Here is a 72089-nt window from a genome sequence, read left to right on the forward strand (position 1 = left end):
GGGTTTATTTCCCAACCAGACCACTTTTGAAGTGTCAACCAGCAGAGAAACTATTAACAAAATAAAGTGCGTATTGCTCATTTGTAAATGTTGATGATGACTAGGAAGACCCTGCAGAGCTCTTAATGAATTCAGTGAAAGCACGGAGAATTGGATTGAGATTTCCAGACATGGAGTTCAAAAATAAGGCTCCTCAGTGGTCTGACATTCGGAAATACTGAGTAGATTTCCTAGCTGCACATGTGTTGCTATGGACATGCATTGTTTTTACTAACTGTAGCACTAATATTGGATCTCAGAAGAAAACAGAGTTTGGAAATACTTAATATTAATGATGGAATAATCATCTACTATTGTGTAAAAATAGTCTATAAAAAGTGCAGTTCAGTTAGTTAAATGATGCTGATAGAATCTAAACTGAAACCTTCCCTTACTTTACTTCCTGCAGCCTTCCAGACCTAATGTTGGCTTAATATATATTTCTGAATCTAATTGTTCCTAAACATGCAGCACTCAGACTTAAAGACTATAATAAAAGACTTAAAGATTGATAATAAAATACAGTGATCCCTTCACTGTGTGCCAACTTATAACTGGGGCAAAAAAAAAAAATGCTTCTTTGATTATATTGCAGTCAAGCAACAAACTGTCTAAAAAAATGAAATCCCAAGTAAAGCAATGACAAATGTGAAAAAATGGTAGAAAAAATATTACACAGATCACAAAAAAATAAAGGTAACACAAAACCAGTTGACTTGTATGCGGTCAGGGTATATGGGGAAGCTTTAGCTGCAATGCCAGATACAAGTAGGTATCCCAAGATTTTCTGAACCATATTCTCACATCAAAATGTACCCTGCCCATAGTTTGTCACAAATAGCATGCCTGACCATGCCCAGCCCAGCAGCTTTTCAGATAAGTTAATTGACATGAGGAAAAAGTTCAAGTCAGGACTTTTAGCTCTTCTGGAAGTAGTTTTAGGCTGTTATTCTGTGCTGAGAACCTGTTCAAACTTGGAGTGTTTCTGGAGTTAAAGCAAACATGAAAAAAATACAATCCAAAAATGTTAGGGTGGACATATTCAGGGAATAAGTCAGCTTACACTCTGAGAGTACCACAGCACCATGTGAACATTACTTGCAAAATACTACAAATGGGGACCAATATAATGCCAATTCATAATGCAAAACAAAACAGCTGCAAGCCCTCAACAGAACTACTTTATTGCAGAAATATACTGAACCTGGTAACAGAGGGTTAACCTTCAGATATTATTTTATCATAAGCCTTGCAAATTTTAGTGAGATTTCTGTCTTCATTTCTGAGCTTACATGAGTCTCAGTGTTCACTGCTTTTAATGACCATGGATTCCTAAACTTGTAGGAAGGTTATAGAAAAGCGTGAAAGTGTAACCTGAGTATATTCTAATGATTTAGAATGTTTTAAAATATGAACCAAAAGAAAATATTTTTTAACATCTCATGGTTTTGAGAGCCCTGTGGAATTTTAGATCCACGAGGATAGAAACATTAGCATAATAATTTTTTGCAATGTACTACATGTCAAAATAGTTTCAGTCAAGGAGAGTTATTTTAAAACACTTAAAAATTATTATTTTTATCATGCCAATATAATTTAGGAATCATATGAAGTAGGAACTCAAACAGTACTATGTGGAAAAATAATATTTCTTGAGCACATACGCAGTTCTTCCGTTTTACCCATTAAAAACCATGAAGCAAAACAGAAAATGTAATACAAATAATTAAATGAACACCCACAATGGGAAGCCAAGGTGCTATTCTTAAAGGGTTGGTGATTTGAAGTGGGGTAAATTGTTTTCCCACCTCAGAAAACTAGTTATTCCTTAAAACTAGTTATATTTTTATATAGACATAAGCTTGAGACTTGAGGATGAGGAATACAGAAATATGTCTGGGAACAAAACTGAAGAGAGGTTATCCCACAGCTCCCAAGAGCAGTGAAGTGAAAGCAGACCTGAATGGAGCAAAAGGTCTTCAACCTGAATTTCCCTCATTTCTGCTAAATGCTCTGATCACCATCTATGTTTACCTGTGGTAGAAAAGGTCATGGATTCTTTAAATAATTAAACAGAGACATTGGGCCAGAAAATTGGTGATTCATTGGTCCAGTGATTATGACGGTCAGCTTGGCTATAGACGACCTAGTTTGTATTATGACTCAGACAGTCAATGAAGCCACTGAATCTGTAGCTCCAAACGAAGCACATGAGATAACAGCAGCTTTCTAGATGCCTCAGGAGGTAAGCAACACTCACCACAGCAACCTGAGGAAGCCCAGGCTGAAAAGACAGCAGTGGAGTGACTCAGGCTTATTGCTCGGACATGGGAGACCAAGGTTTAAATACCACTTTGAATCCGAATTTGTAAGGGAGAGTTATCCATTTTTTTTAAGGTGTCTTTTTCCCCCAGGTTATTATGTGGTGTTGTTAGTTGTATTAATTCTGTCATAGAGAACATTTGAAACTGTTCACAAAAAGCTTAATGACGTCATTTTCATGCTTTAAGAGAATGCTCTTTTCAGGCTTTAATGCAAGAAGTTCCATTGGAATTAGAAGCTTCTAGGAGTTATAGAGAAGACATCAAACTTTAATGCAGCATTTAGTTGTGTTTTTTCTCATTACTGAACTAATAATGACTAAAAATCATAAATACATGTAAAAGAGGTAAAACCCCCCTATTAATTGCATGAATTGAGAGAGTCCTAGTATAGAAGTTTAAGGGTAAACACAAGCATCCTAGAAAGGAAGGAAAAATAATCATACCACTTGATTGGAAAAAGTGCCTATGCAAGCACATCCAGACTATAATGATAGTGCATTTTGAGGCCAGTCATGGAAATGTCCAGATAACATTACTGTCAAAGTCAATAGTACAGCCGTGGATAGATCTAAACATAATACAACACAACAATCCAACAGACTTTTAAAAATTAATAAAGGCATAGCTACAAGATGCTCATATCTTGTTACTCCAGATCTCTTAAAACTACATTATGGCATAAAAATTGGATAAAATATGAAACATTCATACAGTTAGTCAATTTTCCCAGTTACAAGCCTCTTCTTAATCGCTAATGCAAAAATTCAGAAGAGTGAATGACATCTTACAGTGGATAAAAGAAGGAAAAGAGCAACAAGGAGATCTTTCTTCTGAAAGCAGCACTTTTTTTGTTGGTTTCAACAGAAGAAAAAGGAAATAAAATATATAGGTACACACAAATATAAATTGTAATATGTGTATATCTGTATGTGTGCGTACATACATATCTATGTTGAACTTTTTAGTGACAGAGACCAGAGCCAGAGACACTGAGAGGCTCCGAAGAGCAGTGGAGAGTTTGAAGCTCAGAGCAGCTGGATTCATCTGGTGATGCCAGAGCAACTCAGCAGTAGTAAGGGCAAGTGATTACAGAAATCAAAACCCAGCCCTTAGCAATATGCATCATAAGCAAACATCAGTGACCATGGGGAAGACTGCTTCTTTCCTTGCCTGGACAGGGTCTTTATTAATATTAACTGGGAAGAGAACATTAATCTGTTTATTTAGGCTTGGGAACCAGCAACTAGAACAATGAATTGGGTCAGAGAGCATGAATCTGTTTATTTAAGCTTGCAAACATTGTACTACTGCTGGAGCTTAAGTCTGGTATTATTATTAATGAAACAAAGTAAAGGTTTATGCATTCAAATAATATGACACTAAGCACAGTGGCAATTCCTGTGCTGCTACCTCCTGCTGCTCAAAAAAAGATTTAACATGGACTTGTCATGGGATCTTTATCCAACTGTACAGTTCTGTCACCTCACAGTGTGTTTTCTGCATCTAATACTAACGTTGCTCTCAGTTTTTTCCATACAAATGGAAAAGACACATAATTACAGCATTAATTGCAGCTTGTAGATTAATAGCAAAATAACAAAGCATGGAGCAATAGAGATAAAATCTGGGTAAGAGAGTTGAAAGCAAGCCAGAATTATTTAGAAAAGCATACTTGATTTCTCCTAGTCTAGAGATTCTCCTCGGAAAATGGAAGCCAAAACTGATTCTAAAGACTACTTTTATATTTCTTTTGATGGCTATTTAATGGAAAATACATAAGTGTCTGCTGGAGTATAGGCTAAGGCCAAGTTTTCCTTAGCCATTACAGTGAAATCATGTTCACATACAAGTTTTCACAGTTCAGTTAAACGTTTTGCTCACATATTTTTTTTTCTATTTCTAAAATTAGAGAAGAACATTTTCAACAGAAGAGGCTGAGAATTCCTTTATTCTTTATCATTATAACCTACAGTTAAAGTGGTGATTTTTTCTGGAGATGGACGATGTAAGCTTGAATTTCCTGAGGCAGAGTAAACAACTGAACACATCTCCTCAGTCAATGCTTTATCCACTGAATTATTGTAAAAATGAGTAGGAATGATTTCCACTTGCAGTGCAACTTAGAGAGAATGTGATAGACAGCCTTACATTTTGTACAGACCCAGGTGGCAGAGAAGGTTGTAGTATAGTCTGAGCCACTCAAGCCCCCAAGGTTCTCAAGGAAAGTACAAAAACATAGCACAAATAAAAAGTAAGCTTCTCAGTGCTATTACTTTGACTGGTGTGCGTAACACAGTATGATATAGAAACCATCAAAAGCTCTATACAAAGTTAGATGTAACTGTTGGCAGACTCAGTACAGCCATTTTATACTTAAGTTCTGAGTTGCAAACTTAAATATGCCAGAAAACTACTGTAAATAATATTTAATCATGATAAATGTTATCATGATGCTACAAAGCAATATTTGAAGAGATGGATGCCAAAAGGCAGAAGTTCCAAACTCGATAGTATTGTGTACCGCTATAAGACCTTTCTGAGCATCTCCTTGATGGATGCTAGGCTGTTTTGATAACAAGTTCAAAACTTGCTCTTTGTTGGAAACCCAAAAGCAACTACTATTGTGTCCCCTCTAGCTGGAAATGAAACTCAATATGGGTCTTCCAATCAGTGGTAAACAGCTTTTAGTAATACTGCTTCTTTGCTGAAGAGCAAAGTTGCTAAACTTAAGAAGTTATAAAGAAACTATTTTAACTGCATATTGTTAATTTAAACTGAAAAAGGGATTGGTGACAAAGGACTTACAGATTCACAATGTGAATCCAGAGATAGGACTAAGATTTTTTTTTTTGAGATCAAGATGCCCAGGAATCTTGTTGCAGGTTGTCTGCAGATGTAAATAGGTAACAGGTCATTCTGGTTGGAAAATTAAAGATGTACCAAAATGAATATCAGTCACACAGTTTGTTTGTGTGTCAGTGGTTACGTAAGTTGTCATGCTGCAGCCAAGCTGGTTAAATAAGCCTTCCATTTTAAGCCTCAGTGGACTTGAATTTTCTACTTCAGTAATGCCTAGGTACCCAAGTGTTGCACTTAGGGTCAGTTATACAAGATTATAACAAAAAGATGGTTCATGAACCAGAGAATTAATAACTCAGTACAAAATAGGAGATATCAGTTAGACACAAGGATATGAAAATAAAAATATAAAAGAGGAAAAACTTGTGAGAATCATAAAGTCCTTTACATACACTTTTTACCCCTCTCTTGCTAAGATTTAGAAATTCCATCCCAGTTACACTACAGAAGCAAAATCTACCTCACATTTCTCTGGGCAAATAAACTACTAAGCAGCAAATTTGTAAAAGAATGATCTTTGTTTCAGAGTTCGTATAGGAGAATAAAATTATCCTCATACTGTTTCTCAGCAAACTGCCAGAAATTATCTTTTTAAAAAGAGTTCTGTTGCTCAAGGATGCACACTTAGATTTGTCTAAGCACTTCTCAGAAGATATTAGTATCAGTTTGCTTGTTCTTGCAGAAATTAAAGTAAGAGAAATGTAATGAAGACTCAAATTGTTTCTTGGTGATTACTTTTTCATTTGCTTTATATTATTGTCAGTCTTTGCAAGAATTGTTTATTACTACGTATCAGTGAAGCCTTGAGAGTCTGAATAGCTCTAAAGAAGACTAAATGGATACATGGTCTCTTGTTTAAAAAGCAAACTATAGAGTAATTTCTTTTAATAAGGTTAAAAGATAACATACTCAAAATTACACATGTAGTATGGATACATTAATATTGTTGATGATGTTGATGAATGTTTCATATGCTTATAAAAGACCAAGGTTTCAGACTAAAAAATGTATTCAGTGAGTATATTTTTATGGAGACTATAAAAGAATATAATTTCTCAGAATAAACACTGAACAGTCAAATATATAATTTCAAGCAAAAAGAAAGTTATGTATCATTAGGTGAGAGATGCACTCCATAGGCATTCCTACAGCCTAGAAGATCAGGATTGTCTCTGAACAGATAGACTGATCATGACTGTATGTGTGTACATAGGTAGGCATTAAAAAGCTCTCTAAGAACTCTCTTAGGTGCAAAAAGGCAGGTTCAGGGTTCATTCAGTTTCTCTAACACCTCTCTTTCGAAATCATCAGATCTCATGAATTCATTAAGGATTTAAAAAGTCCTCAAAAGACTTGAAATGAAATATTTTCTAGTTATATTCCATTTTCCTGTGAACTCAGTGATTCAGCTCTCACTGAGGTCAAAGACCTGCTTTAAAAAAAGCTTGTTCACAAGTATTCATGTTTCTTCTTTCTTGTTCACAAGTATTCAGATTCTTCTTATGAAGATCTGACTTCTCAGATCTTCATAAACATCTCTAAAGGAAAAGGACTGTAATGCTCACATGGTTTCTAATAAAGTCCCAATTTCCTGTTGGAAAGAAAATTTATCAGTAGCGGTAGAAACTTTTAAACTCCTACATTTCACAAATATACTCCCGTTGTTGCTTTGCCTCACATTTTTTTAAATTAAACTGTGAAGCAACAAAATAGGTCAAGGTAAACTCAATATTAATTAAAATAATATTGCATTGACATATGTTTGCACGTAGATGTTTAAATGTGTTTTATGAAGGTTACAGAGTTTCTAACAAATGGCATGCTGAGTGGTCCCCTGTTGCTTATGGAGTTACAAAGGCATTCCCTATGACTGCATAATTTCTTTCAAGCCTCTTAAAGAATAGTACACATCTCCAGTTTAATATAAACAAGGGCCCTTCAACAGCAACATATAAAATACCTAGCTCTCTATTTGTTGAAATAATGGATAAGGTGAATCCAAATGTTTTGGCAAGATTTCTAGTTTCACAGAGAGAAATGTATTTCCCCATAAAATAAGTCATCTGCAACTATTAAACTAAATAAAATATAAAAGAAATAGAATAGCTCTTCAAAATGCAGACTTTATTGCTCAGTTTGCAACAGGTTTAAGATATAATAAAAGTAGTCAAAGAGTTTTGAATTTCCATTTTCTATCTGACTTCGCTTTTGGAAGCTTCCTAGCGACTATAGGGACTTCAGCCCTACCACCCTGACTACTCACGTAGGTGTCTTTATAACTGATATATTTATTTATGTATGTTTATAAGAGAGGAGCAATTGAAACCCTTAGTCATTGTTACAGGTAAGTTTCTGTCACAATCCTAGATTTGGCCCTCACAGTCTTTGAAGTTCCTTCTCTGTGTGTCCCACTCCCCCACCAAAAAAAATCAACCAAAAACAAACCCAAGAACAATCCTGAGATCCTGAGATATTCATATCTTTGTGTGTAGTCACTAAAATGAAATATTGTTAACATGCTTCAAAATAGAAGATGATAAGCAAATAATAATTCTTGGTACACCTGTACTGAATTGTATCATGGGATATAATTGACTCACAGATTTAAAATATGTATTATACATTTGACTTGTTGTTAAGGCTTATTATAGTTGAAAATTGCAAATGACCAAACCAAGTCATACAACAAGGTAATATACATATCCTGACAATTTCTATCTAAATTGTTTGCCTGTCTATATAGGTAAAAAAACCTGAGGTTTAAGCCTGGATATTCAGCATGGAAACAAAGACTTATGCAAACTTTGATGGGAAGAAATCTTGGCTTTAACTATTTTGACAATATTTTGTTCATTATCAATTGTTTCTCAAACTTCATTTCAAAAATCTCATTAAGCTATAAATAATTATATTTATGTTTCTGACAAGTGTTTATGACAGTTTTGAAGTGACCTTTTTAAGGAGTTTCTCAATGAAGTTTATATTTTTTCATAAAAATAGCATAGATGTGGCTGTTAGTCTTAATCAGGAAAAGAGAGAACTCCTACAAGGGATTAACTATATCCCAAACATTGTATAAAGGTAGCTAAAGAAAAATATTCAGAGAAAAACCTCTAAAACAAATATTCACAGAGTGAAGAGAGTACAGATAATGAAGAACTGACCCAAGAAGTGCCCTTGTCAATGCTAAATTGAAGGAGAACAGGAGGGAAGCAAGTTATTTAGGATTTACTTAAGTAATGCTATGCTAGAGGAAATGTTCCACACCATCAGGATTTCTTTATTTTCATGGGAGGATGTGTCCTCTGAAAATGCTCTTTGTTTCATGCAGGAGCATTCATCAGAGGTAAGTGTTGGGGCCAATACTGTTCAACATCTCAGTGACATGGACTGTGGGATTGAGTGCACCCTCAGCAAATTTGCTGGTGACACCAAGCTGTGTGGTGTGGTTGACATGCTGGAGGGAAGGGATGCCATCCAGAGGGACCTTTACAGGTTTGAGAGGTGGGACAATGCAAACCTCATGAAGTTTAACAAAGCAAGGTCCTACATTGTAAAGTCCTGTGATTGTCCCTGGGCCATGACAATCACAGACACACCTACAGGTTGGTCAGAGAAGTGATTGAGAGCAGACCATGGAAAGGACTTGGGAATGATGATTGATGAAAAACTCAACATGAACCAGCAATATGTGGTCACAGCAGAGAAAGCTGGGTGGCATCAAAACCAGTGTGGCCAGCAGGTCAAGGGAGGGGATCTTCCCTTTCTGCTCCTCTTTTGTGAGACCCCACCTGGAGTACAACATATGGTTTATGTGCCCCCAACATAAGGACATGGAACTGATAGAACAAGTCCCGAGGAGGGCCAGTGTCATTGATAGAGGGACTGGAGCTCTTCTCCTAAGAAGACAGGATGAGAAAGTTGGGGCTGTTCAGCTTGGAGAAGTGAAAGTTGCATGGAGACCTCATAGCAACCATTCAGTATCTGAAGGAGGCCCAGAGGGAAGCCAGAGAGGGACTCTTTGTCAGGAACTGTAATGTTAGGGCAAGCAATAATGGGTTCAGAGTGAAAGAAGGGAAATTTAGGTTAGATATACAGAAGAAATTCTTACTGAGAGTGTGGTGAGGCACTGGAACAGGTTGCTCAGAGACATTTTGGGGGTCCCATCCCTCGCACTGTTCAAGGACAGGATGGATGGGGCACTGAGCAACATGGTCCAGTAGGAGGTGTCCCTGCTCCTGACAGGGTGGTTGGGAATAGATGATCTTTCTGATTTTTTCCAACCCAAACCATCCAAGGATTTTGTGATTCTATGAAGTAACCACAATCCTCAGTCTCTGAGGTCTTTGAGACTGTGGTTGGCAACAAGTATCTCTCTCTACTTTTCTGCATTCAAAAATCTCTGCACTTTTTACAGTTCAAGAATGCTATATCCAGGGCTGCGTACTGCAAAATCTAACTGTAAAATTATATTAAATAAACCTGAAAATGGGGTGAAAACCAACATCCAACTGATGACGCATTGATTCATTGAAATTTTATTTTCATCTAGCAATAATTATCCTTTTGTCCTTTTGTTCATTCTATAAAAAACATACTTTCACAGAAAGATAAGTGTACATGGCATGCTAACATCTGAAACTGGTTGTAGATTTGATGTATCTTCATTAGATGTGTTGATATCTTACCATAAAATTGAGATTAAATATTTCATTTCACTTCTTGTGTCAACACAGTGATAGCTCAATGACATGATTTCTGGACCCAAATACATTTTTTTCATAGAGGTTGTGAGCTTCCTCACCTCTCACAGATCAAGTGGGGTTACCCTGTTTTTAGATCCACCTCAGTGGGGTGCAGAGTTCATCCCCTACAGTCTGAAAAAGAACATTGCTATCTGACTGTAGAAATGACAACAAGAAACAATGGGCCAGCTGTGGAAGCCATAAAAATAAAAATACAATAGTTAAACCAGTGTCCTATTTCCAGGCCATTTGGTGAAGACCGTAGGAAAACCACATTCATATATTGATATTTCTTCAAGGTTCCTTTTCCACCTTTAGCAGTTATTGGTTTAGAGAACTTCTACCAAAAAGATGCTGTGTCCTGACTCTTGGAAGGTAATCTGGCTTTTTATGACAGGTATTATTGAACTAAATACCAACTTTATTGGACTTACATGTCTCTTCTTCAGATCGTAAGATGACAGGAGTGTTCAGATCAAAACCACGCAGACTATCTGCCTGGGTTCAATGATATCAATCAGAGAATATGGAAATGTCTCATGCCTCAAGCATCCTACCAGTTTCTGGGCTATTTTAGGAGATGAGAATCACTTTCTTCTGTGGGTTCCCACTGAATGAAATGTAAATCTGCACTCACTCTAGAGGAATTAATTTCCCTAAAGATTTTCATGTACCTTAGAAGGCTATGAGTAATTGTGCAACACTTCATTTTTGTCATCAGCTGCTTTGGTGAAGACTTTCTTTTTATACAGATGGTATAGAGAAAAAAAGATTAGGGAAAAAAAAAAAGAAAGGAAAAAATCAGAAAACCCAAACCATAGAAAGAACAAGGACAGCAAATGGTTATACAGTGCACAAGCTGTTGTACCTTTGTATATTGGAGAGAAATGGATGTGGAATATCCCTGCAGACTTTCTATACTCTGCAGGGATATGTCACAGGTTACTGCTATTCTTATGAGCATTTTAGATTAGTAGACACGGAGATCTTGTTTGTGATGTCTTCTTTGGAGATGCTAGTGTGCATATATATGCTAAGCAATCATTGAATGGCTTTATATGCACTCTTTCCCTGACAGCCACATCCCAGGAGCAATTCCCATTCATCTATAAGGTATATCTCAATGCCATCTTGAGTACAGTTATGTGAATTCTGGGCCAAAGGAATACAGATGTCTATGCACTTGCCTTTAAACCCATTAGGTGATACATGTGCATTGCGATTACAGATGACTAAGAGATTAAGAGATAACCTGACCTTGGTAGCCAGCAAAAGAGTGGACTACTAGTGTGACAGCTGTTTGAGGATTCAGCATCCACAGTGATTGCATTAGAATGAACACAGATCATATCTCAGGGTACTTTCAAAGAAGGATAAACAATCTATAATAAAATGACATGTTATTTACACCAGAGGGAAAGCAAAAACCAGATTCAAGGCAGCTTGACATGATGTAATTCCAGTTAATCCACAGCAAATGTTGCATATAAAGAAATTCTGAGTTCCCTTCAATGTGAGATTTCATATTCTTTGGCCTATTGCAATAAACTATTCAAATCCAGCATGAATAATCCATCGTTGATTAAATCAGTCTACATTTTGAACTCTTAAATTTAATTCTATACTAGACTTAATTGGGTTTTGGAATTTAGTACTGGATTTGTCTTTGATTTGCAGAGGAAGGAGGAAAGAGTACTTCATAGCACTCAGTGAAGGAGAGATGAGTACTACTTGAGAGAGGCTAATGAAATTTCTCCTTAAACCAGACTGTGGCTTTTCAGAAGTGTCCCTTTTCTCAGGTGTTCCTTCTTCCACTCTCTTTCTGTTTGCTGTGTTCTTCTGCAGAAAGAAAAGACACACAGGTTACTTAAGACAACTCAAAGTGACAGATTGCACCTGAGTCCCTGCCGGCACTTGTGGCACAGCAGTACAGCCTCACATCTTTCTCTGAACACTGGCAGGCAATCACAGGTTTACTACAGCAAAGTAGCCACCTTGTGTCACAAAAAAGAAAAATTTCTGCATTTTAGTAGGTCCAAGCCTTGGTTTCCAGAGGAGCTCATTATAAGCTTAGGATTCAGGTGTTACTTTAGGGTTCTGCTAAATTTTCTTTGCTACTGAGTTACTAAAAACTATGTTTTCTGCAGAAACAGTTGCTTTCTATGCAAATAAATCCTAGACTTTATTCCCAGTGCTTATTTTCTCCACTTCCACCTGAGTGCTGCTGAAATCTTATAATAATCAAGAACAATGTTAATTCTGCTCCTAGTCGTCTTTTGTCTTTTCTTTTGACTGAAAGGTTTTCCAAGACCTCAACAGCCTGAAAAGGGGGAAAAAAAAAAAAGATTGGACAAAAAGGTTACAGAAACTGTCAATCAGAAAGAGTTTCATTTTCTGAACTTCAAAGTACCTGATTTATACTTTTCTTTCAGAAGGTACCTCCATTAGTCTCCATTGTTTCAGTAGAATAAAATAGGAGTAAGAGCCTTTAGAATACATCATACCAAGCTGAACCCCAGCTGAAGCTTCTGGCTTTACCTGTCAAATTTAGTCCAGTTCTTTTATAGAACCTGTTCAGAAAATTCTCAAAGTTTATCCAGGAATGAGCTAACAACTTTGTAATCCATCTGAAGGTCCTAGCACTAATTCCAGAGGAAAAGGCTACTCATTTAAAATATAACGAAATGGAACTATACTTTTATTTTGCAAATATTAAATGCACAGCCACACTTTGCTTCAAACTATAGTTGAGGTCCATTGTTTGTAAATGAATATTGAACTTCCGAACCAGACCTTTTGCTGTCTACTCATTACTTCTACTATACAGTACTTTGCAGTTCCTGTCTGTGAAATTTCCTTTTATTAATGTACAAACAAAACATGATGAATTAAACATGCTATTGCATGTATTTTTTGGCAAGCATGAAAGATGAGGTAATTGAAGATGGTTATTATTTCCAGCTGTACAGTGCTAGCACATAGTGACATTTAAATAATAAAAGAGAGAGTAAAATAGGTGTCATGGTTTTAACAATACTGCCCTCTGAGCGTCCCAACTCACTAATTTATACTCATTATTTTGGATTATACCATTGTCACACAAAGCTGTGTCTCAGACTATTTAAATAATTTCTGATATATTTTAAAAAAAACCAACAAAAAAACCCCAAAACAAACAAAAAACCCAAAACAAACAAACAAACAAAAACACCTCCCCACACAAAAAAAAACCAAAACAAACAGACAAAAAACCAGCCCTGAAACCACTGGAAAATGCTGCAATAACTAGATTTTTTATTGTAGATATTGGAACCTAGACAAGTCATGTCATTAAAAATTGCTTCTAGGAAAAATTGAATATCTTACTCTTTGTTAAAGAATAGATTAATTGTAGGAAAGTAACTCATCTTTATTATTCTGAAATCTGCAATAAACATAGAATTTTTTGTAGAATGCTATCTAGTAAAAGCAGTTGTCAAGGTTTGCCACACATTCTTCTGATTAACCTTAAGTTCAAGATCATTTTCAATAAGAAATTATTGTTTCTATCTTGATCTGTTGTTTGGCACTCTGTTGCAAGCTGTCTTTTACCTGGTACATTTCTTCTCAAAAATTATAGTTTTTATTACTCAATCCATGTAGACAGTAGCCAAACATAAAGTAGGGAATGGTGCTGTTTCAGCTAACCAGTCCAGTGCTTGAATCATGAACTGGTTGGCTGTGTGAGGAGCAAAAGGCTGGTTTAATTTCCGTGTTCTTACTGTAATTCTATAGAATTAGCCACCAAATAGAACTGTAAAGATCTATGGTTGATTGCCATGTGTACATTAATTTTCCATCTGAAAAATAAAACCAGCAAATACTTGGCTTCTTTGAAGTCGATAACCGCTATACACAAAAATGGAGAGTACTGGATTGGGACTGTCAGGCCCTTGTTTCAGTAAATTTGGAAAAAACTGTAGGGTATACATGTATTTTTTATCTTTGCTTTGTAGAGGTTCTCTTCCTAACATGCAGCCCATGGAAGTCATAGCATTTGTGTTAAGCACAGTTGGTTCTCCCAAGTTTGCACACCCTTCAATTAACTTATCCTGGGAGGACAGGACAAAATTGTCTTCTTCAGTGCCTTCACAGGTATAATGTTGTCCTAACCAGCACTCTGGTTTATCCCTCCAGTTCCACACTTACCATAGAATTGCTGAAACAAAGAACCAAAGTTCATCAATTAACTGTAAAATCTTGTTTAAGGCCTCATTTCATAAACAGTGAACTGTGATTCTTAAAGAATGTGAACAATTCACAGCTGACAGAAATGAATACCAAGGTAAAGTGATACCACTATGAATTAAATTCTCCATAAGATATTAAATGGCATCTATTTTGTTTATGATGTAGAAAAATCTGACATTAAAACAGTCTTGTGGAGTAGCACTGCATTTCCCTTGAACCGTGTTGCAGATAAAAAAAACAAGGAGATGCAGAAAAAAAATCAAACTATTGAAGTTCATTAATGGTAGAATCTATTCTACTACTTCATTAACACAATTCCTAAAATGGTTATTAATATCAAGAAAAAACAAACTGCTCATCTTGCATCCCCAAAAATGAAATATAAGCAAAAAGAAAATACTGAAGACTGGACTACATCTTCAGTGATTCTCTTATAAGCAATTTGGTCATATATACATAGTCTGAGAGTTCAGGACCAGCAACTTATGTGGTCACCTACTCCCTCTTCAATGACATCACTAGATCATACATTTCATTCTCTTACCACTCTGCTGAGTCTCAGTAACCTGCTCTTGATCAAAACACATCTCCTAAATATGTATCTGACCTCATCCCAAAATCTGGGAATTAACTACATCCATCTGATTATAGTTTTAAGGCACTGATTTCAATTCACTATTAAAAATATATCTTATTTCCTATTTAAATTTGTCCGGTCTCAGGTTCTTTGTGTTGAACCTTGTCATTCCTTTCTTAAAAGTCTAGTTCTATGACTGTAATTTCTCCATATAAAAACACTTAGAGACTGTAAGCAACTCAATGAGAGGGGTTTTTTTTGGTGTCCTTAACACACTGAGCTGAGTGTGTTAAGTCTCCTGATAAGCTTTCCACTCATTCAGTCACACAAAGGCTAATTCCAGTCTCCTACTAATTTTGTTTCAACACCCTTTTTTGAATGTATACGCTAAAGTATAAACAGCATTTCAGCATCAGTAATTTCTGTAGGAGTACCATATGCATGACTTGGAATACATACCCAGTTCTTTCTGAATTAAATGGAATTTTCAAATATTCTTTAGAACCAGAAGAGTAAGATTAGTTCTTTGAAAAACAAAGGCCACCACTTTGGATTAGTATAACTTCAGAACCTCATGTTTCAGTTTTACAAAATATATTGCATGAAAATTATATATGGTGATGCCAAATTAATTCATTAAAATCTTCAGAACTCAGGTATGAAATTATGATAACCTTGGTGAATTACGAGACATTACATATACATTTAACTTTTGATGAGAGGCACTAGTGGAAAAGGTAGCACATCCTGTAGTAAACATGCCTCACTTTTAAATTCTGTGTGAAATCTGCAGCAGGTACATTTGACATATCTGTGTGTTTCGCAATTCTTGTAAGTACTTGTGTAGATGACAGTAGAGATGAGTCAGTCTACAAAAGCTGACTTATTTTCAAAGTGTACCATATGATATTTTTGTCCTTTTTTACAAATTTATTTTCAAACATCATTGATCTAAAGTTGCTAACAAGGACTGTAAGCTCCATGCTGCCATTGAAACAAAAAGAAAAATGAAAACAAAAAGTGCTTTGGTTATCATCTACTTGTATATGATACAAATGTGTGAACAGATCTAACAAGACTCTTTTCATTGTGATTTGGCTCGTCAGGTTTACCAAAGTAAGCAAGTGCTTACGCACTGAGCTGAAAAGTAGAGTTTTACTGATATACTTACCACTCCAAATGTCCAATTATTGATTTAGAAGCTGAAATATAACTATTTTCAGGATCTTCTCTTTCATTTTGTCCAATTTGGCTCTCTTTAGTTAGTGCTATAGATTTGAACCACCACTGTGGTATCAATCACCAATATGATGGACTGGTAGATTCATTCCTTTTATTAGATTTTTAGGCAAAAAAATGCTGCTCATGAGCGAATATTAAAGTTTATGCCCTGAATTTCATGTGACTAATTTAAAGGTCATACTTGTTAACTGTTGCAAATTTTTGCCTATGGAACCTTTGACATTATAAAATGAAATTTAATATTATAACTCTCTAAAATTCCTTCAGCCAATGGATTTTGTTTCATATGATGTGGCATTTAACATCTTGAAAGCATGGCATTCCACCCCTATTCTTAAGGAAAAAAACAGAAGTATATTTTGATTATGCAGACACCTGTAATGTCTAATTGTAAATGAGCAAGTTGTAACCAGAACCGAAAAGGACATGATACTTCTTTTTTGTCATTATCACTTGGAAGAATAGGAAGAAATTAACTGACATTCCAGCAGAAATAGACAGTATTTTTTATCTGGTAACACATGTACAGCTTGCTTGAGAAGAGGTGAACACCCTGCTCTGGTATTCCCAGTTCACAATTATTAAGTAGTGTTGATATTTTGATTTCTTTCTTTAAAATCTCTTAGCTTGATACTGTTCTGCAGCATTACAGGAATCAAACATCATACAACCCTAAGGTTTGGGTAGACAAGTTGCCATTTCCCTTTGGTGTGCTATCAGTCCTGTGTGTTTGCAAAAACTTTTACTGTGTAAAAAAAACAAAGGCTGTTACAGTAGGCTTAAATTTGCTACGGTTCCTTATTTCCAGTCAAAAGATTTTAAGGATGAGAAAACTGCAGGCTTTTGAAATTACTGTAATGGGTGTTTTATCACCACAAAATGTCTCCTACTCTGAAACCACATTTGTAAAACTTTGGCTTTTAATCCTTGAAAATTATGGTAGTGGAGATTATATAGTGAAACATACAGGATAGCGTTTGACTGGAAGGTTCCACTGTCACTGTTGTGTCATGAGATTGTAGCCAATCATGGCTAAAATCTGGGACATATTCCTTCTACTCACACTCTTGTATTTTGTGTTCTAGCTAGTGTGCTAGTAATAATACAGTAATAATATCTTTTAGATGACATGTTAAATCAAAGTTTTCCAGAGATTAGCGATTACATGGTACATTTTGAAAAAGAGAAGTACAATAAATCTAGTGTTCTGACATATTTCTTCAGTAGTCTTCATAACCTTCCCTCATGGAAGGGTATGGTCTCTTTGGAAAGAAGTGTTCATGCTCAAAGAGATGTCCTGCTCAAAAAGCTGCTAAAAGATTAACGGATATCTAATGCTCTAGGACACACTGAAATATGCCATTTTTGGAATGCCACAGTTTCACGGTTGCATTAAGCATAATTTTATTTCTGTGCTCAGCCTACAAATTGCACATGGCTCTGTTTTTCAGCGGTTTACTGAAACACTGGCAATTTGAAATATAGTGCTATGGCCACAGATTACACATGAAATACATAAACTGCATATTTACAAAAAAATTAAATGAAGGTTTGCATAGACTGAAGGCTGCAAGATTGATTTGGGAATTCTAGCCAAAGAAAATTATTTCCTTTGTGACACAGTTGCTGCTTCCTGTAAAAATGCTACTGAAAAAAAAAAAGATAAAAAAATCAACGAATCAACCAAAAAAACCACCAATACAAAACCACAAACAAACAACAATAACAAAGCAGCACTGGAACGTTTGAGCTTGTATTGATAATGTTATTTTTGGTTTTTGTACAGTATACTGTTGTAGCAATTGAATAATATGTTTTCCAGCTGAACACACATCTTAAAGAATAAAAAAAAATAATTCTGTGAAAATATTACCAGTTCTCAAATATAAAGATGAGGGGTTTGTCTTTGAAAAATTAGCTGTCTTTGTCACATTGTCTTTATCATCAAAAGATAACTTACTCTGAAACAGAGGAAGAAATGTAGATCTTGATTTTCCTGAGTGTTACCAACCAGCATATTAAATTTTTTTTTTTTAATTACAGGTGAAAATTCACAGACATATTTATATCACTCAAGAAGATATTCTAACAAGGTGTTCTAGCAATTTTTAGGTGCACGGGGTGCATTTTGGAATAGGATACGTTACGTAATTATCTTTCAGGTATGCATTTCCCAGAGGTTACAGTGGAGTGTCTTTCAAACTGTTGCAAATCGAAGTATTGTTGTCATTCTGACTTATGATTTACCTTTTTTTTTTGTCAGCCTCTGTGGAGGTCTATGAAGGTACTAGACAGAGTAACTTGCAGAACCAGAGTCCCTAAGTCCTTTTTGTTGTTATGCAGTGGCGATAGAGTCATTCCCCCTTGAGAGTTTCTGAAGAAGGTAGTCTTCTGGGAACTGACTTTAGAACAAGACTGTTAAAATATCATCAGCAGTTCTGAACTGTTCCTAGATACAAAGCATGTTAAACAGATAATAGTTCTATTATTCCGTTCAGTTTTCTGTCTTCCATTCTCTATGCATGCAGATAATCTCACATTATTTTAATGACATATAGGGCCCACACTATGTTTGATGTCAAAGGGCGTGCTACAGCATTTTCTAAGAGCTTAGCTCCCTTGATAATGGGCACAAGGAAGCTACATGTACATAACAGAACGACCACAGTGAGCAAATTCCAGTCTTTGCTCTACTAGCATAAATCTCAAGTAAATTTCCTAAATTAAATAGTTATAGAAAGTTCAGAATTAATCAAGGTCAAGTAGTGGTAGTTTAAAACACTAGAAGTAGTTTAAAACCTGTCGCTGTGAGAAATTTGGCTCCATCACAAATTTTGGCTAAGATGCAAACAGATGGCAGGATTCGGAGATCCAAATCAGTGAACAACTGGCAGCTAGGAATAAAGATTGTAGTGTGAATGTGACCAGCAGGTTCTTGGATTCTGCTTACCCAAACTATTTCCCCCTTCTTTCTGCACCGTGAAATCTAATGCAGTGGTCATTGCAGGGGCTCCAAAGCAATCCAGATTAAGAAAGCAGCAAGTATCCACTGGAGGTAAAAAGGTGAGGATGCCTTTAAGGGTCACTCTGTCATCAAGACCCACCTATCCCCATGCTCTGTGCAAACTGAAGCCATAAACTGATTTTTGTGGAAGAATTTGAAAAATGCAAACCCTCTTTTTCATTCCAGCTCTAGGACTTCCTGATACAGATGTGTTTTCTACAGATACCTTTTTTTCCCCGCAGTCTGTGATTAAGTCCATGTTTGGGAGATTTGTTTCAAGGTAAATGGACTATATGAGGTCACATTATGCCATATTATCTCATAAAATGAAAGGACCTATGCTTACAAGACAGCTTTTATAAAAACAAACAAACAATCAAACAAGCAAACAAACGAACTACAAATAACATATAAGAGCCTCTGGAAAGCAAATTACTCCATTCCCAGGAGTTTCCCGTACACCCTGCTTTCAACCCCTGGTAACGTGGTTAGCATAAATAATGCCATTTCATGAGGCAAGCAGCCATTCTCTATGACTGAGTGAGTTATGTATTGGTTCCCTTTCCTTCATTACCAATCCCTGAAGATCCTGTGAACCAAGTAGACAAACCAAACAGATTTCTTCTTCCCCTCCCTACCAGCCTGGGTGCCAGGCTGTTTACGCCCTTCCTCAGCAGCCTTGGAGTTCCCAGGTGATCAGTCAGACTGGTGGTGGTGGTGGCCTGACACAGCACAGCGAAGTGCAACAGTAGCCAGAACACTCTGAGTAAAATCAAACAGTTACAAGTCGTAAGTGGGGAACCTGGACTAAAGCTGCTGCTGAACAGTGAGATTCAAAACCTCACAATGGCCAGAGACAGTGCCGCTGTTCTCTCTTTCCTCCTAAGACTAAGTGTAGTATATGGTTTTCAAGTCTACATTTTGATTGTTATATAGATACAGTAAACCATCTGACACATCCTGCAGAGGGTCCAGGTGATTAATAATCATAATGTGTCAAAAATGCTATATTGCACTATTCATTATTGTATTATATCGATTCTGCTCATAGGCATCCTGTGTTATTCTAATCATAAATTCTGTCCTATACTAATCATGGCATCCTGTTAAGAAATTAAAGCTTTAATTGTAACTACGAATTAATGTCTTCATCCTTCTTCTAAGGATCCCTAAAGGAACACATCTGCCCCCTCAGTGTCTGATGACACTAAAGCTGTGGAATTTCCAGCTGGTAATACAAGAGCAAAATCAAAGAGCTGTTTCCTCATCAAAAAAAATTCTACAGGAGTCATGTTTCACAAGAAGAATCCAGAAAAACATCACAAAATAATCAATGCCCTGCAGCAAAAAGACTCTGTTCCCTGGAGATTCCCATTATACTTAGTTTTGTATGTGGGGTGGGATACAGTAGCTCATCCCAGGCTCTTTCTGACTACATACTTGGTGAAAAAGCTCAGATTGTCTTTATAACAAACTGTGTTTCCACACAAAGCAGAACTGTTACACAAGGCAGCAAGACACTGTGGCATATTTTAACAGCCTCATTGATCTGGACTATTAGTAGCCAGGCCTGCTAGAGATGTCCTTTTCCTACAGCAAACACAGCTTGTGAAACTGACCATCCCTTTCCTGGTCAGGTGATACATTTCCCCCAAAACGCATATCCAGAGAAAGCAGCAGTATGATGTATAGGGATTAATGCCAGTTTTGAAACAATTTTAAAGAAAGAGAAAACATGATTTGGCTCATTCTAAACTTTAAAGGGAGAAACAGGAGATTTGTCAGCTGTAGTAGAATTGATAAAGCAAAATGCTTGCTCAAATAATTTCCCATTGGGAAGGACAGAGGGGGGAAAATGATAAACAGATGACCAGAAACTTTGATGCAGACTATAAAACTCTCTTCAACCTTTAAAGTCCTACAGAATGTGTATGTATTCCACTGAAATAATATACAGTACTACAGGTCTACTTTTGGTCTTGCACATATTAAAGTCATGCATGCTGTTAATAGTGCCATTTTTTTTAAGATGCTGTCCTTAAGATACCAAACCAGTAATCATTTGGGCTGGTAGTACTTTGTCATCTAATTAGGAATAACTAGTTATCTGGTCTATGATATCAAGTTAAAAGAAACAAGAGTACAGTGAGATCAGAATTGCCTGCTGAAGCCATGAGTAACTTGGAATAAGCCTAAGAAGGTGGAAAGGTGCTTTTCTGTGGAGCACTCTCTGCCAGTCCTGTGTACCTCCAAATGGTGGGTTAATGGTACTACTCCACAGTTCTATTGGAAACATGCCACCTTTTCTATATGTTGTGGAATCTTTGTTTTATACATGAACTATAGTATAATAACTTAAATCTGCATACAAATTTTCCTGTCTAGCCCTGTTTTTTGGAAATTGTTTTCAGCACCATGAAAGTGTGAACTTTCATACAACAAGGTCATCGCATTTATTTATTTATTCTTTAGAAAGTTTGTGACCCTAAACCTTGGAGGAGATTGTTTTAAGAAGAGGAAGGTGGAATTAAGGTGAAGTTCTAAGGTCTCAAAGCCAAAACCCACAAAAAAATAAAAATATAGAACACATAAACAAGGCTGCCTTGACCAGACAAGTTGGCAAATGCAACACTGAAGTGAAAGAGGTAATAAAGTATTTCATCTTGCTTTAAAAATCTAAGGAATTTTAATTTAAACTTAATTAGAATTTCAACTAAAATATTTTGCATTAGGCAGTCACCAGGGAATGTGAAAAATAGAGCTGTTCTGGAGGAAGTTAGTTTGGCTCAGTTTTGAAAAGCTACCAACTGTCAAACTTAAGTAAACATTTTCTTGAGGAACTTGAATGCACGTAAATGAAAATATCCAGCAGTAGAAACAAATATGAGGATGAAACTAGAATGGCATAGGAAAAGTCCTCTGAAATCTAGGTATTAGGTCTGAGTGACCGATAGGTTTTGCCCCTGTTGCAGTAAAAAAAAAAAAATTATGAATTTGCTTTTTGAATATATCTCCATCTCTGCTGGAATTGTGACACGTTTTGCCAAACCGATTTGAATAAAGTCACTTAAGGCACTTGTGTCTAACTGTTTTCACCTTGAGCTCAGACGCAGGACGAGGGCTCCTACACTCTGGTGAACTGATTCACATAAGTGGAGTCTGAAGCCTCCTCTGTCTCTGTGTGAGGAAGGAGAGAAAAACCTGTGTTCACAAGGGGTTTAGCCTATATAAATCACTGAGCATGGCTCAGAATTCTGCCTTTTGGTGTGTACTCTGCTGTTTGTCTGACTCCTCAGGTATTTCTAACACACAGTATTTAGGCATTCAGTGGTGAAAAGCCACTAATGCAAACTATTGCTAATGTTATTCAATGAGAATGAATTCAATTAAGCTATGGTATTTTGTCTGCAGGACAGAATTTCTGTGTGAAACTCATTGATATGTCTCAGAATTTTACTGACACACAATATTTCACTTAGGCACTAATTCCTAGAATCAATATTAGAGAAGGATCTTGGCTTTCACATACAGAGATATTTTTGGTTGTAAACAGAAGTCTAAAGTCACAAGCTATTAAAATCTGAAATACCAAACATGAACAAAGGGAACAAAAGTGTATCTATTAAAATTTATTTGTTGGTGTTCAATTTAATAATTTTTGGTTCCTTTGTAATGGACAGAAAATAACATAAAAACTAAATATAAGCTTAAGCAACTCCTTTTTATGCCATGCTGCTGATCCTGGCTGGATCCCAGCCACCCACCAAAGTCATTCTATCAGTCCCCTTCACAAGTGGTCAGAGGAGAGAAAATATAACAAAGGTTCAAGAGTTAAGGTAAGGACTGGAAGAGATCACTCACCAACTAACATCATGGATAAAACAGACTCAACTTGGAGATATTAACTGAATTAATTAGTAACAAAATCAGATGAGGATAATGAGAATTAAAATAAATCTTAAAAATATCTATCCCTCCACCCTTCCTTCCTTCCCAGGCTCTGCCTCCCCCCCCCAGCAACTCAGTGAGACTGGGAGTGGGGGTTACAGTTAGTTCATCACACGATTTTCCTGTTACTGCTCAGAGAGAACAGTCCTTCCCCTGCTCCAGCATGGGGTAGCTCCCATGGGAGACAGTCCCCTACGATCATCTCCAAATGAGTTCATCCCATGAGCAACAGTTCTCCATGAACTGCTGCAACATGGGCCACTTCTTCATGGGTGCAGTCCTTCAGGCACAGGTTGTTCCCGCATGGGTTCCCCACAGAGTCACAAGTCTTACTAGAAAAACCTGCTCCAGCACAGCCTCTTCTCTCCCTACATCTGCAGGTCCCTGCCAGGAGCTGCTCCAGCAGTGTTTTCCCATGGGTTCACATCCCTCTTTTGTGCATCCACCTGCTCCAGAGTGGGTCTCCTCCACAGGCTTCAGGTGGATCTCTGCATTCCCCTGGTCCTCCAGGTGTATCTCTGTACCCCCAATGTGTTGCAAGGGGCCATCCTACTTCACCATGGTCTTCACCACAGGCTGCAGGGGAATCTTAGTTCTGCCACCTGGAGTAGCTCCTCCCCCTCCTTCTCCACGAACCTTGGTGTCTGCAGAGTTGTTCACATGTTCTCACTCTGCTCTTCTCTGGCCACAATTACATCTGTACAATAACTTTTCTTCTTAAAGATGTCATAAAGGTGTTACTATCATTCTTGATTGGCTTGGCATTAGCCAGTGGTGAGTCCATCCTGGAGCCAGCTGGCATTGGATTGGCCCTTCCAGACACAGGGAAAGCTGCTTCTGGTAGCTTCTCAGAGAAGCCACTGCTGTAGCCCCCCAGCTACCAAAGCCTGGTCACACAAACCCAATACACAAAAAAAAAGGCTGAATTTTTTGCAGAAGGATAGTGTGACAGATGCCCCCTCTCTGAGTAAGCAGTACTTTTATTCCAGCATCACTGGCAAGTGTAAACTGTAAGAACTGTGCTAGACCATATATTCTCAGGCACCCTAGACTGTGGGCCATGTCTTATCAGGAGCTAACAGCACCAGCCTGAGCTGGGACTAGACAACATTAAAACTGCTGCAGCTGTGCACTAGCTGCATACACACCAAAGGAGGGATTGATTGCAAGTCAATTACTTTACCTATAGATATCTGTAGCTCTCAAGCCCATTGAGTTCTCCTGCACAGCAGCAGGCTGCACACTGGTGATTTCCCTTTGTGCAGGATTAATCCTCAAGGTCTATAATGAGGTAAGTGACATTTTACACTAGGCCTAAAATTATATCATATGCTAGCAACATTTACGTAGCCTGCTGTAACTTATTAGAAGTGTAGTAAGTAGTAGAGTGTTTGATTACTATCTAATCATCATCTAAATTATTGTTTAAACCATTGTCAAATAATTGTTAAATCACTGTTTAATTATGGTTCAATTATTGCTTAATCACTATTTGATTATCATACAGTCATAAATTAGTTATGATTGGATCACCATTTAATCATCAATAAACCCCTTTTTGTTAACACTATTGTGACTTCTTTTAATAATTCACCTGCAATAAATATCAAAAGAAACTTAGCCTCCTCCTGTCCTTCCTGAATTACTGAGCTGTCAAGGAACTTCATGAGAAAATGGTAGAATACTATGTAAAAAACATAAATCCAAGTTCTAGGTGCTACAAAAAGTTAAACCTTACTAAAGCTGCACACCACAAATATCAGAGACATATCACTTGGCCAAAGAAAATATCAGACTAAACATTCAAGATAAATAAAAATAGGAGGCAAATTTGAACATACCCCTGATGTTTCGGAGCTCATTCTGGCTGCAACTGAAGTATTCTCCTAATAATTGATTGCTTCATGGATTACCTTCTTCTTGCTTCCTTGCTACTCCACCAATCCCATTTTCCTTCTTTACATTACAGGCTGGAAAAATCTGTTTAAGATACTACAGTGTTACTGATTAAGTAACAAGTTATGAAGAAACTAACAAATACTCTGAATATACCAATGTTATTTATTGCTATGTCACTTTTTACACTACTATACACAGTAATACACAGTACTATACACAACAATATTTTTTGTCACTCTTTAATTTCACTGTTGTTTCACTTTTTTGAAGTAATTTGTCTCTGAGGTGCAAGGCAGTATTTCCATCTACTTCATTTTGCTGTCTGGATCACCTGCTGTTACTGCTGACTTGGACTATTTGGCCTCTCTTCACATACTGTTCAGAACTGTACCACTTTTTAGTTCAGGTATGGATTTCAGTTTCATCGCCATTTTTCTGGAATATTCAGAGTAAATAGAGAAATCTATGCTGCTTAGGTTTATTCTGGGAAGTATTTGTGCACTGAGTAGCACATGATCTGCCCTGTTACCCATACTAATTTTGAAACAAATGTACGATCTACTAAAACTTCCCTGGTTTGAATTAATTTTTAGTTGCATGTATTCCAGATAGTTTCTACTTTATATCACAAAAATCTAAGAATTAGTGTTTAGAACATATGTCTCATTTAGTAACACTCGCAGTGGAAGTCACTGCAGCATGCAGCATCCCATTTGGATTTCGTGATAAATTAGAGCAGCATGATGTGCCAAATGTGGCACAGACACAGCTTCAACAAGAAGCATCCCCAGGATTGTAACCCAAACACTCACATTGCAGAGCAGATGTGCAGAAAGTCTTAAGTTGCTGTTAAGGTTCACCAGCTCCAGAAAACCTGGAGAATAAGGTCAGTGACAAGCAATCTGACAGGTTATAGCAGTAAACATACAGAAGAGAGCTAGTTAATGTGCCAATGCTGATTTAGCCAGGGCTTCAAAGAAGCATTTCGGATTAGAGAATAAGCCTGGCACAATAAGTTTAAGATTATTGTACAGATCTGGACTTAATCCTCAATGCTTATAACTTCAGACTAAGGCATCAAATAATACGAGCAGAGCAATCCTCATAACATGCATTGATTGTTGTCCCCTTGAGGATCAGAGTGAAATGTTTGAGTTTTCTTGAATGGAATTGTGGAAGAAGTTTTTTAATTTACACACACATGCAAACAAACACAAACATTACCCTTTAGGAAGGGAGTTAAACATGTAATCCATGGAAAGAGAAGGGACTCAGAACATGGGACAGACTCCTATTTCACAAGTTCTGAAAGAGCAGGAAAGAGATTTCAAAGCCATAATTCCCTATTGTGTAGACCTGCTTTGAGGAGAACCTGTACCATGGATCAGGGAAATGGGTAGTCCCAGCACCTACCAGAAAAAGAGACCTAAGCCATACACTGTGCCAACAGAGATAACAAAATCAGAGCTGTTGAATGTGCAGCAGAGGAACAACTGAGGTACAATTGACTCTAAACATGTAGGGATTCATAGATTAAAGTTGGCCTCACAAATTGACCTGCAAGCAAACTAGAGGTCCTGGGAAAAGAGATAACACACTCCTCAGAGACAGCAATGCTAATTGCTAAGAAATTGTTCTCTGTACTACCAGCACACGGTTAGTGGCCTTCAAAGAATCTCAAAAAGCACGCTTTGAAATCACATAATATTCCGAGTAGGAAGGGACCCACAAGGATCATTGAGTCCAACTCTTAAGTGCATGGCCCATACAGGGATCAAACCTACAACCTTGGCATTGTTAGCACCAGGCTCTAACCAGCTGAGCTAATCTCAATTTATAATGGTAAGAGTAACTGCAAAAGGTCCATATCAGAGCAATGAGAGTAAAGGCTATAGATTCTTAAACAAACGGATGGCTACCTTGCAATCCAGGAATATCTGTGCTTTGCTAATTCTGACATTCAGGGTGATTATATGCCTTCAAAAGAAAGAAAAAAATTACAAGTTCTAAATGTGTTCCGTTGATATTTACCTGATATTAGGCGTGAATCTACTTCCATTCACCGCTCATAACATGTTCAGTTCCATAAACCGTTAACTACTGATGAAAGCAATTACAGAATCAGGTCCCAGATGGCTCTAATGACCTGCACAGTCAGTACTGGTTGTGAAAAATTCTAAATATCGAAGTTAATTTTAGCACCTATGTCAAGTAGGAGGTCCCTTTTCTTTACAGAGACATTCTTAAAAATATGAGCCAACACAAATGCATGTAGACTGATAGTCCAATTAAAATTTGTCACTTTTTTTCCCCCTGAAATTTGTGGGTTATAAGACTGGTCTCTTCAAGGCTGTGAAACTCCTAATAGTACCTACATTATCTGAGGGGAAAAGGGAATGCTGGGAGAGACAAAAAGAATTGCTGAGAACACCATGCTAATTGGTGTTTGCAATGGAACTGAGATATCTGGGAAGCCATTAATGATATTAAGGCCAATGTGCCCCATCTCATTTAGCAGCCTGCAGCTGAGCAACACCTTTCCCTTCTTCTGACAGAAAGAGGAAAGTTTCATTCTGAGAGAAGTGCAAACTGGGAGCAAATGTGGCTACTCCGTAGTCCTTCTCCTGCTCCTTTCGAGCAATTCACTATCTCTCCTCCATTGCCAGAAGGATAAAAAGCAGAATGAAATTTATGCTCTGAACGATTGCTTTAAAGAGACATTGAGAGATTGCATTGGGCAGGGAAAAAGATCGGAAACAAAACGGAATTGATAGTGCACACAAGATGATGGAAGATGTGAGCAGATCAGGAGTGTGTAAATGGCAGAGAAAGAACAGAAAGGAGGAAAAGGACACATTTCAAAAATAAGAATAAGGACAGGAAACAATGTCCATTCCCTGGAACCCTCCACCAGCACAAGAGAGCTCTGACGTAGTACTAACACCATCCCCTGTTGACAATTCTGCTGCATTGAATGGTTTGGTGGAGAATAGAAAAAGATACAATCATGGAATTTCTCCACTGTCTATTTATTGCTTGCCACATTGTCCACCCATTCATTAATGCAAAGCAGGTACTCCTGAAAAAGTTTTCATACACTCGTAGCGCAGACATTCATTTGTTCTAAAAGTGACATGGAAAGTATTTTGTTGTTTTTTCTTCACTATGCGTTCTCTTGGCTCACAAACAATGTTACATGTCAGAGACAAACAATTATTTCTTGGAAATATCTGACAATAAATGAGTAAACAAGTGATAGGGGCCTTCCAATTTTAAAGCATTGTTTTAATTTTCTGTTGTGTTCTTCCTGATACATTACTAGAAGTCAGTCTATGGCACTCTTGCAAATATTTAACTAAGCACACAGAAGTTGAGACTTTGGAGTATATCCACACCAGCTCCACGTGGTGTCACCTGAGCTCCCTGTGACTGGGCATGGAGCTGTGCTAACGTGTGCACAGTGTTTACAATACTTTAACTGACTTCTTCAGAAATCAGAAAAGAATTTAAAATTTACAGAACCAACAGATGAGAACCAGAGGAATATGATCATTTAACCTGCTGGTTAAAGAGCAGAGAAGATCATATTTGTAGCTCCTTGTCTAATAATGACATGAAGCATCCAGGAACAAAATGTGACAAGCCCTGAGATAGAGATCACACACCTGGGTTTTTCTTCTTCCAGGTTAATGACCCATCACTGAGCTTAAGAATTATGCTTTTTCCTGTTCTCTCTTTCTGGTTCTGCACAGTTGTACACCTTCAGCAGAGGGGCTGGATGATGTCTATCATTTTCTCTGGTCCCACTAGGGTAATAATAGTGAGATGATAGGAGCTCTCTGACAATATGTGAAAGGTGTCATCCTGAGTCTTCTCAGGTACCTCTGTAATCTCTAGGTTATTGTATAACAGCTACCTGACAGCAACATGTTGTGCTTAGTTTTGTTTTGTCTTGGGTTTGCTTATTTGTTTTTAATATGGATTTCTTTTCATAAAAGATCCGCAAGATCACTTAGCTATTGCTTCCAGACAGACTAAAGTCCTTTTTCGCAGCCATGGTTAGGTAGTCAACAGTGAGAAGACTGAAAACGTAACAGTTTTCAGGTGCTTCCCACTCAGGATCTCTGTGCATCTCCATGATCAGCATGATGACTGCAGACAAACTTTATTATGGTGAACTCATATTTGGAGCCAGGTACTTTTCCCCACACCTGCAAACCGAAATACTTAACACAAGGTTACAGATTTACCTCATGAGGGAAAAAAAAAATTAGATAATTTGGGAGGACAAGATGTAAATCTGCTGTAATTACGCCACTTTTCTTGAATCTAACCCTTGCAGTACTTACAATCATGCATATTAAGCATACAGTATATAGAGATATTCAATAGCATGGACCTCAGCAAACCTGTGTTTTATTCATGTTCTTTTTGTACTTGCTGTTTAATCTTCTAAAACTCACTTTATGTGTCATATCTAGTTCTTCTCCTTCCCTTTGCCAGCATTACAGATTTTAAAAGATTTGAGGCAGACTTATTTTTTATTATTATGGTTTTATGGTTGCAAACATGCTAAGCCTTGATTCCCACTGCAGACTGGAATGCTAATAGTATCTCTGGTGATGTTCAAGGCAACCAGAACCACAGCTTTGAAAGAAAGGACAATGAATATTGCCTTAGTACCTTCCTGTATCCATCATGAATGTACTGAGGCATACCCTGAGGGCCACTCTGGCCCTGTCCATGTCAGTGATGCACAGAATCTGTTAAGCTTTTTATCCAGCCACATGCACAGAAAACGGAGTAGCAGCTGGCACTAAGACATGTTGAAGAGATGCTCTGTGGCCAGAGCATTGCGGTACTCCAGTGGAGCACACATCATGAGACAGTCCTCTAAAAAGGGCAGTGCATACTCACATCAGCTTTAGGACTCCAAGATATAGGAGCTTCAAGGATGGTCTAAAACTCATGAGCTACTCCCAGCAGGTGCACTGAACAGAGATTCTTCACAGGCATCTGCATACAGCAATATCTGACATTTCCCTAGCTTTTCACATATTTTTATATCTACTTTTAGATTGATACAGAAATCTGTATTTTAATAAGTTATAGGTCATATATAGTTAACTTATAGGCATTACTTTACTAGAAAAATAACCTCCAGCACATTCACATCGGGGTTCAGTACACCCTGCTCACTTTTGCAACATATTGTAATCAATAGTTATCAGTTAATAGTAATTTTAAGCTGCTGTAGGACTGACTCTTGTATTCAATGTTTATAAAAGTTGGCCCCAAAACCACAACCATATGAAACATACACTATGAATTTTTTTGCCATGGCTCAGTTGCGGGAATCAGGAACCGAGGATTTTTTTTTTCCATAATTATTTGAATTAAAACAAGAAAAATAGTAGTCCTAGCTGTTAGTTTGACTATTTCTGTTTCAGAGTTTTTCTGCATATCCCTGCATTACCTAAGCAGAACAAAGTGCATATTGTCTCATATTCAGCATTTCATAGCCAAAAAAGAATTACCATGGCTTTAAATTAGTTTCATAAGCTTAATGTTGTATGAGCAAACACTTTTTTCTGTTAATGTAATCGGTCTATTACAGATATACTGGGGGGGAAGTAAGTTGCTTTTGGAAAGCCTGTAATTAATCAGTTAAAGATCTAGCTGCAAAATCATAACTTATTGATGGTTGCACAGAGGCTAATGAAATGTAGTATGAGTGAGTTGAGAGATTTAAACAGATTTTACGTGTTCTATTCATTTTGTGCCTGTAAGTTTCTGAATATAATCGCATCAAGATGTTTACTTAGACACCCAAAATTTTCATAACAATTATATGGGTATGGGGATTATAATAAAAGGTAAATATTTACAGTACATGGAAAAACATGGTTATTCTCTGTTGGAAGTTTTCTAAAGATCTTGTTGATGTTGGCAGATTAATTGTGTATTTGGTTTAATTTTTTTAAAAAGAACAGAAAAAAACTAAAAAAGGAAGTAAAACACAACTCAACTACATTCATTATATAAGATTCTGATAGTAAAGTAAATCTGGTATGCTACTGCTTTGAATCCTAGTTACTCACGATTCTACTACCACTAAGACATTCCCTCGACTACAGTTTGTGTATAACTTCCCTTTATTCCTCTTCACTCCTCTCACCATCCTTGTTTCTTTTTCATTTTGTTTCTATATCATCAGAACATTATTTGGAATAAAGGATTCATAAAATTATTATTCATTTTTTATATATACTTAAACCCAAGAATTCAATTTTCAACAGTATTTGGACCATCTACAAGTAATTTCCAGTATTTTGACTGTCTATAAGTAATATCCAGTGCTCATTTTCTTTCCGATAAAAGCACTTTTGTTAATTGATTTGAAAAAAATTTTTTTGTCTTTGGTATAATTTCATGAAGCTTATGTAAATTTTGCTTCTTGACATAGATGAGCAAGACATTTCTAGATTCTGATAAAAAGTATTTCAATGACTGTGATATACTCGATCTTGTTACTTTCTGGAGAAAAAAAAAATCTTCATAAATATTGTATACATTAGAGAGAAAAAATATTTAAGTGTTTAACCATGTGGGTTTTTTCCTTGCATGAAAATTGCACTGACCTGAGGAAAATAACACTTTTGACCAAGTTTCTGCCACAGAACTATGTACTGAAACATTTATAATTGAGGTGATTTAAATGAAAATACATATGCCTGTAGCCTGACTACCACCAATGTCATCGATCTTCTGAGCAAGAATTTGTATGTTTAGACCTCAAAATGTATGTTTCTACAGTTCCAGACTGTCATACTTGACTATTCCAGATAATCCTGTTAATGTAAGCTGTACTCATCTACATTCAATCATTCATTTTTCTGCCACTGAACATATATTGGATACAAGTAATACACAGGAAGAAAAGACAGCAGGGAATGATGTTGAAACATATTCATAGAACAGAAGCAAGTTGCAAGAATCTCTGCTTAACATCCTCTTAACTTTCCAAAAACACTTTCCATAAAACCCTTGCTCTGTTATTTCCCTCAGTCAAAGAGTAGCCTTCTGAAGTACATCGTGTGTTTCTATTTTACTTCTTCCATTTATAGAAGACTCCAGATGTAAAATGTGTTTAGATGCAGCCAACTCAAATAAATGAAAACACTTCTTCCAAAAGAATGAAAGACATGAAGTCAAATAACAGTTTAAGATGGCGATTTTCAGAAAGTCTTTCTTTCCCCATCCATAAGATTAGAGCAAGATTTCACCCTAAGCAACTATAATTGTTTTTTTATGATGATGACAGTAAGTGAGAAACATTGTCAATGAATGAAAGATGACAGAGGCTCAGGAAGCCACATACAACCTACCTTAAAACCTCTGTGTCAGGCCTCTTATGCCAGTGGGCTGACTTGAGTCCTTAAAAGTAGGGAAATGCTTAACTTCTTTATAAACAAACCTCTTAAGTCCATAAGGAGTCCACTTGCATAATAAATAACCTTAAAGCCAAAGGAAGAAAGCACTATCCAAAATTTTGTGGGGTGTTTTTACTTTATAACTGTAGTAGGCAGGACCATCTGTAATATCTGCAGATCTAGTTGTATCACAGACAAAAATGTACATAAAAATATTTGAGTTTATATCCACTTAAGTATTAAAGCTTATGCTCCAGTATAATACTGCATGCAGAGGTATCTTGTAACTCAGATTTATTTGATGAAACATAAAGATGAGGAGATTGTGTTACTTTGATCCTTAAAGCTGAGGAATATCTCAGGTTGTTGCACTGTAAGGCAACAACAAGCTTCCTACTGATGACATTGACAGCAGATTTTCACCTTTTAAACTTGAGGGACAGTTCAGTGTATCTGTAAAATGGGTATAATGATTATTGCCTGCCTCAGTGTGGTGTTTGGCTAAAACCTTTTTGACTGAGTCCTAGAGGTGACCACCTGTGCACAGATATCCACAACTCCCATGTTATCTAGGACTGATTCCCTGAGGAAATGATTGTGTGGAGTCTTACAAACTCTGAGAAGTCTACAAATGAGCATAGTATTATCTTTTTTACTAAAGTCAACAATTGTATCTTGTCACAAAGCAAATTCTAAATTAATTTTCAGTGGTGCTTCTAAGTAGGTTCTTCATGCATCTGGAAGCTGTTATCCATTTTCTCGATTTTTGAATCATGGGTTCTATAAAACATTCAGGTCGGTGAAATTACACCAAGAAATGCTGCCAACTATCTAATAGAGATTTGAAGGAGAGTAAGAACTATTTTGCTCACCTGTTCTGACCTCCTGACATAATTCCTGCAATAAAGCTGTTTTTTCATTTCTGCCACATAAGCAAATGTTGTCAAACTCAATAGTTTCAACACAACATTTGTAGTACAGACTAGACAAAGAAGAAAGAGATCTAAAACAAATAAATAAGGTTGACACCAACTATTTTTGAAAATTCAAGTATGGCAAAATATACACACATTGTAAAAACATTCTTGTCTTGTCACACAGAGGGGGAAGATGGCTCTTTGCAACATGTGGTACCAGTGTAAGGGTTTCTAATGTCACACAGCAAATCAATTTCTAAATTAAAAAAAAAAAAAAGTAATTTCATGTTTTAAAAATCTGATAAGACTTCTCCATCTGCCATTTGCCACAGTTGACAGCTGCTTCCTTTTGCACGGCTAAGATCAACATGACCTTAGCCAGTCAGAGTGTGTAGGGTATAAGGCCATTGTTGAACATATTAGTGGAAAAGTATTAAAGCTTGGCAGAATTTTCTGGGTTTTGCCTTCTCTCTTTTGCTCTGATCAATATCTATCCCTTTCTATACTGTTCCTGTCTGTGTCACATTTCTTCTCTGTGGTAGATGTCTTTTAAGAGTAGCTTGATTCAGCTGTAGTTGACCTTTAATGGAGTAGTGCTTATTCACATCAAGTTTTTATAGGCCCACTAGTTTCTGCACATGTGCAGAGCAGAAGTCCTCTTTGACCTACAAGAGTTACAGAAAGAGAGACACATTTTTGGGGAGGGAGGTTTGGTGGATACTTTGTTTTAGAAGAGCAATGTTTTCTTAAAACCAAAAAAAACAAGCAAAAAAGAACAACAAAAAACCAGTTCTTTTTTAGAAGAAAGAAATCCTATGCAAATTCAAGAGTGGCAAAAAAGTAAACAATTACAATGTTGCAATTAATATAAACATAGTCATGTTTTGTCACATATATTAAGATTGATTGTAGCTCTAACAGAAAAATATTTTTATGAAGGAGACTGGGAAACATTTGCAGTTGAGTGTCAAATCATCATCATTGGTATCAAGATCTGATTTGCCACAGCCTCAGCATCAAATACACACACTGGAAAGCTCTCTCGTCTTTCTATTTTCTTGCCCTGCCTCCATCTTCGCTCTCTTCATTCCTCATTCTGACATGCTCTTCCTTTTATATTCTCTTCACCATCAGTTTCTTTCCTTCTTATTTTCTCAGTTTCCAATGACACTGCATTCAATTTCTTGAACATTTCTCTCACCTCTGCCCCTCTATTTGTTCCTCCATACATTTTTGCTTATGTTTCTCCCCCCCCAAAGCCACATTCATCCTTTTTTGATCTTTTCCCTAGCCCTCATTCTCTTTAGTCATTCCTCACACACACATTTTGTCCTACGAGATGGCTCAAATGCATATGGTCATCATATCAGATCATATCTAGCCTCTCTCCAAGGCCTTCCATTCATTTTGGTACCCTTGACAACAGTGGGAATGATATGGCCTCTTTACTGATTACACTTGCAGCATTGTCCAGAGTGAGTGTTAAGTATGGTCCCAGGGCTAGAACACATTTACTGGCTTGCCTCCTCCGAAGATATTTTCTTTCCAACCTTTCTGAGACCAAGTGGACTAGGGCATAGCAGGCAATCTACAGGCAAACTAGATAACTGTCCTAAAACCATAAAATTTCCCCTAATCTGCCTTTCAAATACATTATATGTGAAGATAGGAAGTTGCAACCATTTAAAAATTCCTTATCTGCCAAATGTGTATTTGGCAGTGAAACTGTTAAAGTATCCACTGCATTGCAGGGTCTTCAGATGCTGAGTTCACCCTGTACATATTTGTTTACACAGGGAAACAGAAGCTGTGTGCAATACATTTGGAAAAGTCACAATATATGGATACAACCAACCATATAGGCAGAAATACACATCTTATAAAGAGAATAAACGATGACAGGCAACTCAAACTCTTGCTGCACTAACCCATGATACATTTCTTTTCATGAGCTGGGACTAAATGCAAGATTCGGAGCAATACAAAGGAAACCACAACTAACTTTAATAATGATTACCACAAGTAACTTTAATAATGATTATATGCTCCACGTGAATGTTACAAGTGTGTAACACATGTATTGGTGGTATCTATTGCATACTACTCTGATTTGCTTTCTATCTACATACGTATATAACCCAATATCACCTATCATGTGAGATACCTTTCATCTTTATATGCAATGGATGGCACATGTCCCACTAGCTAATGCTAAGCCATATGTATGTTGTGCATGCTTGTTCTTAATGTAAGATTTATTATTTATTCATGGCTTTTATTTGCCCTTATTCAAAAGCGAGACCACTAAACACTGAACAGTGGACAACACATAAAAATTTCCCCTCCCCTCCTTCTTTTGCTTTCTCATGCATGAGAAATGATTGTACAAAGGGTCACAGTTCATCTTTAATTCATCCCTCTAACATGCTAGTTGCACTACTTTCACTCAGGATTCTCCTATTTTGTGTGTAGCCACTTTAACAAGTTTGTGTTTGCATGCAGTTTTGAAACTTACAGGGTTGGCATTATGCAAATTCTGTTCAGCGTTTTTTGGTTTGGTTTTTATTTTTTCCTGTTGAAGTGAGGCAGCTTCTCCTCAGAACACTTACAATAAACTGTGCATGGCAGGGATATTCATGTGAACACACTAAAATTGTGGTATCTATGTACGCTGAGTTCTAACTTTTCCGTGTTTGGACTTTGTCTCCTTTTTGGGTCTCCCTACTACTTCTCTAGTCATCAATTTTGGAAGATTTATTTGTAGGTTCTAAGCAATAATAACTAATTTAACTAGGCATAATTTTTTGTTTACACATATCGTCTCCCTTCGGCTGACTAGCCCGACCTAACATGCAGATAACTATGTGCGTTTGATTTTAAAACATACATAATATTTTTGGGGTTTGGTTGCAGCTGTCAATTTTATTTCACTCATTTAAGAAGCAGTAAATATACCTCCTAATGACCAAAGACTGGTGATATATCCTTTGCTGTCTAAAGTAGCTCGCTGCCCATCAGGCAAGTGGATTACCGATCGTCAAACTTAGTTCCTTCTAGTTGCTATATTTCTTCATTTATTTGGTGTTCACTGCCGTTGTTTGCTCTAGTTTTTTGTTTTAGTTTGGTTGGGGGGGGGGTGTTGGTGGTTTTTTTGGGTGTTTTTTTGCATCTCCTGAAACCCGGTTGCGAAGGTCAGCGAGGCACTGGGGAGGAAAGAGAGCCTCTCAGAAAGACAGCAGGGCAGTGCCTTCCGTACAGCAGAATTCAGAGCTGGTGAGACACTGCAGCCGCTGCCACCAACTGGGTAGGGGCGAGGGTGGCACCGGCAAACGCTTCACTGCATTCGAGGGAAGGCGCCTTCGCTCCGCCAGGAACAGTCTTTCGGACACTGGCCGGTGCTGCTCGCACCGAGGGAGATCGCGGCTCTGCCGCCGCCGCCGCCTCCTCCTCGCCCCGGCCCCTCGGGCCCGCTCAGCCGGGCGCCCTGTTGAGGGGCTCGGCCGGGGAGCGGAGCTGAGCAGAGGGGAGCGGATCCACCCGCTCTTGCCTCCCAGCCAGGCGCGCTCTGCCGGTGTACCCGGGTGCGCTCTGGCCGGGACCGGGCGTGCCGGGGGCGGGCATCCTCCTCCTGCCCCGCAGTCTTCGCCGTGGTCGCGGGCCCCGACAGCACCGGCCCCCGGCGCCTGCCTCGGCTGCTACTCGCCCTGCCGTGTTATGGTCACTGTTGTTGATGAGGAGGGCGTTATTCATTATTTAGGGGGACAGGGGGGTGTTGGGGTTTTGGGGTTTTTTTCCCTTTCTAAAGCCGCATTCCAGAGCCGGGGGTTCTGGGCTGATTTCTTGGGACGTGTAGAAGCGATTATTGTAGCAGCCCTAAGATAGGATGAGGGTATTTTGGAGAGGAAAATTTCCCATGGGAATCAGCCTGTTTACGAGAGGGTAGGATTGAGGTGTCCCCTCAATGGGAGGACAGACTCGTGGGGGGACAGGGTTATCCGGCTGCTTCCCATCCCTCCTTTCCCGCCAGTCTGATTCCCGACGTGGGACGTGAGCCCTTTAGGACCCGCGCGGGGCCGGGCTCGGCTCATTGCCTCCCCTCACGGCCCACACAGCCCCCATGACCAGCGGGGGAAACGAAAGGGTCTGATCACTCCGGCGGGACCCCCAACAGAGCCGAGACTTTAAAGCGGGCCTGAAACTCCCTCGCTAACCAGAAATTTCTGTTCACCACGGAGACAAAATCGCCGCTGTATTTCCTGTCCTCGAACACTTCCTGACACGGGGAAGATAACAAAGGGGAAAGTTTAAAGTAATAAATATACCCGATCTGCTTCGCTCCCCTTGTGCGTTCGGGGCTGCCGGCGCTAAGGCCAGGCAGCACGCGACGGAAGAGAAACTGGGCTTTTCCAGTCCTCGGCCCGACCCACGCTCTGACATCTTCTTAACATCTTTTAGGGATTTTCCTCACCCCAGAATTTTGGGGTGTGTGTATGGGGGGGAGGGTGTTTGTTTATTTACATCAACTTCCAGAGCCCTCACTCCCCTGCTTACACTACCCATGACAGTGTGTCCATTTCCGACTGGATGAAAAAATGGGGCCAGTGATGCCGGCCAGTCCTGTGGTGACACTCCGAGTGTTACTAAACTCCGAGAAGGCTCTAGGAGAGAAAGGATGGCTGCTTTCTGCCTTTTTTTCTTTTTTCTTTTATATTTTTTTTTTTAACTAAGCGGTAGCGGGATTTAATAAGCCAAATTGCATTATTAAAACTCGGGAAGGTTTCCTGGGCGCGCAGAAGCCCACTGACAGGTTTTCTTCTGTTTTGATAGATTTAGTGCTGTTATGGTACACTTCTCCCTCACATGCAGTAGCTAAGACTCGAAGATTAAAGATCGCACACCTCTAGATGAGTCAAAGCCTGCATCCCGGAACAGCTAATACATTTCGTGATTGATTTCTCCGCTTGTTTCCAGTTTCAGCCTTGTGCGAGACCTCTTCGTCTCTCGGCACATCGCACGGGCTCCTCGCCGCATTCCGCAAGACAGCGAGGGGAAATCCGAACCTCTGGGAACCTCAAATCCAGACTCTTCTTGCACAGCATCTTTTTGGTCCAAAGCTCCTCAAGAGAAGTTTTATGCCAGAGCTGATGGAAAGAACCTTTCTGCGTGCCCGAAAGGCGAAGCTGCGCTGAGCCACCGCCATGTCGTGGGACAAAAATAGCCCTCTCGACCGGAGCCGGAGGCGCGCTGCTTCTGTGGCCAGGTCACCTGCTCAAAGCCCCGGGAGGGTAGACGCGACAAGCCCCGGTGGGGCGGACAAGGAGCCCCTGATGCCCCGTTCCCACACGACGCTCGGCCGCCGCACCCTGGTACTGCCTCAGCCCCTAGGAAGGGCATCTCAGCCATGCCCTAGTGAGCCCACTGCCTCTCCTCCGAAACCAGCAATACCTCTAATAATTTCACGAAGCTGATTTTTTTTCCTTCTTTTTTTTTTTTTTTTTTTTTTTTCCCCTTCCCTAGGAATCCATCCTGGTTTTCGCCACTAAGCAAATGCAGGACAGAATTTATAGCGGTGCTTTAAGGGACGGAAAGGGTTAATCGCCGCTGTCGGTTTTTTTTTTTTTTTTGGTCTTTTTTTGCCCCCGTTCCCTTCCCTCGAATGCATATAATCTCATTTGAGCCCCTCAACGTGATGAAAGCTGTTGATTGCTGTGTAGAGTCACCGACTTTTAGCAGGCTCTCCCAGCCCCCATCCCAAAAATAAATAAATACGAAAAGGGAGAAAAAAATACGTATATTTTCGGAAGTGTCTCAAATATGTACAAATCCCATTTTATGTCTTCCCATTCATGTGCATATTGATATCATAAAAGATAAATCCTTCAGCAGGATTTTTCTCTCAATACCTTATTCATTGAAACTGGCAGTTCCACTCATTATTCCACTCCCTTAAACCCGATTCTGATGTCGGCTAAATATAGAGCTTCGCCTTACTGGGAACGCGAATCGAATACACAGTAAGCAAATCAGTAGCACAGGAGGGGGAAAAAACCCTTGATCAAAGCCCTCCTTTTCTTCCCAGTCCTGGTTTGTTGGGGCGGAGACAGGTTTCTCGCTTATTGCACATCATTTCCAAAGATCAAGCTTAGCATGCAGTCGTCTCTTCCAGAAGTAGTAGTTAAACCAAAAGTTACGGGGTGAGGGTTAATAGAATTACAGATTGAATTATTTTCAAACAAGGGCGTAACGGTGAAAAATAAGGTGTGTTATTTCAAAGCTGGGAGGAGCTGTACTTTAATCAGGTCAAATTTTCAAAAGATATACAAACATCCAAGGGGGAAAAAAAATGCATAAGATGCAGTGTGGAAAAATACCTTCCATCTTTCGGTCTTGGAAAACCCTGGGATTTTTTTTTTTTTTTCCCTCAGTCATTGGGGTGAATTTTTTTTTTTTTAATTACTCGGACCTTTTTCCAGCTCGCAGCGCGTGAGGTCACCCTGGGTGGGGAGGGGAGGTATGGGAGGAAGGGGGGCCTGGGCATGCCCCGTGGGGAGGGTTTGGGGGGGGGGGGTTGACATTTGCAGAGGGGAAGAAGCACAAAAGGTCTGACACGGGCCCACCGCGCGGGGCCGCGGTCGGTCGCCCCTCGGCCAGCAGAGGTCGCCGCGGTCTCTGCGCGCCCGGGAGCGGGGAGAGGCCGGTCGGGCACCGCGCTGTGCCCGCGGAGCGAAGCCCCCGCCCCGAACACTGCAGCGCCAAGCACAGCACCGCGGACACGCGCCGGAGCAGCGGGGGCTGCGGGGGCACCGGCAGGCACGGGGCGCGGCGCTGACCTCCGGCCCAGCCCGACCCGACCCGGCCCGGACGACACCGCAGCCCGCCAATTCGAGTGAAATTGGCCATTTACTAGCGATTTGCCCCAAACACGTGCCAGGCTGACCGAAGCCGCCACGCTTGGCATTCATTCGTCATAACTGTTTTTTTTTGTTTACTCGGTTAACACAGAGAATTATAGCTGTTATTCTTATAGCTAATTACCTAGGTATACATAATTATACGCATGCCTAGTTTTATATATATATATATATATATATATATATATATATGTATGCATGTATATACGCACACACATGTACACTCCCCCCGAACACATATATGTATATCGCCAGTTTCTTGGGTGTGGAAGTGATCACCTATCAGGGTTGCATTTCCCACTGTTTATTTAAACGTTGAATATGTAAATTTACTGTGTGCGCGTGTTTACAACCCTGTCTTTACCTCCTGAAACTATCCTGAGATCATTTAAAGGCAGTTTAGTTATCTCCACAAGTGGCAACGTTGAATCCCACTTCTTGTTTGAAATAAACCCGGAGGATGTGTTTGTCCCCTCAGCTTGAGAAAGGAAAATATCTTGTAAAGTTAGGAATCCGAGAAAGTCCGTTGTTTAGTAGCTGTCTCATCAGCAAATGCGAGTTTCAGAACTATTTCTTGGCTGTTTCATTTCAATCAGATTTCTCCTAGGTAAATTATTCTGCATGAATATGGCTTTGCCTCTCTTACACCCAAACTCAGATGCCTTTTAAAAACATAGGACATTGAAAACAAATATATTTTCCTGACGCATAGTGATTGGAGGGCACTTCTACACTACGTTGTTGAGGGCGGTGTAACAGTCCATATGGAACAGAAGGCAAAAATGGGATCTAAACAAACTCAAAGGGAACGTTTAAATCGCGGGGTGGAGAAGGTGGGTGTCAGAAGGGCATGGGGCGGACACGCTCGGGAACGGGTACAGTTCCACACATAGACTAAGGGACAGGCACCGACTAGCCGAACCGGAGCCTGCCCTTTGAGAAACACACACAAAGAAATCAGTGCCCACGGGAAAGCAGCATTTTGCCTGGTTTGGGAAACTTTCAGATAACTCCCCGCTGGAGTCCGAGGTGCGCCGTGCGCCCCTGAGCAGCCGCGGACGCGGACACCGCACCGCGCTTGGCCGCGGCTCTCGGCTGAAGGAATCCCCACATCGCCTCCAGGGAGCAGCGCTGCAGATCCTTTCTAACAGCAGGTCTGCGTCTTCTCCCCACACCTTTTTTAATAAGAATTTTAAGGGATTCTCCTTGGGGAAAGGCAGAAGTTCTTGAGAGACAATTTCAGGTAAATACTTGTCCCTCCTTCGATCTTGTATTCAACAGAAATACATGAATATTTTATCCGCGGTTTTAAGAGAAAAGGAGGCTGGAGGGCAACCTCAAATCGTCCCACCTCGCGGCTGGGGCCATGCCCAGCCAGCCCACCCTGCCCTCCCTCGGGGAGCTCGGGGCAGTTCCGCCTGACCAAACCGGAGCGTGGAAAGATAAACGTTCCGAAAGGAAACAATTGGGCTAATACCACAACTAAAAATAATATATGTACATATATGTGTGTGTGTATATATGTATATGTATGTATATGTATTTATGGAAATGGTACACACGGTATGGCAAACCCGGCGGGGGGGGGGGGGGGAAGGGGTGAAGGACCCTGAGAGGGGGCTCGGGGAAAGAGCAGAACGAAAGGTGTAACAGGAGATAAGCAGTGGAGATGGAGGAGAAGCGAACATGAAGTAAAGTATAAAAGGAGGGAAACACAAAATAAGGAGCAGGGGGAAAAGTTGCCCGGGCGAACCCGAGCCGGGCCCGCGGCGCCGCCAGACGCCGAAACACGATAATGGGGGGGGGCCGCTGCGCCCCGCCGCCCGCCGCCAATGGGCGCGCGCGGGCGTGACGTCCCCGCGCGTGACGTCGGGCCAATGGCGAGAGGGCTGAGTTGGAGCAGAGAAGTTTGAGTAAGAGATAAGGGTGAGGCGAGTGCCCGTAGCCGCCAGCGCCCAGCTCGGCACCGCCGCGCCTCCGCAGCGCCACTGCACCGCACCGCCACCGCACCGCGCCCGCACAGCGCCGCTACCGCACCGCCACCGCACCGCTACCGCTCCGCTCCGCGTGGCCGGATCCCGCCGCGCCCCCGGCGCCGCGCCCCGCACCGCGCGCCCCCTGCGCTCTCCGCAGCCCTGACAGTGTCTCCCCACGTCGGTGGCGTTTTGTGCCGGTTTTTTTTTTTTCTTTTTTCCCCGATTTCGATTTTTTTTTTCTTTTTATTATTACTACTACTTTTTATTTTTTTTATTATTATTTTTGTTTTTTAGCGACAGCTCTCAAACCTACTTTGGGGTCTTAAAACGAAACCGTACACCATTTCACTGTGGACATTACACCCTCTTTCAGATATGGGAGACATGGGAGACCCACCAAAAAGTAAGGCGGAATCTTTACCGTTGTTGGAATAAATGTGCTGTCTATTGTAACCGTGTCAGGCAGGCGAACTGCTAAAGTGCTGAACTTCATTTGAATGGTAGAGAAGGTGCCTTTGTTGCCATGCCTGCATGCTTGCTCTGTTTTAACGTCGTAGCGTTATATGTTAACAGCCTGGGGTCCTGCTCTCTTTTAAAGTTTGTGGAGCAGACAGGATTTTAATGGGATCTCCAACCACGGAGCCTTAAGTTCTTCTTGTGGTAAAGACTGCGGTGAGGCTGACTATCCAGCACCTACTCGATCTAGGGTAGTTAGCATTAGACTTATGAAAAAGAGCAAGTGACAACCGTAATGATGCTTGTTCTTGCTAGAAGCCTCGACTCCCCTCTTCTGAGGGAGAAGGCTGAATGGGAAGTGCACGCAACCATGCTTCATCGTTTTCAGTCACAGCCTCTTAAAATACGAAATAATACACATAGCTGCTCTCCTCGTAAGGCAGGGCATTCAACCAAGCAAATAATAAAATAAAAATAAAACAACATGGGAGTTTGGAGTTTTGATTCCATGCAAGGCTTGTGAAATGAGGACCTTCACCCCAAAGACTCTTCACATTTGTGTTTTAACATACGTTCCGCCTCCTTTCTAAACGAGGCAAGGTTTTGATGGCACACTTCAGTTATCATCCAAATGTGCAATACAAAAAAACCCCAAACCCAAGACCAACAAACCCATTAAAAAAAACAACCAAAAACCCACAGAAAATCCCCCAAAACAAACAAAAAAAGGCAAAAACCAAACAAGAACACTCCCAGAGTACGCTTTATAAGGGAATGGTATTAAAAGTGTGTTTATCTCTGTAGGAGAGTAAACGGTTAGTCAATCATGTATTTATTTTCATTTCAGAAAAACGTCTGATTTCCCTATGTGTTGGTTGCGGCAATCAAATTCACGATCAGTATATTCTGAGGGTTTCTCCGGATTTGGAATGGCATGCGGCGTGTTTGAAGTGTGCAGAGTGTAATCAGTATTTGGACGAGACCTGTACGTGCTTTGTTAGGGATGGCAAAACCTACTGTAAAAGAGATTATATCAGGTATGCCATTTATGTTAATTCTTCGGTGAGATTTTATAGTGTTTAATTCTTTGGTGAGATTTTATTTTTAACTTTATAAATTTGACAGACATATTAAGAGGAAAAATTGTGAGGAAGAGGGTAAAGGACAATTCGTATATTTTTAAGTGGTTTCCCATAGATAGACCGGCAAGGAGAAAAGGTAGTCGTGAAGTTTTTATTCCTTAAATTCAAATGCAAATTTTTGTATAAACAAAACCAGGTTCGAGACTGTGTAGGATCTTTCTGAGGACTTTGTCAAGGCAACCTCTGATTCTAACGAAATGGGAAATCATAGATAATGGATATTTTTAACCATGTAGATATTATGAGCAACATAGAAGTGACTACTTTCTAACACAACCTGAGAAAAGCATCCCTCTGTGTTTTTGCAAAGGCATAATGGCATTCATAAGAAAGGCTCTTCAATCACGTATGCCGCAAAAATAAATACACAGATGAAAAAAAAAATCTTAAACCAGGCCTGTCTAAAACAGAAAGCAAAAGGAAAACAGAAACAAACCCCAAATTTCCTTCATATTGAAGGTTCCTTTTATAGCGATGTTAAAACCTAGACTGAAATGTTTCTTAGCTAAAATAACTGACATTTAATCTTTTTAAATATTAACCCCTTTGGTGATATCTGACTGCCTTTGCTTTCTTATCTTATCTGTACTGATGAATTAGACAGACCAGATCAAATTGCCCATCATCTGTTCGTGAACAATTGGGTATATTTAGATAATGGAACCGCTTCCTTCCTCACATTAAAATCTGGTAACTGATAAAATGTGAACGTTGCCAATCCTGACACTATAGAGAAACCAAAGCAGGAATTTCGAGTGTGTTTATTATTTGTGCTCCTGGCTCATGCTGATCCATTTCAGTGTCACCTACCGGGTTTGCCAAATCAGAAGTTTGCATGACACTGTGGTATGAAAAGTATTTTTTTCTACAGAAAGTTTTGGAAGCAAGTCTCCGAGACACCTAAAATATCGTCTGATTTCTGTGTAATTCTGAACTGAAATAAACCCCTTGACTCTTTCCTGCTCCAGTGCACAATTTTTAAACAGACCATTCCATCAAACCATTGTGAGATTATTCTCTAAGTTCTATAATGATGAAAACCAGAGCTTTTAAGCTTTATTTATTTATTTATTTATTTATTTATTTATTCATTCTTTACTTTTAAACGAACTTTGGAGCCATTCTTTAAAGTGTTGTCCTTTCACTGATTTCAAATGAAAGGAAAACGTTTGGACTGAATTGTGTTCACTTACCTCCTGATAAAACTCAGCGGGAGAAATTTAAGCAGAAAAAAAAATGCTGCTCTATTAAGTTAATATGGAATACATTTAATTGTCTCCAATTTAAAAAGGAAGATGTATGTTACATGCAAGGTGACTTTGAATTAGACCGTGAGCCAATCTATAGTTGTCAATCCTGTGGGCAACTACCGCAACTTTTGTACATATGAATTCACATGCTTTACGATCACTCTGTTCTTTTGCTGTCTGGCTGTTTGTTTGGGGTTTTTCTTCTCAAAACTATAATTTGGATATATGTAGCACTGAATATAGGACTAGCACATCTTTATAGCTGTAGTAGCTAAAGAAGTATTTAAATAACATCTGTACCCACATGCACGTTTTACAGACTGTATCTCCAAGGAAGTATACCGGTGAGGAAATGAATGGGAATAAATATTAGTGTAGTTTTAGGAGCAGTTTTCACAGTTCTCTGGATCGCGAGCATGCATGTGTGCGTTTATCCGTACATTTGCAGAAAGATGTTAATTTTACATCGTATTAAGAAGGCTTCTGGCTAAAGAGCACTCGTTGGGAGCCAAAAGACTGCAGTGCTAGACACCCGAACTGGAGGATTTTCTCGTGTTTATCTACTGATGGGTGAACTGCCCCGCTTTCCTCCACGGGAGACAAGGAGCCTGCCATCCACTCCAGAAACGTATTGTCTTGTGGGGCTGTCAGCAAGGAGCTCTCATTCCTGCGGGAAAGTTTGAGCCCCGGCTCAAGGTGGGAGCGTCAGGAAGAGGGAAAACAGGGTAGGGAGGCTAAGGAAGGGACAGGCTGCAAAGCCAGAGCACCCAAACTGCCTTTTAGTTGGGGAGAGAAGTTACACTACTATATATGTGAGCCTGAGGACACATGTGTGTATACTTATATTGTTGTATAAAATTAACCTGGTGAGAGAGGACGAGGGGAAGAGGCTGTGCGCTGGTGGTCTCCCCTGCCATGTCCCAGAGGCTAAGCTAACGGCAGTCCAGGCACACATCAAGCGGTACACGTCCTGAGTGGGTTCCGCGCAAAAAATACGGCAGTTTGGTGAGGCTGGCAGGTTTGTATGCGTGGAGTGCACGGCAGCTTTGGCAGCGTCGCCTTTCCGTGGTGTGCCCGGGTAGTCTAGTTCAGTCCCAGGCCAGTTTAGGTCAGGTGAGGAGGAAGGGAGAGGACAGGAACGGCCCCACTCCCGCTTCAGCCCGGGCGCTGGGACAGCAGGGAGAGGTCGGATCTCCTCGGGAAGCAAAGGGGTCCTTGGTTTTTTTCTTCTTACACCTTTGCCTCACCACTCTTCTCTTCCACCGTTGCTTTCGGGCCCCCTCCACCTTCTACGGCATGGGGATCAGCGCACGGACAGCAAACGAATCCGGCTCATTCCTTTCCTCTTCTGGTTTCTGTATTTTTCGTGCTTTTTAAAGAAGTGGATTGCGTGTGGCGCGTCTACGCGGGGCCAGGGGCTGCCCACGAGCGGGAGTGAAAACCTCTTTCTTTTTTCCTTTCCTTTCTCCCTCCCGCCCCTTCCCTACCCTCCCCTTCCCCCTCCCGTGCTCTCCCTCCTTCCCTTCCTTCTCTTTCTTTCTGGGCTGGGCCCTGCTCAGGTTATACGGCATCAAGTGCGCCAAATGCAGCATCGGCTTCAGCAAGAATGACTTCGTGATGCGCGCCCGCGCCAAGGTGTACCACATCGAGTGTTTCCGCTGCGTGGCCTGCAGCCGCCAGCTCATCCCCGGCGATGAATTCGCGCTGCGGGAGGACGGCCTCTTCTGCCGGGCGGACCACGACGTGGTGGAGCGGGCCAGCCTGGGCGGCGGGGACCCCCTCAGCCCCCTGCACCCCGCCCGGCCGCTGCAGATGGCAGGTACCGCCCGCGCCCAGTGCCGCGGGAGCCCGCGGGGTTTGGCGACGCCCGGCCCCGCGCTGGGCGGCGGGGAGAGCTCCACGCTCCCACAGGGAGCCTCGGAGAGGCGCCGGCGGCGGTGACTGCCCCACGCCCCGGGCTGCCGCGGGTCCTGCTGCCGCGAGAAACGCCCGCGTTCGCGGGACGCGTGAAGCGGGACACCTGCGGAGGGGCCGCGCCCCCGCTGTTCCAGCCCTCAGCGCGCACCGCGTGCAGGAGTCCTCCGTCACACCCTCCCGAGCCCTGAGCCTGAGCCTGAGCCTGAGCCTGAGCCTGAGAGGGACGGGCCGCTGCGGCGAGCAGGTCTACGGCAAAGCGCCGGCCGATCCCTCGGCCGCCTCAGGAGTGTGTGCAGAAGCCGTTCTGAACGCTGGAGGAAGTGGGGTTCTAAAAGAGATAGACTTCAAAAGTACAGGCGAGCGCTTAGGCTGTAATTTAAAACTGTCAACAAGCTAATTTTCGGTAATTGTCTTTTAAAGTGACTCTGCCTTCTTGAAACGTTTCTCGTGATTTGATGAGAATTTCATCTCAAAACTCAGCCTAGTAACTTCAGAGTCGCCCCACCTTACAACTTCATTCACACTTGTAGTTCTCGACGTGGCATGTCAGCTTCTCAGAGACTCTTAGCTTTAGGAAGGGACATGTCTCTGAGGCAAGCTAGGTTGGACGATACAAGGTTGGCCGGCATTATTGCCGTGCACGTAACTGTATCTCGGAAGGTTATTTGCAAAGTTTAGCTATGCTAAAACAGGCTCGTTTCCCTCTTCTGAGCTGCTTTCGGGTGACTTATCTTTATATAGGAAGAAATAATCCTGTACCTTATCAGGGCACAATTCTAGAGAGATTGTGCTCCCTATAGCGTGTTTGTGCATGTCTCCGAAAGGCTTATTGTGTCGGCAGGTATAATAATGATAAGATTGGAAGCCTTCGTAATGTCTTCATCGCATCTGCTGATGTATTGTTATACTCAGAGAAATCGGAACCCGACTGTACAAACGCAAGCACCTCAGAATGTTAGCTAAACAGTTGTAGGGGGAAAAAATAGCAGTGTTTTTATTTTTCCCTTGACTGGGTCAATTTACACCTACATAGCTACAGCTACACAACGCACAGAAGAATGGCAGAATTACAGGAACACTTTTAGCTCTTGATGTGATGCTACCCGTAGGTTTGCATTTCTTGGCCGTTTCCACGAGTTGCTGGGCTTGCTCTCCTTTTTAAAGAATCAGACAAACTTTTTTTTAAAAATTATTCTTCTTAAGTCTAAACAAATTCACCTAGCACCTCCACTTTCTAAGATAGATGCCATCCTCCGTGCTTTGGTACATAGGGCTCTCACAGGCTTTTCCTCCATGGCCTTGGTGCAGAGGATTTCGCTTGTTTTGCTTTGATTTGGAAGCATCAAACCACCGGGAGCTATTGTACGTTATGCCGGCTTCTGGCTAAACTGAGCTAGACTCACTATACAAGAAGCAGACCCGAATTATGATTAATTTAAGAAGTATTCGTTCATTAATTTTTGGCCCAAAAATCTGGTTCGGTGATTTGTCAGGAGACAAACACACAAAACTCTCCCGCTCTTTTCCTAGCACACATACACCTTAGCAAACTCACCCTCCCCTGTCAAGTCTCATACAGGTTCAAGCTTCTGTCATTAAGGGTTTTAGGGGGGTGGTTTGTTTTTGCAAATTAATTATCTGAGGAGTCAGAAATGTCAGTCACTCCACCAGCGCATAAAGCAGAGGAGTCTGCAGCAGCTCAGATAGATCTGAGTGTTTGAATGGCCTTTGAAAGAGGGTTCATCACCCCCCCCCCGGCCCCCTCCCCCTGTCCCACCAGCTTAGATTCATAGTCTCCGCAGACTCCCTGCTCCCTACTCATGGGGATCCTGTTCCTCCCTTCCCCTACAGCAGAACCTATCTCTGCCAGACAGCCAGCTCTGCGGCCCCACGTCCATAAGCAGCCCGAGAAGACCACCCGAGTCCGGACTGTCCTTAATGAAAAACAGCTTCACACCTTGAGGACCTGCTACGCTGCCAACCCCAGGCCTGACGCCCTCATGAAAGAGCAACTGGTAGAAATGACTGGCCTCAGCCCGAGGGTCATCAGGGTTTGGTTTCAAAACAAGCGATGCAAGGATAAAAAAAGGAGCATTATGATGAAGCAACTTCAGCAGCAGCAACCCAATGACAAAACTGTAAGTGGCTTCAGCTTCTGCCCATGTTCTGCCTTAATTGCCAAGGCGAAACGCCTGGGATACGTCCGGTCCGGACAGCCTCAGGGCTTGGTTTGATGCTTTTGATTTTTTGCGAGCTCCCTTAAAACAAAGAAAACGATACCGCTTAGCTGTTACCCGTTTGTTTCTGTTGTCAGCGCAATCGAAACAGATCACAGAAAGGAGCAGATACAGGCTGCTCACGCAAACCCATCTCTTTTGCGGTGGTTTAGACTAACTTCTCCGCAGCATGAATTGTGACCTGCAGAGCTCATGGGATGTGTATCAGCTTTGTGTAATGCTGATACTGCAAAAGCAGAGGACTCCTTAAGGGGAATATAATGCTTTTGCCCTCTTCCCTCCTTATAAACAGAAGTAAATCCAGTAGGGGAAAAAAAATTAAAAAAGAAGACGGATAAAAGGCAATTTAGATTTGTTTTTCTTAGCACTTAATATACTACAGGATGTATAGGTGTGTGTTTGTCAGTGCACTTACTGTAGAAAAAGACAAATACAATGCAAATTTTTCAGAATTACCATACTGTTTACAGGTTAACTTAGAGATAGTTTTATATATTTTGAGTTCTTGCCTGCGGACTTAGGCGTGTGTGATGCAAACGAGCATAAAGTCGAACAAATTGTCTCCATTTTAAGCCAATTTTTTTCTTTCTGTTGTCGCTAGTCCACTTGAAGAAGAGTCTGTTACTCTCCCTGTGTATATTGACTGACCTGAGAATGACTATTAATCCATAAGGCTGCCTAGTTAAGTGGAATTTAAGGAGTTTCATTTTACCCTGTTGGAATGCAATAAAACACGGTGTTATTAACTCGCCTGAACAATCTGTTCGTCGAGGCTTGGAATTATGTTGTACACTGTGCCTGCACCATAGGGCATACTGGGAGGGCTGTTTTGTTTTGTTTGTTTGTTTATTAAGAGCGCGGTAATGACGTACCCCAGTGGATGTCGTGCAGTGGATATACGATCTAGTTAAGGTCATGCAGAACAAAACCAGACTGGATGCGACATAGGAAGGGAGCATAATTAACCGTTTCTTGTTCTGAGACGTGCATCGGCAGTCGAGATACAGAACGCTCATGTTTAAGAAAGCTTAGGACGGAGGGAGTATGCCTTGAGACGAATAGGAGCATTAAAGGGAAAGAAAGTAAACTTCCACCGTGATAAATGCAGCGGGTAGAAACAGGCTGACCTAGAGTAGAATACAGTAAGACATTCACAGCAGATTAACAAAGCAAATACAAGAGACCGTATAGATAAGATAGAAAGCAGTTTATTGACTCAGCACTTATATACAATGAAGTTAATCAAGCTCATTAACATCTTTTGCTGGGCTGTTTACAGAATATCCAAGGGATGACAGGAACTCCTATGGTGGCTGCTAGTCCGGAGAGACATGACGGTGGTTTGCAGGCGAACCCCGTGGAGGTGCAGAGTTACCAGCCGCCCTGGAAAGTACTGAGTGACTTCGCGTTGCAGAGTGACATAGACCAACCTGCTTTTCAGCAACTAGTAAGTGTCGGTTCCCAGCCGGTATCAGGGGCAGAGCAATCGGGGATTCATTAGAAGTGTTGGATGCTCTCAGTGAGACGAGCAATCCACACTAGCTGGGTTTTCCCGAAACTACAAAGTGGACATGATAGCACCTGTAAACATGGAGAATTGAATTGATATCATAGGGGTTGATGCAAAATCTACCTTAGCGTACGAGCTCTTGCGGGGTTGACTGCAAGTTTGAATAAGGCCTGAGCCAGGTCTGAGAATAACTCAGCTTTCACACTGCTGAAAACTGACAGCACCTCATCCAGAGAACTAAAACATTCTTCACATGTCACTTAATTGTACTTACATTTGTGAAAGCAGTTTATAAAATTTGCCCCTCCCCACTTTGGGCCAATTTTGCCTTTATACCATAGGCTGAATTTTAAATACATGATTGCAATGTTAGCCCGGGCCGTTGTTTGGTCACACAAATATCAATCACTTAATTAAAATTTTGAAGTCCTTTTTTTAAGCATGTTTCTCTAGATATAACTTCATATTTCTACATACACAGACAAATATACATATATATAGCTTATTTTAAATGTTGTCCTTTGAAAAGGAAATTGCTAGTATGTATTCAGGTGAAAAATTCAAGCACTATAATAAACTACCTTAAGCCGAAAGAAAACAGACCTTTTAGAATAAATTCTGTTCTTAACTCCCTTCCTTATGCCTACGTCACTTGGCAGCTCATATGGGACCATATCATCTACAATACTTAGGCCCAACCAGGTGAATTAAGGACAGAAGTTCAACCTTAACTCAGTTTCCTGGCCTAAATGTGTTAAAACCAGATCTTTAAAATAATAAGGTACGTTGTGTATGGTATTTCAATAATTCAAAATAGTAGTTATGAAAAATTAACATATAAACCCTTTTATGATCTGTTGGACATTTTTTTCTTACATGAAATGATGCAAGATAAAGGTTTATAGTTGAATCTAGCATTGTGTTCAAATCTTTTTGGTTTAGTACCATGCTCTCTTGCAGAATCACTTTTCTTTTGCCCAACAGCAGTCTGCAGTTTGTTTCCCTTGCTGGCACACTGTGCTGGCTCAGGGAAATATAGCATTGCAGCAGAGCTATTTGCATCCTCTTACATCTAGAGCAACCCTTGTTTTTCCTGCTTTAATCAAGCCGTCCATCAGACAGGAGGAAAAATTATCTCCTTCTCTTGCCTTACTTTCCTGTGCCTTAAAGAATATAAGACTTTAGAAATCTTTGATGCAGTGAGTTCAAAAACAGAGGAAAAAAAAGGCAGAAGAGAAGATGGGTAATCCAAATACACATACGCTTAAAGGTAGATCATTAGATTGACAGATTAATATTAATATACATTCGACATAATTTGTGATACTGAATAGAGTTAAAATAAAGAATAGTGGATGAAAGAGTTCATCCACTGTTCAAGGCACGTCTCTAATCTGGAAGGGCCCTTAATCACAGGATTGACCAGCTAAATAGGTGCCAAAGAAATGCTTTTGGACTAGCAAAGCTCCACCCTTCAAATCATGCCTTTTCCGGACGCTGCTCCTAAACTAACAGGAGCAGCGGGGCACATTAGGATGAAATAGTGTGACCTTTTTTATCAAACTGACTCTCATTAAGAAGAGATAGCACCCGCCTCAAATCACGAATGAAAGAGGATGGCTAGTTTCAAATGCCTTCTGCTCCTGGATGCTCCTTTCAGGTTTATTTTCGTATATGCACAAAAGGGGAAAAAGGTAACCTTTCAGTTTCCTGTCAAGAAAACACATGCACTCCTAAATAATTGACTAGAACATCCTGTTGGGATTGCCACTCTTGCAAGACAGGGAAGAAGACCTCATTAATAAGTTTGTTTGTTTATTTGCTTGATTTTTCAGTCTTTTTTTTTCTTTTTTTATTTTAATCTACTTTTTCTTGGTGATTTGGCCAAAGGCCTGAAAAGGGTTCCTGTGAAGTCAATGGGGAAGCTAAACAGAGCAACCAGCAGTGACACAGCCTCCTGTGGAGATGTATTGGGCCATTCAGCTGCATGCCTTTTGTATTTATTTTTGTGTTCTTCTTTGCCTTTACCTGCTACTTTTCGTTGATTTTTACAGTTGTAGCAAAACTTCTTTTTCTTATTTTTCTTCTTTTTTCCTTTTTTTTTCTTTTTTTTTTTTTTTTGGCAGGTTAATTTTTCGGAAGGAGGACCCGGTTCCAATTCTACTGGAAGTGAAGTAGCATCAATGTCCTCTCAGCTGCCAGATACACCCAACAGCATGGTAGCCAGTCCTATTGAGGCATGAGGAACACTCATTCAGATTTCTGTTGTTGTTGTTTCTGCCCTTATCCTCATCCCGTTGGAGAGAGTGGGAAAGTGAACGTGTTGTGACTCCGAAATTTAGGGGGAAAGAATATTTAACAACCCTATAAGAAACCTAGCAAGGAACTGTTCCATGAGATGAACGGAGTCATGTTTGAAAAGACAAGGTAATATGGTAGCAACACTGTGAAGACAATCATGGGATCTCACTAAAAAAAAATATTAAAAAGAACCACAAACCCCGCGCTTTTCAATGATCAGAGGAGGATCAAAAAGACGTTTTCCAAATGTAAAGGATTTGTACTTGTGGATCTCAAAAAAAAAAAAAATCTTTTCATTTGACTGCACATCTTAGGGAGAAACCAAGGTAGAGGGACTTTCTATCTGGTCCCTCCCAATCCGAATGGTGCTGTTTCAATACTGGGGATAGCCTTGCCAAAAGAAGCTCCAGTAGGTTTTCCATCATCAGGAAAGAGACGATTCAGCCCTGCATTGTTGAAAGATTCCTTGCAGGAAGGTGGAGCTGCGTTGGTTTGCAATGTTGTTTTTAGTTGACTCTTAACAAGGGGTTGTTTCCTGGGTCTCTTCTAGCATGTCTGTAGCGGGGTTTTGGTTTTGTTTGGTTGAGATCCACCCCCTATTAAGTCTTAGATGATTAAAAATAGATTTTCGATTTCCTCTTTGAAACCAATTTATAAAAACATTGCAACAAGGTATACCTCTATTTTGCCACAAAGCGTCTCGGGATTGTGTTTGAAATGTGTCTGCCCAAGAACCTTCCCCTCCCCCAAAGATGTGTATAGTCATTGGTTATAAGGACTGTTTTTCTCTCTTTCTCTTTCTCTCTCACTCTCTAGAAAAAAAAAAAAAACAAAACAAGAAAAAAGTAAAAAAAAAAATAAGGTAAAAAAAAGGAAAAGTGAAAAGAAAAAAAAAATCACTCTTTTTGTTTGCTCTTGCATTGCAAAATTATAAAGTAATTTATTATTTATTATCGGAAGACTTGCCACTTTTCATGTCATTTGACTATTTTTTGTTTGCTCAAGTAAAAAAAAAAAAAAAGAAAAAAAAAAAAAGAAGAGGTTGTACCGTGGTCTTTGAATTATATGTCTAATTCTATGTGGGTTTTGTCCTTTTTCTTTCCTTAAATATGATGTGAAATAAAAGCGCCATATGTAGAATTATTATATCTTCAGGACTATTTCACTAGATAAGCGTTTGAAATAGAGAAAATAATAATAATATTAACATTAAATAATGAACAAAGTTCCCTCTTTTAAATATTTACAGGTTAGCAGTTAAAATACCTGAAATAAAATATTGCATGCAAAGCAGGTCGTTAGTGAATAAAAGGAGTGTGATATTTTATTGCAAGTATTAACGACCAGCTTGTAAATTTCCATTTCAACAACTGTATCAGGGCTAGTTGGATGCCTTAGCTTTCAATTGATAACGTTAGAAAGTCTCTTGTTCCTCCCCACCCCATCCCTTGCCCTTGAAAATGATATTACTCTAGGCATGATCTGACATAACGTTAAAACATCTAAAGAACTGGGAGCTCAGGCTTTTTGCTGAGTTCTACTATTTTTAAAAAAATAATAAAAAGAAAGTGCTGTATACCAAAGCCTCGTTGTTGAGATTGTTGAAGTGACCTGTGCTTTAAGTATAAGCTCCTGATAAAAAGGACGCTTTTTGCTTAACAAGTCAAGTATACCATTATTTATCAGTGTCTGCTGTCAAAACAATTAAATAATGCTGCAGGAGGAATAGTTGTGGGGATATTTCTGTCGGGGATATTGCTGTGAAATTGCACGAATATGTTCCTTATTTTCTGTCGACTTCCCTCTCTTCACTCCGTCTTTTATTCCTTTTTTAATTTGTGGGGCAGAGGGTGGTGAAAGCTCGAAACGTGGGTGATTTCTTGGGGAAAAGTTGAAAGAAGAAAAAAATGGGAAAGGGTTGTTTTTGCTCTAATCCAAGTGTGCTCCCTAGTGCTCCTGGGCAGCACAAGACAAAGGTTCGCTTCAAAACACCCTTAAGGACTGGAATATACAGAGACTTTTAGTCTGACAAAGACAAGTTGGTTTGCATGTCGGTTCCTCCAAACCCCAATGTTTTCTTAACATAACCTTCTTTTTCCTCCCTCCTCACCATCTCAGCCCACCCTGAGCAAGCTCAGCTATAGACAAACCATTTCGACAGTACAGAGAACATTAAAAAATGTTTAAAATCTAATACAAGGATTTCAATCATCCTGATTAGAAACTGGATTCATTTTGTATGCTCAAGTGTAATACATTTTTGAGTACTTGATAAATATTTAAATAAATATGAAATCTACCTTAAACTGTGTGACCAGTAACCCTTGTGTTTTCATGCAGGATCAGAGGATTGGTACGGCGCTTCGGGGGGCGGGAGGGAGAAGGGGTATCATTTCTGCCCCGTAGTCTGAAGTGTAAGTTGTTGGAGTCCCTCTTAATTGGGTGAGTTTGGAGACGCAGTCTCCATTCGGGAGGGTCTGTAACTGGCGCTGGGAACGTGTAAGGGCAGGGCAACCCTGGAGCCTTTGCGTTCGCCTCTTACCGCCGGGAGGCTTAACGCGTAGGTGGGAAGAGCGGCGGTTCCACGGGGTTGCGGGGGGGCAGGGACCTGGAGAGAGAGCACCCTGCGCGCCAGGGCGCTGCTAAGAGCCGCTTCCCGGCCCCGGGGTGGACCTTAGGGCCGCTGAATGTCTGTCGTCTCCGAGGGCCGCGCACGGAGGGGAAAGGCGACTTTTGGCGGTCGGTCCTGGCGGGGGGAAAGCCCCCCCCAGCCCTGGGCCCCGCGGTCCCGACGCACCCTGTGGGCGGCTGAGGCAGTCGCCGAGATAAGCCGCGCAGGGGCTGACGTTCTGGCTGCCAGCGCAGCGCCTTGCCCCTTGGAACACACAGGGCAGCAGGGTGTCTGTGGCGTCGGAGCGCTGCCGCGGTTCTGCAGCGGACTGCGGGCGGGAACCCCACTGGGCATGTGCCTGAACCCACATCTACCGCCAGGCTCCTGCCTGCAGCCCCGCAGGGGCCTGAGCCCCCCAACCCTGTCCAGGAGGAGGGAGCAGGCGGGTCCCTTTTGCGGCAGCCGCTCGGTGGCTTCCGCGTCCCCCAGGAAGAGCAGCCCGGAGCCTCCAACCTCGAAACTGCGGTTAAAAAAATTCGCCTTATTTTAAGATTATTTCTTTTATGGCCTTTAATTCCCTTTTCCATGACATATAGCGCACCGCAAACCTTCGAATGTGTTCTGCCGTGGAGCAAATAAAGACAAACTGTCGAGCGGACTCTCCCAGTGCCTTCAGGAGAACACCCTTCCTGACCTTGGGCAGCAGGATTTGTGTAAGCGAGAGAAAAGCTCCTCTTCATGAAATGCATGTTCTTATGGCGCTCTGTCAGGTTCCTGCTCTGAGTTCTCCTTCCAGTATGGACGAGGGTGGCGATTAGCAGTCCCAGGTCCGTCGGTTTTCTTCTTGCTGCAGCTAGTTTTAATAATGTCAAATAAGGCCTATTAAAGCCTGCGGTAATTTCTCTGAAGATTCTGTTCGCACACACTGAGACCAATATTCAGACTCATTTCAATATTTGTGCCAGGTTAATTAGCTCTCAGCATCCCCAGCCGACGTGGCAATGAGACGCAGAAGCCGAGTACGTGAATGTTCCAGAGTTGAGATCAGTTAAACATCTCAACAGTAAGTGTTTGCCTTTATATAAATATGTATGCATACATATCTTAACAAAACCACGTTGAGTCACCCAAGAATGGATGTCAGGGAAAGAATCAGGGTCCCTCCGGCAGTGTTGGCCCTCAGGCCGCCGCAGCCCCAGCCGCAGCGCGGATCCCCGGAGGGAGCCGTGGTGCCGAGTGGGTTTCACGCGCACCCATCCTCCCTGGCCCCGTCTGCACGCCCGAAACGCCGGCAGCGTTTTACGGTGAGAGATGCCGCTGCTGGGCGCTTTGCGTGCTTCAGTGGAGCTGTAAGTAGTTAATAAAGGGGCTGGAAAGAGATCCTGTTTACTGATTGTTCCTGATTGTTGTTTTCTTGATAACAGTGCAAGCCACTGAATGACTGTTTGAGCTCAGGCGCCACAAACATAAACAGCTCCCAATGTGCCGGCCCTGGTGGAGGATCACTCCCGAGGCTTGTGAAGTGCAGGCAGAGAAGGCAGCTCCCAAGAGAGACAGGCTCCGGGGGAGGGGTGGGGGGGCGGTGAGCGGAAGAGGCTCGCCTGTATAGCCGACCTTTCCATATTGCACGGTATCTGCCCTCTAATGAGGGCCTTGCCGGGGGCAAGGCGCGTAAAATCAATAAGTGCCTTTCTCCGAGCCTTCTGCCCGTGCCTTCTGCTCAGGGCAGGCTCTGAGCGCCGCTCTGCGCAGCATCCCAGCCGAAAGATGCTCCTTTTACATCACGCTGTTGTTTCGTTTGAATTTCCCTTACATTTCCCCGCAGCGGCTAAGAGACACTAAACAAGTGCTTGTTCGAGGCCGGGGAGGGAGAGTGATGGAGGCAGGGAGAGCGCGCAGCCTCGCCGCGTCAGACCCGCGCCCCGGGCCCGGTGTTCCGGGGTTGGCGGCACCGGGACAATGATCCTGCAGGGCAGCCCGACCGGGCTCCGCCGCGGCTGCAGCTGGAGGAACCACCTGCAGCTCCCGCTCTCTTCTGGGGTGTGTAGCGCGGGGAAAGAAGGAAGGAGGGAGGTTGCAAAACAGGATATTTGCTGGAGTGTCTCTTTGCCTTTTTTTTTTTTTTTTTTTAATTTTCTCCTGGCAGACAAAAAAGGGTGAAGTGTGATTGAGGGGGAGAAAAAGAGGGCGAAAAGTTTTCCAGAAAGAAGTTACACGCACGAGAAGAGAGCTTGGTTTCTATCTCCGGGAAGACCTCGGGGAGCAATGGGAAGAGGAAAATAGGGTGTTACTGTGGCTTTTCTTTAGGAGGGCTGTTCAGGTCGGTAGATCGCCAAGGCTAATCCAAACAACCCGTTTGACTTGTGAGGTCCGGTGTCTAGACATAGCTGGTGACTCGGCGGCTCCTTATCTGGTTTTGGAATCAGCCAAAAGAGACTTTTCTTAATGTCCACAGCAGCACTAGGATCTGCCGGGGCCGGGGAGCCACCGCACCTCGCAGACAGGACAACAAATACACCCACCACCTGGAGGCTTTACAGCCCACTTTGTTGTTCCCGGGCCGCCGCGGCTGCAGCCCGGCCTCCCCCAGCCCCGGCCGACGGGCAGGGATGACCAGCCCTCTGCTCAGTCGAACGTCCACCCCGCTGTTGCCACCGCAGCTGCTCCGGTCGCTTCCCGTCCACCGAAGTGCCACCTCGGCGGCAGGATGTGGCAGTGGGCACTTGAGCCCCGCTGGGGTCAGAACTGCTGTTTTCCCCACCTCCACCAGAACCCCTCCTCTCCTTGTGTACGTGTGCGTTTCTACAAAATTTTTAGGGTTTTTTTCCAGTTGAAGTTTTGCAGAGAATGGGGAAAAAATATCCAAACTCACTCGTGTTCACCAATATTAAGGAATGATCGAAGCAAATCAATTAAATGAGAGGAAGTCAGTTTAGGTACAAGATCTTCTTTGGGAGTAGAAAATTGCCTTCTGTATTAGTCCCTTTATACTGGATTTGTGAATATTGCAAGCTGTAAAGCTTGTTGGAGGTGGTTAGGATCAATAAAAGCATTTAACTCAAAAGTAAGAAGCATTTGAAAGTAGAGAGAAGGAGGCATGTTTCGTTCCTATGTCACTCATTCTGTATGTTCATTTGGGGTTTTTTGAGCTTTCGAACTCTCCTGCAGCGCTGGGTGACTGAATGGTGGGGTTTCAGATTCCTGAACCGTGCTCATCCTCTGCCTTTGCTGTTTCTCTGTTGAAATGCAAACCTCTTTACCGCGAATCTGTTCTAAGTCCTTTTAAAACTCTATGTTGTTTCTCCGTGTGGTTGAGTTCAGGGCCATGATATCCCGTTTTGGAAGCTGATTGCTGTAACTATGATGCACTGATATGCTATTCGCAGTGGATATTGTAATTGAGTCTGCTAATGTGGAATTTTGAAATTTATCAGTGGGTAGGACTCTTTCTGTGCAGTTTAGAAGGCTTGTGAATCAGTGCTATTTTCTAGATTTAGTAGTTGCAAATTTCCTCCTGTACAGAGCAAATTATGTTCCAAGGCTTTTGGAATAATTTTACATCAAGCACATTTAAACCATTTCAAACTCTCAGTAACTCAGGGAATTCAGGATCAAGAGAGCAACATCTCCTAGAAAAGGAATCTTAACCATGATCCTGGTACTCCTCTTATTTTTTTTTCTCATGGGTAAAATTTTGTGTTTATTTTTAACTGTCACAAATACAAGGTGTTGTTTGAAAAGTGTTAAACTTAGCAGGTATATAGAGATAATAGTGAGGTGTCACTGTGTATGATAAAGTAAAATATGGTGGGAATTAACTTGAAAAGTTTACGAAGGTTTTAACTACAGCCCATAAATTAACCTTTTTTTACAAAGATACGATGATATGTAAAAGATCTTACAATATATATGACACTTAAAAATACTTTAAAATTTGGAGGCCAAACATTTTTTCCCCAACTTGAAGACACAAACTGAAGTCGTAGACATCAAAGATCTTAATGTAAGTAATCTGAAAGTAGTTAATATTAGAGCACTCTAATGAACCAGAAATTGCAGGAGCAAACTTTGCAAAAATAGTAAAAGTAGTAAAAGATTTGCTGCTAACCTCTAGTGAGCAAGACTGCACAGCTTTAAAGGCTCAAGTTCAACTCTCACTGAAGCTAGGGACAAAAATCTTCTTGATGTTGTGGGTAAAAAAAAATCAGTGTGTAAAATCTGTGTATAAAAATCATATAAATTGAGTGTATAAAATCAATGTGATTTTGTAGGAAAAAGATAGTTTTCATCACTCTTATACTCTTTCCATTTTGACCTTAAATTACATAATTTGCTATTATTAGAGAAAAGAAGCTCTTAAGATATTGGTGTATCAGTAAAAGTATCTTTCTTGGTGTGGGAATCAGAAACAAGAATCAATAACTCATCTGAATGTAGAGAATATTGTAAAATAAAACAACCACTCCCTGGCTCACTTATTGCTGCCTAAGGGAAATTTGATACGTATAAATCCTGGGGTTGGAGACTACATACAAATTACCTGTATTATATTTTACTGGAGAGAACTCTTAGCAAAACGTAACAGAATTAGTCCGACACCAGGTCTGAAGTTCTAATTTACATATGTTTCACCTTTATGATATGAAGTAAGGAAGGTTTTGCAGTATGATTCAAGTTGAGACTCATTCTGATCTGGGCAGCAGCCCAACTGGCTGTTGCAGAATGACCCCAAACTTCACACACAGCACAGTCAGTGAGATTTGAGGTGTTCTAAAGATGCAGGACTTCTTTCAGAGAAAATAAGCACTTGAAAGGCTAGAGCTTTTTTAGTTAATCAAGTGACCTTATTCAGGGCTGAGCCTTTTCTGCCTGCAATCTGTGAGTAGTTTTGACGATTAAGTCAGGATTGAGCGTTTTGTGGCCAGAAACCTCAAACTGTTGTATCATTTTAAATAAATGTGTTTTAGTCGAGCATTCATTCCAGATCTTATTGGCTTACTGATTAAACTGGGAAAACAACTAACTTGTGATGTCTATACAGGAGCAGTATGTTCAAGCCATAAGGTGTTTTGTTCACTCCATTTTTTAAATGCTAGGTTTTGAAATCTCTGTTCTTGTTTTTCTTCTAACATATTAATTTTCAAGACATCTTTGCCTGTCATTTCAATAAGCACAGCTGTTTTATGCCCCAATATTCATTTTTTTTCTGAGTAAAGCCTCAATGGACTTCTAGAGTCATGTGTCTTCAATTCAGCTTAGCCCATCCCATTTCGAAGTCAGTGATCCCTGCCAATTACGTAGTAAAAAGGGAGAGGACATTTAGATTTTTTCAAACACCACCATGTATCATATTTCTTTGTGGTACCAATACTATTATGAGGTACTTCAGAACAGAAGATTTGGTCTTTAAATTAGTCCTGAAATTTCAGTGAAATTTCAATGTTTGGGATCTTGGCTTCACAGTATATTGGTTGTCCAAAACTGATTACATTAGGGAAGTGTGTTTGCAGTTTTAATTTATGAAGGGCAGATACTACTTCTTACAACTCTCAAATCAAAATTATTTGTTTTCAGTTTCACATTTTTCCTGATGAATATTTTGTTTATAGGAAGACATTTCTTTCTGAAATCATTGGGTCATTCAAGCAGAGATTTATTAGAGGACGCTTATGGCTCTGACACAGATATGTATTCCTTATTACAATGGACCATGCTCCTCAAAGGTCCTTAGAGTAATGCTGTAACCACTGTAGCCAATAATAGTAAATAAACCAACACAGTGCTGTTATTACAACTCTACAGTAGTAACTGACTAATGTGGACTGAAAGCCTTGCGTCTTATGAATGCTAAATTACCATAAAATATTTTTTTTTCAACACTGCACTTATTCCTGTTTCTATGGTAAAATTGTTGCCAACTTTCACAGAAGAATTTAGTCTCTTCATTCAGTAAGTACCTCATAGTTAAAATGGGAATTAAGAATGAAACAGCATAACAAGTAGCAGCATTGCAATTAGCAATGCAGGTTTTATGTTTAAAGGACCGAGTGTCAATGAAAAAAACCCTGAAAACTGAAATCCCTGTTCTGCAAGATCAAATGTTTGGCTGAATATTATAGTCACTAAAGCAGGATGTTCATTCTCTAGAGTTTCATTTGCCTTTAACTATTTAGCAAGATAACTCTATACCTTGTAATTCAGAAAGTATTTTAGTTTTGATATACATTTTAATATACTGCTGGACAAAAGGCAGCTGTTGATCAAAGTGTGAATGAAAAAGTTAATGATCAATTAAGTATGGTGAGTTACCTGATCCAGTTATTAATCATGTCTATTAGTCAGATGCTATTAGTCTGAGTTGCCCCTTAGTTAATGATTGTTTCATACTATTTTTTTAAAGTTGTAAAATATTTTTTATTTTTAAATAAAAGTTAAGTCAGGGGATGTATGAACTTTTGTGAGTGTACAGTCTAATGGGAACAAATAATTCGTGGTTCCAGTTAGGTCAATGAAACTGCCAGGGACAGTAAAGTGGTAAATGCAATTTTAAGGAAAATATGGAAGAGAAAAAGGGAGGATGGAGGTGGTTTATGTCTACCTGTGTCATGACACGGAGTCTGTGACACCCTGCCCTCTGCTTCTGAAGCCCTTGTTTCATGGCACAGTTCAGACTTGTGTGGGCTTGTAAAGGGGCTCACTGCTAGCAAGAGGCACCAGAGCTCCTCTGGGAAAGGGTCTTTGACAGAGGCGGAGATGTCCTTGGTGGGGATGGTTAGACAGGTACTCTCTTCTGAGGAGGGATGCTGAAAAAAGTTGTGGCAAAGTAGTAGTTCCCAAAGCATAGAGCTGCCTTAAACTCACATCTGCACAGGAAGAGGCACTAACCACCATGAGAACTGATCCTTTGATGATTGATAGAGATCAGGCACCCCTGATAAACTTCCTCATGCTTTTGTTACAGTGGAAGTGCAGTATTGGTAGTTGGTCTACATAGCCTATAGGGGATGCCTGGGCTGGTGTTTCCATCAGTGCTTTTTTCCTCTCCATGAAAGCCCCTTCAGAACCGTTGCTGGGAGTCTGGAGCAGGGAGCTGAAACTTGCCTGTTCTCAGGAGTTTGGCTGCTGCCCTCACTTAATGCATTCCTGCTTGTCCTCCCTCTGTGCTTCTCAGGCCGTGACCTGGAAGTCTCCAGATGTGGGAGAGCCTGGCTCTGGCTGGCTCCTTGCCCTAAGTTCCCACACTCCTTGGTCCTTCCTCTGGCACAGAATATTCCTGCTCATTGGTGCAGGCCCAGCTATGTTCAGGATGCTGTGGCTGGCTTGGGCGAAGTTTCACCTTGGCCTTCTCCATCTCCTCAGTCGGCTTGGGATCCATGTATGTGCTTCATGACAGAATGTAGCCCTCTGTCCAAAAAGCTAGGATTTAGCACATTTACTCTCTGTGTAAAGATTGTGATGAGAAAGGGCCAGCATGCTTCGCAAATGTCCCATCCAAGCACGGGGCTTGTAAGGAGGGGCAGGCTGGGGCTGTGAGGTGCCTCTGCACTGTGCTGCCTGGAGAGGACCAGCTGCGCCACCCTTGCAGGTTGAGCTCTATCAGGGCAACAGCTCCTTTTGGACATCTAGCTAGGTAATGGAGTATAGACTGCAGACCGGGATCTTGAGTTGTGACAAGTGGATGGGGAGAGCTGAGTCCTCTGGGTGGGGTTTACAGAAGAACAGCTGCTATTTATTGAGCAGAGGAGTTGTATTGCAGACACTGACCTTCTTCAGGGCATGGGCCTCAGTGCTACTGGGAGTTATCCCTCTCCTCACAGAATCTGCAGCCAAGACCCTTTCTTAAGCACAAGCATTAATGTCCTTTATTATTTTATTATTATTATAATTTATTTTAATTTTTATATATTTAATTTTATTTTATTAATAATTTGAGGGATGGAAAGTATAATTTTCATCTTCAGAAATGCCTGGAGTGGTGGGTCCCCCTACACTAAAACTTATCAGTGTTTTCAGTGTTTACTTTAGGATGTGACAGACCTGGTTTCAGATTCCCTTCATACCTGAGGAGATGCAACCATGCGTCCCTCCCCCAGCCAAGGCTCTCCTGTATAGTGTAGGGCTGCTGTGTGTGTCTAGTGGGGTGTTTCCATCCTGTCCACTAACGCTTTTAGACAGCAGAGGCAAGACTGGAGAGAGGAAACAAGAGCTTGAGGGTTGAAACTTGTGTCATGGGAAACAAGTTTGAGTCCATTTGGTTGGGTTCAGTGAACGTGGAGGTCTTTTCCGATCTTAATGATTTTATCTTTCTATAATTTGGAGGATGGGTCTTGCCTGAAGTGTGTGGCCTGCCAGAAATAGCCTAGGCTTGGGCATCTGTGCAGACAGAACTGTGGGTGTGTGAGAAACTCCAACATAGAAAACTGAGTCCCCTGCAGAGGTCATATGTCTCTGGGAATGGCCATCAACTAAGCAAAATTTTGATGATCCCAGTTTGGGCCCTAAGTGCTTAAATAGCATCCAAGGCTGATGCTGGATACCTCAGTCCCTCTTTGGCTGGCCACCGCTGTGGAGGGCATTTGCAGTGCCAGAAGGGTCCAGAGCCTCCACAGGAGGAAAGATCTACCCAACTTCCATCTTCCAGCAGTGTCAGAGTGGTGTCAGCTCCTGCAATGGAAAATGGAGACCCTGAATCTTTGCCTTGTTTCACTTACTCTTTGCTGTCAAATGCTTTTCCCAGTGTGTGGGTGAGACTGGGAAATGACTGAGAGCTCTCTGGCCACAGCTCAGTCTTTATCAGGCTGAAGGCACTGCCACAGCTTGAAGGATGCTGCCAGCAGGTAGGGCAGAGCTCATACCTGCCCTGTTTACTGGGGGCTCTGCCGGCTGCTGAGCTGGAAGCATTACTGATATTTTGGCTGTAGTCAGGTGATCCCATCTCAGCAGGTGAAAGGCAGGTTCCCCACAACGCTTCCCCCATCATTTTCTGCTAAGCTATTTGTTAATGGATAGCAAAGATACCAGTCTGTGCTACAGCTCAAGAGTTCCACCTTTGCTCACTAAGCAATATATCTCACTGGGAATATAAGACCAACATTCCCAGAGCTCTGCTAGCCACTGGTTCATCTCCAGGTTTAGTTTTAAAGTATAATTTTGACCTGTGGAGTGTATATAGCCTGTGTATATGAGAATATGGTCATCTGTCTGCACAATCTGTCCACAACTGAAACCTGCACTAGCTGGTGTGACATTGGAGTAGCCACAATATGAAAATGGAAAAGAACCACTTGGCAGCAAGTTTTTCCAAGTCTCTGCTTCTGAGATTATTATCTGGTATTACCTGTGGTCAATATAGCCAGAACACACCGACCTGGAGTACATGACCATGAAAACTGAGGAAGAGGAGATTGTGGAGGAAGGGGCATATATTTGAGAGACATGGATAAGATTTTGTGTCCATGTTTGGGAAGTTATTTTCTAATTAGAGGTGAATCTTTATGTAATAATTTTTAAATACTATATTTGTATCTGTAATAGCTGTTATTTCAGATTTACTCTTCAAAGATTGTAACCATTGTGTTTCTTCCTAGAGTACTGATAGATATGGTCTCCTCTTCCAGAGCATGTCAGAAGCTCCCTGTCATATATGTATTAGGAATACCACTGTTTTATTGAGAAATTCACAAAATGTTATACTTGCTGTGCAACTGTTCAGTGCAGTATGCAAACAAATGAGCAATTCCTGTGCAAGAACTTGACCCTACACAGATCTCAAGTACAGTAACCTCTTCAAATTAAGTTTGGTAATCCTGGCTTTATTTAGTTCTACAGAGTGAGTCAAACATCAGCATCTTTAGACAAGCAGACTTGTCTAAAAGCATATTGTAAGTATAATTTGGATAATAATTGCAATTTGTAATGCAACTGACTCCATGAATATTAGAAGAAATCTCTTGGCAGTGGAAGGCTGTATCAGAGAGTGCAAAAGAATCTCACCAGGGTTTTTACAGGAACCTGTTGTTAGAGTAATTTAAAATGGTCAGCTAAAATTTTGTGGAAAGTAGTGGTAGGATAGTGTGTTCAATACAAATATTTATCAGCATGTGGAAATAAATGCTTTATTTTCATCATCATCATTCACTTAAAATAAAGCAAGGAAAATAAGGGCGGGTATGGCCAGAGCAAAAGGGCAACATCATGGTTTGTTTTCCCAGAATAACGATGTTTTAATGATTATGAGTTCATTCTGATCATATTTTTGATCAGTATGCAATAGATATGCTACAAAGTAGTTCAGTACCATCTAAAACAGAGTTTAAATGTAAGTGAGGAAATCATAGCAGCTTTCCTTCTCATTCTTCCTCATTTAGGTACTCTGCTCTGTCCTGCTTCACAACATAGCACATGCTCAGGGAGATGCGACAAAGCCCTGCAAGGGCAGCTTTTTGCTCTTGTAGCACACCCACAAGACAAAGAAGCTGTGGCATGGTTTGAAGAGCTGATCCAGGATGTTTAAAAACACTATATGTTTAATGACTAAGCTAAAGCTCCCCAAAGACATTTTGAAAGAATTTATCCTAAGCTTAGTCACTAAAACATTTTTTCTGCCTTCCCCTAGCAAGATTCAGAATCACAAAGAAGAAGTTAGGGATTTTCCCACAAGAAGGCTGTCTATCTGAGGTTTTGGAAATTCTACTTGCTGTAGCGTTATACAGCAGAAGATCAGAGTATGAGGCTTTGTATACTTTTTAAGGATCAAGTGAAAGCCACCCAAGCTGCAAGGCTGTTGTGGACTCAACTGTGCTTTGCCTGCTCTTTAATATTAAATAAATCTCTAACTGTTTCTTCTTTCAGCTAGCTTATGTTCTCTCATTTGAAGATAATGTTTGCTTTGTGAAAAATATTTACAGTGTTTCATATGTCAGCGTTATGACACTATTAATTCTTTGTCATGATATGCTAGACTGCAAGTTTACTCAAATGTGCAGACTAACATTATGTTTTTTAAATAAAACTATACAATCAAATCTATTCTAGTTTCTTTTTGTCTGGGGATATATCAGAGACAGATGATGACTTACTACTTTTACTTCCATACTACTTAGTTTCTCTGGTTTGAATACAATTTGATGGGTATACATCAGAATTCGACCCTGAAGTATCCCATAGATGTTTGATGCCATCATGTTTGTAAGAGTATATAATGTAAAACAAATGTCTATGGAGGCTTTTATTTCATTAAGTAAACCAAAATACTGTTTTCCTCAAAAGAAGCATTTCTCTGCCTCGGTGTGCAGCAGGCAGCAACCATACTTCAGTTCCATACAGCAGCAGCAGCGGCGCAATAAATCTTGTATCTGGTGAGTCCCAGGTATAGAAACAGTAAGAAGGTCACTGAAAGAGGGCAGCCACACACTGACATGACCAGTTACTGTTACACTTCATACATCGTCAGCAAGGTGCTGCCATCTGTGTGGCCAACGAGGCCTCACATTATCTATTGCTCTTAGCAAGAGCAACACAGGATTGATTCACCGCCATTCCATGTTGGTTGATAAGTTATAAACATGATCTTACACAATATCTCACTGGAAGTAGGATCTACTGAATGCTTCTGAAGAAGACATAACAGCACAAGCACATGTGCTGCACTGAGTACCTTACAAAACTCAAAATAGCATTTATGTTGTTTCTCTTTGGAAATACCTATAAAAATAGAGTACATTTGCATTCTTAGCAGATACACAGGTTCTGTGCCTGTTTCTATGTGCTGAAGTTTTAGTTAAAAAACCCACTCTGCTTAATAGTCCTTCTTCTCTAAAAGAGAATAATGCTGTACTACAGTACAGTGTGTGAAATAAATAGTAAAGTATGAAAGGCCTGTTGTAAAGACCCAGCATACTTTTAGCAGGAAACTAAATTTATCTCAATAAAAGCAATAGATTCTAAAGTATTTTTATAGAAGATAATGAAAGCTCTTCCACCATAAAATAATAGGCTCAAATAATCCTAGAATCACAGAATGCTTTTGTTAGGATGAGACCTTAGAGACCATCTAGTTCCAAACCTGCTAGGGACAGGAACGCCTCCCACTCAGTGTCCCATCCAACCTGACCTTGAACATTGCCAGGAATGGGGCACCCACAACTCCGCTAGGCAACCTGTTCCAATGCTTCACAGTAAAGAATTTCTTCCATATATCTAACCTGAATTTCCATTCTTTCATTTTGAACCCTTGAACTCCTTGCCCTATCACTACCGTTCCTGATGAAGGGTCCCTCTCCAGCTTCCCTGTAGGCCCCTTTCAGATACCAGAAGGTTGCTGTGAGTTCTCCACACAACCTTCTCTTCTCTAGGCTGAAGATTCCCAAGTTTCTCAGCCTGTCTTCATAGAGGAGGGGCTCCAGTCCTCTTATCAGTGACATTTGCCCTCCTCTGGACTTGCTGCAACAGTTCCATGTCCTTATGTTGAAGGCACCAGAACTGCACACAGTATTCCAGGTGGAGTTTCATGAGAGAAGAGCAGAGGGGGAAAATCCCCTCCCTTGACCTGCTGGCCACACTGGTTTTGATGCAGCTCAGGATTTCTTTGGCTTTCTGGGCCGTGAATGCACACAATGCTAGCTTATGTTGAGTTTTTCATCAACCATCATTCCCAAGTTCTTTCCACAGATCTGCTCTCAATCACTTTTCTGATCAACCTGTAGGTGTGCCTGGGGTTGCCCTGACTCAGGTATGACCTTGACTTCACATTGTTGAACTTCATGAGGTTTGCATTGTCCCAACTCTCAAGCCTGTCAAGGTTCCCCTGGATGGCATCCCTTCCTTCCAGCGTGTCAGCCGCACCATACAGCTTGGTGTTATCAGCAAATTTGTGGAGGGTGCACCGATCCCACTGTCCATGTCACTGACAGAGATGTTGAACAGGATCTACCCCAGTACTAAGTGCTGAGGGACACCCCTTGTCACTGGTCTTCACGTGGACAATGAGCTGTTGACCACAACTCTTTCTGTGCTGCCATCCAGCTGGTTCTTTATCCACCAGAGGGTCCATCCATCAAGTCCTTGTCTCTCCAATTTAGAGACAAGGATGTTGCACAAGGCAGTGTCAAATGCTTTGCACAAGTTTAGGTAGATGTCAGCTGCTTTGCCCCTGGGCATCAGTGCTGTAGCCCACTCATACAAGACCACCAAATTTGTCAGGCATGATTTGTCTTTAGTTGCTTGTCACCGTGTTTTCCACATGCCTTAACATAATTTCTGGGAGAATGTGCTCAATGATCTTGACTGGTAAAAAGGTGAGACTGGCTGGTCTGTAGTTCCCTGGGTCTTCCATGTTCTGCTTTTTAAAAATGCAGATTATATTTCCCTTTTTCCAGTAATCAGGGACTTTACCTGACTGCCACAATTTTTAAAAAATTATGCATAGAGTCTTAGCAACATCATCTGCCAGTTCCCTCAGGACCCATGCATGAATCTCATTGGGCCTCATGGACATGTGCACATTCAGGTTCCTTAGATGGTCTTGAACTCGATCCTCTCTTACAGTGGTTTTAGGGTGTTTCTCCCAGTCTCTGCATTTGCCTTTCTCAACTTGGGTGATGTGGCTGGAGAGTTTCCAATTGAGCATGGAAGTAATTGAGAACCTCAGCCTTTTTCCATATCCAGAGTAGCCAGGTCTCCCATTTGCTACCAGAGGGGGTCTTAGTCTTTCTTTTGTTTGCAAAATATGTGTAGAAGCCCCTCCTGTTGTCTTTGACATCCCTGGCCAGACCCAATTCTATCAGGGTCTTAGCTTTCCTGACGTTATCCCTAGCTTCCCATATAATTTCCCTGTATTACTTCCAGGCCACCTGTCCTCATTGCCACCTTTTGAAAGCTTCTTTTCTCTCTGAGTTTGCTCAGCAGCTCCTTATCTGTCCGTGGAGGCCTCCAGGTGTTTTGCTGTATTTCCTCCTTGTCAGGATGCATTGCTCTTGTGCTTGGAGGAGATGATCCTTAAATATTAGCCAGCATTCTTGGGCTCCTCTGCTCTCCAAGACTCTATTCCATGGGACTCTACTGTGTAGGTCCCTGAGGAAGCCAAAGTTTGCTCTGCTGAAGTCTAGGGCAGCAGGCTTTCTGCATGACCTCTCACTCCCATGAGGATCATGAACTCTACCATCTTGTGGTCACTGTAGCCAAAGCTTCATTGGAGCATCACATTCCCCACCGGCTCCTCCCTTTTGGTGAGCACGAGGTCCAGAATGGCACCTCTCCTTGTTGGCTGCTTTGCCGCTTCTATAAGAAAATTGTCATCAACATATTCAAGGAACCTCCTGGATTGTTCGTGCCCTGCTGTGTTGTCCCTTCGGTGGATATTGGGTAGTTGAAGTCTCCCAGGAAGAACAGGGCTTGTGAACATGACACTACTCCGATCTGCCTATAGAGGTCTTCATCTACACTATCCTTTTGATTGGGTGGCCTGTAGCGGACCCTGACTATAACATCTGCTCTCCCTGTGCTCCTTGTAGTCTTGATCCAAAAGCATCTGGTTGGCTCCTCACTCATCCCCAGGCATAGTCCCACACTCTCCTGTCAGGCGTTGACATAGAGGGCTAAGCCCCCTTCTTGTCCCCCTAGACTGTTTTTGCTAAACAGACAATAACCTTCCATGCCAGTCCTCCAGCCATGGGAGCCATCCCACCATGCCTCCAAGATGACAATGATATCATATCCATGGAGGCATTTGCATGTCTCCAATTCCTGTTGTTTGTTTCCCATACCACATGCATTTGTGTAGAGGCATCTGAGCCAGGCTCTGGATAAAGCTGACTCACCGGCTGGAAATACCTTTGGACTGTTCCTGGTATCCATTAAAATTGTTGGCATCTGACGGGTAGGATTTACCCTCCCCCGACAAATCTAGTTTAAAGCCCACTTCAACAGCCTGGAAAGTCCCATACAAAAGAATCTTTTCCCCTTCTTTTTCAAGTGGAACCCATCACACCCCAGTAGACCAGGCTTCCAAAAACAGGTCCCATGGTCTGAGTAACCAAAACAGTGACTAGGGCATCATCCCTCTAAACTTTTGTTAACTTGCCAGATTTAACTGGCCATAATATAGGATAAGTTAAAGACAAAGAATAAAATATCTGTTTATCACTTCAGCTACTCCAGTTTATCAGGCAGCAGTTATAAAAGCAAACAATATGTAATATTTTTTCTGGCAACATATAATTAATAACTCTTTGGTGCTCACTGTCACAAGATTTTACAGGTGCTGAGAGGTAAATAGATTACCTAAGGAATAAAATCAGTTCATGATACTCTCAGGCACATGGTGTGCCTCTTGCGGGTGGTTCTGTGAAGGCCTGGGAGTTGGGCTTGATGATCCCTGTGCATCCCTTCCAATTTGGCACATTCTATGATTCTGTTAAATTTTGGCCTCTAGAAGGCTCTGTCATAGATGGGTCTTGTTTTCTTACGTTTCTGCCAGAGACAGGATAAAAGTACCTTGTCAAATGTGGTACTGTAGTTCTTCATCAGGACTCAGTCTTGTCTCACTGAATGACAAAAGATTTCATTCTACTGACTGCACCCTCAAGATGATTGAGTCCTTGCTATTTCTAGCCTTTGTCCTGCTTATTGAAATAAAGTTTTGACTCATTTGTTCAGAAGTGAAGGTACTTGACATCCCCTGCTTTTCTTTCACTGGAGGTGGTGGTTCTTGGCGTTTCCTCAAAGTTCTTCTCCTTGAAAGACTGAGATCTACCATTTTTCAGCACCTATAATACCAGTTTGTTTGTTCCCAATAATCTATACAACTGTTAATAGAGAATAAACATTCTGTTTGAAACTGAATTTAATATTTCAGTGTAGTAAAATATATCTAAATTCTTTCAACTGAGTGATATTATTGTGACATTATAAACAACCATCTTAATAATTATTTGAATATTTTTTCGGACATATCTATCTAATCTATGTATGTATGTATGTATGTATCTATCTATCTATCTATCTATCTATCTATCTGCCATCATCTCTCTCTCTCTCTCACCTCATCTCTATGTCTTTATAATGCACCATTCTCATTTATTTATCCCTGAAATTGTAGTTTTAGTTCTCTAAGTCAAAAAGAGCTCCTCTTCTGGAACTTTGAACAACTTTACTACTTTTATTTCTAACAGTCCATAAAAGCTGCAGGTAACATTATTTTGCTGACTTCGCCCTTTGATTTTTATTTCCAATCAAATGATACTGGATATTTTAAAAACATTACTTGTATGGTTCGTTACTTTTATTTCATGTCACGTTATACTTAACAGTTTCGTGAAGCTCTTTCAAACTACAAAGCTTTGTCTACCTTGTATGTATTTTTCAAGTCCTACACTGTATATAATTTATTAATGACTTTGCTCTTTGTATGCACAGAATGTACCCTCAGTGAAGGTCATTCCTAAGGAAACCATATTTCAAAAGCCTTGATAAGGGCAACACCCCCTTCTTATCATTCAGGATTTTGTTCAAATGTATTAATTTAGGTATGAACTGAATTGGCATAAGCTGATAGGATTCTGAA

The 72089-nt window shown here is 40.8% G+C and overlaps 1 protein-coding gene across 4 annotated transcripts; it reads left to right on the forward strand.

Moving 5' to 3' along the window:
* Positions 1–41166: 41166 nt before the first annotated feature.
* On the forward strand, positions 41167–53189 carry ISL1 (ISL LIM homeobox 1). Of its 4 annotated transcripts, none has more exons than XM_032676573.1 (7): positions 41167–41371; positions 42399–42507; positions 43408–43597; positions 46512–46771; positions 48721–49007; positions 50386–50553; positions 52743–53189. In XM_032676573.1, exons 2-7 carry the CDS (start codon positions 42480–42482, stop codon positions 52857–52859), a joined length of 1050 nt encoding a protein of 349 aa, XP_032532464.1. In that variant the 5' UTR covers positions 41167–41371; positions 42399–42479; the 3' UTR covers positions 52860–53189. The 4 variants fall into 4 exon arrangements, with proteins under 4 accessions (XP_032532464.1, XP_032532463.1, XP_032532465.1 ...); XM_032676572.1 differs by lacking the exon at positions 41167–41371 and adding an exon at positions 42198–42281; XM_032676574.1 differs by lacking the exon at positions 41167–41371 and adding an exon at positions 42253–42285.
* Positions 53190–72089: the final 18900 nt, after the last annotated feature.

The sequence above is a fragment of the Chiroxiphia lanceolata genome, chromosome Z (assembly GCF_009829145.1).
Source record: "Chiroxiphia lanceolata isolate bChiLan1 chromosome Z, bChiLan1.pri, whole genome shotgun sequence".
NCBI classification, from domain to species: Eukaryota; Metazoa; Chordata; class Aves; order Passeriformes; family Pipridae; genus Chiroxiphia; species Chiroxiphia lanceolata.

Coding starts and splice junctions, on each gene's coding strand:
- ISL1 (XM_032676573.1), top strand. CDS start 42,480: ATGGGAGACATGGGAGACCCACCAAAAA. Junction 49,008..50,385: donor AGCAACCCAATGACAAAACT/GTAAGTGGCTTC, acceptor GGCTGTTTACAG/AATATCCAAGGGATGACAGG. Junction 50,554..52,742: donor AACCTGCTTTTCAGCAACTA/GTAAGTGTCGGT, acceptor TTTTTTTGGCAG/GTTAATTTTTCGGAAGGAGG.